Genomic DNA, 72,089 nt, shown 5'->3' with positions numbered 1-72,089 from the left:
ATGTGGGCATGAATTAACCAATGATTGATAAGTCTAATATTTAAAATGGTGAGCATTAAAGAACCAATGAGTGAGAGGTTCTATATCAAATATGGGTGCCATTAATTAGCCAATGATTTTAACATTAAGCCAACATATTTATGGCTTGGTAATGATTAGATTTATATTATACTTGATTTAACTTCATATAGATGTAGTTTAAATAATAATTGATATTTTAAATACAATTACTTTATTAAAAATAAATTTTTTATGTATTGTATTAATATAATATTACATAATATAGACATTCTATTGATTTGGCTTTTGTTTAGAGAGAAGTTTATGTTTAGAGAGGAGTATATGTTTAGAGAGGAGCTTATTAGTTTTTTTCCTTACCCTAAGCACATAACTTATAGAGCCCTATCTAGACCTTAAGCCATGAGTGAAGATTCACCGTTCTCGATTGAAGAATATTGTTTTTCATCAGACTCATCGTTTTCTACTGAAGAGTATTGTTTGTCGACAGAGTCACCATATTCGATTGAAGAATATTGTCTGTCGACAAACTCACCATATTCTATCGAAGAATATTGTCTGAGCTCATCTACAGGGAATGTAAATAATGACACATGTGAAGAATTCTCTATTGAAGAATACGATATTAATAAAGATACGGAGAATGAAGGTAGTGCCAAGGAAACATTGAATAACATTGGCGATGGTCACAACAGAGAATTAGATTGTAACAAGGTTACACCAACCTCTATGTAGGAAGAGAAATCTGGGAGCCCTATGCATATTAGAAGAATCCCACGAAGAATTCATCTGGCTAGATTTAGCTTGGTGACATCAGATAAACAGATTGGATTTGATGTCAAAAAAATATGTTGTGCCCGTGGTTGTATGTCTATGATCGGAAAATCAAAGTTGCGAGAATTAAGGCGATACTATTTTTCGATGACCGGTGATGAGCAAGACACTTACCTCGGGTCACATATGCAACTAGTATCTGACAAATGTACGGGGATCAAAGTATCATTTGAGTATTATATCTTCCATGCGCAAAAGATATGTAGAGTTGCATTCAAAATTGCGTTATGTGTTAGTAACATGCGGCTACATAGAGTACAACAACGTCTACTTAGCGGGGATCAGATGCTCAATTGTAAAGAGGTTCCAAGTATGAAAAGTGCAATTGGAAGACATGCTATTGGTTGGATGAAAACTTACTTTCAGTTAAATTGTGAAGTAATGCCCACTACAGGTAGGATGCACCTTTCTGATAATTATACACGTCGGGAAGTTTATGATGTCTATCGGCGGGGATCAGATGCTCAATTGTAAAGAGGTTCCAAGTATGAAAAGTGCAATTGGAAGACATGCTATTGGTTGGATGAAAACTTACTTTCAGTTAAATTGTGAAGTAATGCCCACTACAGGTAGGATGCACCTTTCTAATAATTATACACGTCGGGAAGTTTATGATGTCTATCGATCTGATATGCTGGGCTCACGTAATAAGTCTATCACCTATAGCCAATTCACAAGATTATGGAGAGCTCGGTTTTCAAATGTTATTATTCCTCGTAAAGTACGTATGGGGTATTGCTCCATTTGTGCAAATCTTAAAATTTTGGCTAAAGGTGCAAAGACATCAATGGAAAAGGATATGAGTAAGAAGTTACTACAAGAGCATCATGAGGCACAATCCTTAGAACGAAAGAAGGCGATGCATCATAGAGAGAAGTGTTTGAAGAGGCCCGAACAATACATGTGCTTAATGATAGATGGCATGGACTAGAAGAAGACGTGCTTGCCGTATATGCGGAGGCTCCCCAAAGATGTCAATGATGAGTGCCTTGTTCAAATGCACTTGGTGGGTTGCTTGGCTTATAATAGGTCTGTTCGACCTCACGTCTTCATTACCCCAATGTTCACAATGACCCTAACCTAACAGTTACAATCATTCACCGAGTTTTGATGTCTTGGGGCCAACCTTCCCCCCCTGTTCTATACATTCAATTGGACAATACTGCTAGAGAGAACAAAAATTCAACTGTATTTGGCTATCTAAGTATGTTGGTCAACCAAGAATTGTTTAGGAAAGTGAAAGTCAATTTCCTTTTGGTTGGCCACACACATGACCATATAGATCAGATGTTTAGCACATTGTCCAGACAGTTGTCTCGGCATGATGCTTTCACTTTACCTAAACTATTTGATGTCATTTGTGATGCATATACACCACGCCCAAAAGTGTTACACTTGAAGGAGGTATATGACTTTAAGAGATATATATCAGATGGGGGTGGTGGGAATGTTAAAGTGCTTGCTCAGTTAAACAATATAAGTTTCAATCACATTTTTAGGATAAAGAAAAATGGAATAAGTGGTTCTACACTTTTGTATGCTAAACAATATTCATCTTCTACAACATTGGAACCTGAAGGTGGTTCCCAGTTATTACTTTGTATGCCGAGTACAATTGTCCATGGAGCTAAGCAAATGCCAATTGAGAAGAAAGGATAGTTGCAGAGCGACTTGGTATCAGAACAAAAACGGTCATGGCTCCAAGCCTTAGAAGAAAAAAGAAAGCATATTGAGGCCGCCAAGAAATATGCTGCACAACAAGACATGTCATGGTGGGATGTATTTTATAGTGATCAGAAAGAAATTATAGACAATTGTGTATCTGTTGATAATTGGAATTTGAAAACGCCATTCACATGGTCATTGCAACATGATCGCGTAAATAGAACTCCGGAGCAACTAGTAAATGCGATTAATGACAGCTTAGTCCATCCACAACAAAGAGACATTTATGTGGGACCAAGGATGACCAAAGCAGCCGAAGCTAGATCGCAAGGCAATTTGCAAGAGCTCACCGCGGGGATGTTGATTGCAACGCCGGCTGATGAGAACTCACATAGCCACCAATTTTGGGTTGGTAAAATTCTAGAAGTGCTAATGCATGAAATAGAAAACACGATCAAGTCTATAAATGTTCATTGGTACAAAACTAGAAGTGTAAATGCTTTTACAGGTAAGTATACATTGGAGATGATTGAATGCCCAACAAGAAGGGAAGGTAGGAAGAGGAAGCGAAACATTCGTAACACCTCGACCCTTGATATCTCTGATGTGGATATCATCGTGTACGACTTCACACTTACAAAAGCCGGACGATTAAGGAAGTCAACAATAGATATAATAAAAGAAAAATTACTAGGTCTATAAGGTGGCTCGAGTCAAAGGCAAACGAGATCTGCTACATATAATCTAGAGTCAAACCATTTGGTTTATGACGAAGATAATGCACTGATTGGTACATCCGAGGATGATGAGGAGGAATCGTCATTGTATATTAGTTATAGTAGTGATTCTCCGTAAAGGAGTGATCATGAATGTATATTTGGCTATTAAGTGTAACTACATTCCGCTTGTAACAAATCGAGTAATATAAAAGCATGTGTTTTGAATTCTTATGATTTCTAAAAAATCGTTTCTTATAAAATAACATTGGTTGTAAAGTTTGTGATATAAATTGAGAATGTATATTTTTGAAATTCGTCTTTTTTTAGTTACTTCTAAATCACGAAAATAATGGATTTTTAACCTTTTTCATAGTATGTTTGAACATGTATGATACTGGTATCAATGTGTTTTGTAAAATCATTGAAAAAGCCCTAAAAACAACCAAAATTTCCCTTATCCTTCCATTTATGCGCGATCCTTCCACTTGTGAACGCGAACGTGTTTTGAGCCATGTAGGGCAGAAAGGAAAACTTATGAACGTGTTACACGTCCCGACGATCACGAAGAATCTGGTGTCGGTCGGGCAGATCATTGACCAGGGGATGCAGGTTCGGTTTACACACCTCGGGTGCTTCATTGAGGAAGAAGTCCGTATTATTGCACAAGGGCGCAGAGATGGGAGGATGTTCATCCTTGACTCTACTAACGGTGGCACTGCAATGTTCGTGAAGGGACAGAAAGTCGAGTCGGACATCAACTTATGCCACAAGCGGATAGGCCACGTCAACTACCAGCGGCTTCAAGACCTGCAATCGAAACAAGTTGTGTTCAGATTGCCCAAATATAGTGGCCGGAAGGCACAAATTTGTGAAGCCTGCCAGCTTGGGAAGCAACACCGACTTCCCTTCCCCAACGAGCGTAACCGGAGCCGGAACAAGCTCGACTTGATACACTCCGATGTGTGGGGGCCGGCACAAAACGTTAGTCTTGGCGGGATCCGATATTTCGTCTCTTTCAGACAACTACACGCGGCACACGTGGATCTTCCTCATTGAGAGGAAGAGCAAAGTCTTCGACTGTTTCCGGGACATCAAAGGGTTCGTGGAAACGGAAACAGGAAGAAAGATCAAGTGCCTGCGATCAGATGGCGGAAAAGAATACTTTTCTAGTCAATTCAACGGTTATTTACAACAGATGGGAATTCGGCGCGAATTCAGTTGTAGATACATGCCAGAGCAAAATGGCGTGGCCGAGAGGAAAAATCGGTCGGTGGTGGAAACGGCACGAGCAATGCTGGAGGAGAAGAGCTTGCCCAAGTTCTACTAGGCTGAGGCGGTAAGGACCGCGGTATACATCCAGAACCGGATCGGAGACAAAGTGTCGGCGCACGAGCTATATTTCGGAATGAAGCTGAACTTGCGACACTAACGAGTTTTCGGTAGCATTGCGTATGTGAATGTGCCGAAGGAGAAAAGGAGGAAGTTGGACGCAAAAGCCGAGAAGTGTATCTTGGTCGGTTATTTGGATTAGCAGAAGGGTATAAGTGTTATAACCCGCGGACCAAACCAGCGTGCGTGAGCCGCAACATTGTGTTTGAAGAGTCCGTGTCCTGGTACTTGCCTCCGACACCGGACCTCACCTCCAATCCGAGTTCTGACGATGAGGACATTGAGACCGAGGTGCCTTTGGCTAAGCCTGAAATTGGGACCCCCGAAGAGAGTCCGATTTCGATTCGGTTAAGTGGACCGAATGGACGATTGAGTCGTTTCGACCAGTCCAATGAAGACTCGGCGAGTAGTGGAGACTCGGTCGTACATTCCTCGCGCAGGAAGCCGAGGAGATGGCTCACGCGCAAAGAAAAAGGGAAGATGAAGGTGTTGGAATACGGTGTCGTGAAGATCCGTCACTACGCGCGGATCGTGAGGCAGAACCGCCGGGGTTCTGGACCGGAAGGATTCAAAGTCGGTACAAGCTTTGGTGCAAGCTTTAGCGAGAAAGTACTTAAGATAGATTGGGAAAGAGAGAAGTTGAGATTAAACGATTGAGAGCGATTGATTGAACTTTTATGTTTGGATTTAAGAAACAAGTTACATGATCAATTTGATAACGAATTTCTTCTTCTTAATTTCATAACAAAAAAAAAACCGTGTTTTTTCTCCTCCCCCTTCCTTCTTTTATAGATGCTCTCATGCATATGATGCATGTGAGGGTACAAGACATGCATAAAATGCATGTTTGCCATTTGGCGCTCATGTATTACATGTGGTGCATGATAACCATGTCACTCATTTTAGCTCTCATGTATAAGAATTTACATGTAAAAGTACAATGATAGAAATATAAATTCAACTAAATGGCATGGCTTAATGGTAAGCCAATTAACTCCTAACTCGGAGGTGCAAGGTTCGAATCTTTACTTGCTCTCCTTGTATATGTATATATGTATATATATATTTATGTATTTATTTATCTAGTCACCGGACGCCGGTTCGCCGAATGCCGTCGGTTACCAATGCCTTGCTGGATGCAGTCGTCTCACCGGCGCCGCCGTCGGTTACCGGATGCCGCCAGATGTTGTCACCTCGCCGTCGCCGGGTTGCCGCCGGATGCCGGTGTCTCACTGGCGCCGGATCACCGGCTCCATCACCGGTCCGGTTTTGGTTGGCCAAAACCCTTTACGAGTAGCTAGCCCACCTCCACTCTTAGTTCAAGTTACCTTGAACTCTCTATGCTCCACACATAGACACAAAGATAATAGCTTTTGCTCTAGCTTATATATGATGAGAGCCGTATTTGTAGTGCCTATGTGGGATATCTCACAATTTTCTCTTTTCCTTTTACAAACTTTATACCCTCATATCTTGACATTTAGTTGTCCGTTTCTCGTGTAATAAAGTGCATTTGAAACCTCCATCATTTTGTACGTAGATATTTATTTAAAATGTTATCTTCACAATTATTGTATTATGTGATTCATACTCGATTTTGTACGTTTTATGTGATTTTCACACTATTGCCGAAAATCTTCACAACATCCACCCCCACCAAACCGCACGTCCTCCGGTACGTGCCAAGAAGAGAGAAAGTGAGATTTCGGCTACGATGATCAATTAGATTCCTCCATGTCTTCATTTACATCCGCCCTATTATGTTCATCGTCGAGGTAATCGAGGTCAGGATCCTTGTCTTGTCTTTTCTTGAAAATCTTTACTCTTTTTCCCGCAATGGGTACGACTAACCTTGATCCATCTAGTTCCGCAAGGTGGTATGTGCCATTATCGTTGGCACTTGTCACCACATACGGCCCGAACCATCTTCTTGTGAACTTCCTTGTTGTATTGTGTTGATTGTCAAGGGGCTGTCGTAAACCAAAACCTAATCCCCTTCTTCAATCTTCTTGGGAGGAAGTCGATGCGTGTTGTCGAACCGAACTTTGTTCTTTACTCGGGCTACCTCCATCATCTTTCGCGCTTTTTCTAAATCTTCAGGTCTTCTTTCAAGTTGCCTTATCCGCGCCGCTAATAACTCTTCTCGGCTCATCTCGTTCTCCCACGGTATCGCTACCCATGAGGCGATCGCCCTTTCGATGGGCATAATCGGCTTTTGTCCATACATAAGCTCCGTCGGCATATACCCTGTCACCGAGCTATGTGTCGTTCTATCAGCCCACAAGGCATAGGGTAATAGTCGTGGCCAATTGCCGACTCAACCGTTGCATGCCCATATGATGGCTTTAATGATAGGTCCATGCCCTCGCTCGATCTTCCCATTCGCTTTCGGATGGTAGGCAATCGTGAGGGAGAGCGTCACGCCTAGTCTTTTGAAGAGCTCCGTCGCTTCGTGCGCGTCCAACTCCCCTCGGTCGGCCACTATTTTGTCGAATCGCCTCGCACAATCCCTTCTCATGTGGTCCATGCTATCGCACCACACGCATCTAAAGGGTTCTTTTCCTTTAGGGCCCCAACGATTCATGTTGGCTAGAGTGACCTTCTCGAACTTCTTCGCTAGCTCTTCAATGATGTCATCATCAATCTTCTTTTCTTCCACGTTACTTTATCTTGGTGGCTCAGCTACTTTCGGCGGTCTTGCTTTCTCCGTGGTAGTCGGTCCCGTCAAGTCGGTTTGATCAACCCATTGGCGACGCTTGTCGAGCCTATTGCATGCCCGCTTCACCGCAATCCAGTCCGCTACGAGCCCATTTGCTTGGGTATCATCTTCGAGAAGAGTCCCCAACTCCCGTCTATCCTTTATGTCCACGACCTTCAAGAAGTACAAAGTCTTGTCCTCTTCAAGCAACACTTGGTCCGTATTGGGGAGACGACTAAACATCTGGTCGAATTCATCGTACACCCTCGAGACGCTCATCTTCTTATTCTTCTTCTCTATCCACTTCATCAGGGCATGTCGAGTCATCCTCGTTGAGTCTTCAGTCACGAACTCCGCTAGTATCGATTTCTCGAACTCAGACCATGTTGTCTTACCTTCTTGAAGCTCGATGACGCGTCTTTGGATGTTGTTGGCGACAACTCTCTTGAAGCTTGCGATTTGACGTGCCTCGGACACGTCCCTCTGATTCATCTCCTTTCTATATGCATCAAGGAACTTCGTAATGTTCCTTCCATCGAATTGGCCCTCGAGCTCTACGACACGATCGACAGCCTTCTCCACGCTCACGTCGTTGTCCCGAGATCTCATCATTTGCTCGACGATTAGCATCATCCTTTCGAGCTCTCCTGCTTGGTTGCTTGAGGACGCCATCTCCAAGTATTAATCTCAACTTGATCCTTCCTACCGCCTCTTTCACGTCGGGTTCACCACTTAATTATGTCGTGAAGATCCGTCACTACACGCGGATCGTGAGGCGGAACCGCCTGGGTTCTAGACCGGAAGGATTCAAAGTCGATACAAGCTTTGGCAAGAAAGTACTTAAGATAGATTGGGAAAGAGAGAAGTTGAGATTAAACGATTGAGAAAGATTGATTGACCTTTTAACTTTAGATTTAAAAAATAAGTTACACGATCAATTTGATAACGAATTTCCTCTTCTTAATTTTCATAAAAAAAAACTGTGTTTTTTCTCCTCCCCCTTCCCTCTTTTATAGATGCTCTCATGCATATGATGCATGTGAGGGTACAAGACATGCATAAATTGCATGTTTGCCATTTGGCGCTTAAGTATTACATGTGGTGCATGATAACCATGTCACTCATTTTAGCTCTCCTGTATGAGAATTTACATGTAAAAGTACAATGATAGAAATATAAATTCAACTAAATAGCATGCCTTAATGGTAAGTCAATTGACTCCTAGCTTTGAGGTGCAAGGTTCGAATCCTTACTTGCCCTCCTTGTATATGTAAATATGTATATATATTTATATATTTATTTATCTAGTCATCGGACGCCGGTTCGCCGGATGTCGTCGGTTACCGGTGCCGTCGCCGGATACCGATGCCGTCGGTTACCGGTGCCGCCGCCGGATGCCGTCGGTTACCGGTGCCGCCGCCGGATGCCATCACCGGATACCGGTGCCTCGCCAGATGCCGCCGGATCACCGGCTCCATCGCTGGTCCGGTTTGGTTGGCCAAAACCCTTTACGAGTAGCTAGCCCACCTCCACTCTCTATGCTCCACACATAGACACAAAGATAATATCTTTTGCTCCCCCTTATATATGATGAGAGCTGTATTTGTCGTGCCTATGTGGGATATCTCACAATTTTCTCCTTTCCTTTTACAAACTTTATACCCTCATATCTTGACATTTAGTTGTCCGTTTCTCGTGTAATCAAGTGCAGTCGAAACCTCCATCATTTTGTACTTAGATATTAAATCTATTTAAAATGTTATCTTCACAATTATTGTACTACGTGATTCATACTCGATATCGTACGTTTTATGGGATTTTCACACTATTGCTGAAAATCTTCACGACATCGTGATGTCCGGAATGCAATCCTTCAAGACTTTATTCATGGCATTCACCATATGAGCCACCGAGTTCGTTGCGCCTTGGGGTAAGGTACACATCCGCACAAGCCCGATCGGAGTCCTCATGGTTGTAATGTCCCGACTGTTCATCGCCAATTGGAATTGGTCATATTCAGAGTAGAGATCGCCAATGGAGTAGATGGAGCGGCCCGCAAACGCTTTGGCAAATTCATCCACGCTCGGACCGATTTCGGCATTTCGAATTGTCACCTTGTTGACGGGTTGAAGATCTTGGATGAATCGCAATGATCCATTCTTCTTCGGCACCGTGAACCACCTATTGGAATAAGGAGCATTCGACGGTTCTAGAATTCCCATACTCACCTTCTCCTTTAAGAGCTCGATCAGCTTCGGAAGGTGTGCTCTCGGAACCGGTATCAGTTTCAAGTTCCAAGGCACATGAGGCACCGTGAAGATCACCATCGGCTCTATAACCTTTGGGTCGGCGCATCCGATTTCTCGTGGGAAGAATGCGAAAGCCTTCCCATGTCTCTCAAGCATATCGCGAAACATTCGCTCCTCTTCAGGGAGAAGGAAATCCTCCTTTCCAACTCGTAGCTTCCCCTTCGTCTCTTTGGTGAAGTCATGACCTATCTTCTTCGGATCTCTTAAGCTTGGATCGTTAGCAACTTCCTTCATCTTTTGCCAGCTATCTTCCGGTAGCGGAACCGCAACTGGCTTGATCTTCTTATCCACCATTTTATATTTCGTGTTGATGTCAGCTTCCTTCATCGAGATGCCACGATGGTATTCATCGATGATAGCGTACATGTTGACGGAGTTAACCGAAATCACGTATTGGTTGTGAAGAGAGCTCAAGTCCACGACGTCCTCAATTTCGCCGATGCTGTCGTTAAATGAGGCTTCTTCCATAATATGAGTCATGAACTCTCCTTCTTCTATTATACTCTCTTCTTTCAGCATCTTCTCGAATTCTTGTATCCGGCGCTTGTGCTTCTTGTCGGGTAGTACTAGTTTACATGTGGCACTGGGTGTGACACATGTTGCTTCTCCTTGCAATCCACGCACTCTTCTTTCTTGTGGGGTCTTGTAACTGCTCGGACTATTTGTGCCCCATGCTTCAATAGTCCGCTCTAAAAATCCGAGGATTCGCCTCCGAGACTATCTCGATTCCTTTCATGATTGGCTCGCACCGCTAAGAATTGGACCGATCTTTGGTTGTCAAGACTCTTTATTCGTGCGAAGGCTGCTCCATTATCGAACACTTTGGTCTCCATCCGAGATGATGTGATATAAGGTTGCCCTAGGATGACAGGATGCGACGCCGATTCTTGTACGAAGAAGTGTTGATCCATCTCCACATCCCCGATCGTGACTTTGACATTGGGACAAGCTCCGTACAAATCCTCCGTAGACTTTGTTGCCGCGCGAATCTTCCATCCGTGGTTTGTATTGATTGGCATGAGGTTAATCTCCGAGACGTGGTCGATCAAGGCTACCACGGTCTCTTTCTTCTCCCCGATCTTCACCGGCGTCTCCGTTGTCGCTCGTGCCCAATGAGGTCGAGTATAGTGGTTGTCCACCATATCTTCATCGACTTTGTCTCTTGCCATCGTTATGGCATTCGTTTTTTCTTTTTGCGGCTTCTCTTCTTCCTCGTCCGATTGTTGTCTCTTTCTCTTTACAAGGTCCACGATCGTGTCATGGAACTCCTTCTTTGTAATGCCAAGAAATTCTATCAAGGACAAAGTTACGTGGCTATCAAGAACGAGTTCTTGGAGAATCTTCTTTAGGTCCGTCATCTGCTCTTTGTTCGACCTTAGCTTATAGGTAGGTATAGTCCTTGTCCTTCGAGCGGGGTCTTCGACACCAACCTTCACGGGCCGAACCGTTTCTTCAACTCGTATGCTCGGCTCCCCTTTTCGGCTTGATTCTCGTTCCTTCATTTGTAAAGGTTGACTCGTCTCCGCATCGTCCTTCTTTTTCCCATTCCTTGTTTCATGTCTTTTTGATGGGCCTAGCTCTACTATTCTCTTTCTCTTTTCTTCGACGAACACCTCGTGGTTGTCGCACATCACCTCTACGAGTATGGTGTTGTCGTCCACCGGATCCGACCACCTGGTTATGCTTTGCATGCTTCGGTCCGCAAGCTCTACCTCGTTCGATGTGACTTTTCCCTTCTTCTCATATTCGAGAACGGAAGTCCAAAACTTTGCTCCCGCTCTAGCAGCTTCAGTCTTGTCTTTCCCGACTCTTATCCGGCCGACGCAGTATAGTGCATCACATCCACATGAGTCACATCGGCATCCTCCATAGATTTCTTCATTCCTCCTCTTCCGAAATGCACCCAGGGGTCTTCTACTCTCGCTCGAGCAGATCATGTTGTCCTCTATGTATACGATATTTTGTCGAATCGCCTCCCGAAGGCTCGCACAATCCCTTCTCATGTGGTCCATGCTATCGCACCACACGCATCTAAAGGGTTCTTTTCCTTTAGGGCCCCGACGATTCATGTTGGCTAGCGTGACCTTCTCGAACTTCTTCGCTAGCTCTTCAATGATGTCGTTATCAATCTTCTTTTCTTCCACGTTACTTTGTCTTGGCGGCTCAGCTGCTTTCGGCGGTCTTGCTTTCTCCGTGGTAGTCGATCCCGTCAAGTCGGTTTCATCAACCCATTGGCGACGCTTGTTGAGCCTATTGCATGCCCGCTTAACCGCGATCCAGTCTGCTACGAGCCCATTTGCTTGGGTATCATCTTCGAGAAGAGTCCCCAACTCCCGTCTATCCTTTATGTCCACGGCCTTCAAGAAGTACAAAGTCTTCTCCTCTTCAAGCAACACTTGGTCCGTATTGGGGAGACGACTAAACATCTGGTCGAATTCGTCGTACACCCTCGAGATGCTCGTCTTCTTATTCTTCTTCTCTATCCACTTCATCAGGGCATGTCGAGTCATCCTCGTTGAGTATTCAGTCACGAACTTCGCTAGTATTGTTTTCTCGAACTCGGACCATGTTGTCTTACCTTCATGAAGCTCAATGACGCGTCTTTGGATGTTGTTGGGGACAACTCTCTTGAAGCTTGCGATTTGACGTGCCTCGGACACGTCCCTCTGATTCATCTCCCTTCTATATGCATCAAGGAACTTCGTAACGTTCCTTCGTAACATGATCGACAGCCTTCTCCACGCTCACGTCGTTGTCCCGAGCTCTTATCATTTGCTCGACGATTAGCATCATCCTTTCGAGCTCTCCCGCTTGGTTGCTTGAGGACACCATCTCCAAGTATTAATCTCGACTTGATCCTTCCTACTGCCTCTTTCACGTCGGGTTCACCACTTAATTATGTCGTGAAGATCCGTCACTACGCGCGGATCGTGAGGCGGAACCGCCGGGGTTCTGGACCGGAAGGATTCAAAGTCAATACAAGCTTTGGTGCAAGCTTTAGCGAGAAAGTACTTAAGATAGATTGGGAAAGAGAGAAGTTGAGATTAAACAATTGAGAGCGATTGATTGAACTTTTATCTTTGGATTTAAGAAACAAGTTACACGATCAATTTGATAACGAATTTCTTCTTCTTAATTTTATAACAAAAAAAAAACCGTGTTTTTTCTCCTCCCCCTTCCTTCTTTTATAGATGCTCTCATGCATATGATGCATGTGAGGGTACAAGACATGCATAAAATGCATGTTTGCCATTTGGCGCTCATGTATTACATGTGGTGCATGATAACCATGTCACTCATTTTAGCTCTCATGTATGAGAATTTACATGTAAAAGTACAATGATAGAAATATAAATTCAACTAAATGGCATGGCTTAATGGTAAGCCAATTGACTCCTAACTCGGAGGTGCAAGGTTCGAATACTTACTTGCCCTCATTGTATATGTATATATGTACGGATCGACGGCACGGATAGGAACGAGTCGGATCGACGCAAGTCCGACTCCGAGGGAAGACCTCGACATCGGCTAAAGACCGATTACGCCGATCTACCCACCAGAAGAACCCAGTTGTGCGGTTCCGATACAACGAGTACATGGCGCATCATTGTGCGTACATGACCCGTGTAGCGGAAGTGCATGAGTCGGAGCTACGCAGAAGCGGTTAAGGACGCGAATTGGCGTGCCGCGATGGAGGAAGAGATGCACGCATTGGCGGAAAATGAGACCTGGGACCTAGTTGACACACCAAAGGGTGTGAAGCCGATCGGATGTAGGTGGGTGTACAAGGTCAAGTACAACACCAACGGCATGGTCAACCGATACAAGGCGCGGTTAGTAGCGAATGGCTACTCGCAGAAACACGACATCGACTACGATGAGACATTTCCACCGGTCGCGAAGATAACAACCGTCCATGTTTTGCTCCCGGTAGCTGCAGCAAAGGGGTGGCACTTATACATCAAATGGATGTAAACAATGTGTTCTTGCAAGGTGAGCTTGAGGAACAAGTGTACATGGTACAACCCCCCGGATTTTACTCCGGAACGAGCACTTCGGCAGTGTGCCGATTGAAGAAGTCCCTTTACGGACTGAAGCAAGCCCCGCGTGGCTGGAACGCGAAGATCATGCAGCAACTGCATCGGATGGGTTTTGCAACGTCAAAATCAGACTCTTCCCTGTTCATTCGAAAAGGTTGACTCGGAGCGGTTATTTTTTTACTATATGTTGATGACTTGGTCATCACCGGTGCCAACCTAGGTGAAACCGACCGCGTGAAGCTCCAGCTCGCAACATCATTCGACATGAAGGATCTGGGGAACCTTCATTACTTCCTCGGGATTGAAGTGATCCGCACCCCCGAAGGCATACTGATCAGCCAACGTCATTACGTGCTGAATATGCTCTTCAAACTCAGGATGGCAAACTGTAAGTCCGTCTCGACTCCTCTGGATAGAACCATCAAGCTTCGCCCCGAGTCCGGCAAGGTATGCGACCTGACGAGGTTCCAACAGATAGTCGGCAGCCTCATATACTTGACCATCACCCGACCCGATCTCAGTTATCTAGTCGGTGTGATCAGTTAGTTTATGGCGCGACCTACTGAGGAGCACCTTCAGTGTGCGCAACACGTAGTGCGGTATGTAAGCGGCACTAAGAACCGGGGACTGCTATATCGGACCGGTACAACCTCGCCATTGGTTGGCTACACCGACGCTAATTGGGCTAGCAACGTCGCCAATTGCCGATCCACGTCCGGATAAGCGTTCTCTCTTGGGAGTGCCGCAATCGCGTGGAGTAGTAAGAAGCATCCGATAGTTGCACTGTCGAGCACCGAAGCTGAGTACCGAGGAGCGGCTGTCGCGATATGCGAAGCCATATGGTTGAAACGGCTACTTAAAGACCTACAAGACGAGGTGTCCGATCCGACGACTATCTACTGCGACAACCTCACCAGCATCCAAGCTTGCCAAGAACCCTGTTTTCCACGCCTAGACTAAGCACATTGAGGTGCATTACCATTTCGTCCGTGAGCGTGTTCTCTCTGGTGAAGTCGAACTTCAGTATGTTCCGACGGATCAGAAACCCGCCGACATCTTCACCAAGCCTCTTGGTTTGGACAAGTTGTCACAATTCTCGGGTGCGCTTGGGTTGCATCACCTCGACGTGCCGAACTTGAGGGGGAGAAGTATCCTGAATGACCACGGAACCAAGTCGGATGATGAATTCGATTTTGGATCAGCTGAAGAAGCCGAGGGTGGACCTGCGGAAGAGTCCAAAAGTGGACACAAAGGGAGCACCTGGAAGAAAGAGTCGAAGCCAACCAAGCATGGGGGAGATGACGCCGTTAAGGGTGAGAAGACCGAAGAAGAGTTGTAGATAACCAACTTGGACGAGAGCGAAAACCGATCGGAGGTAGCCAAGTTGGTTCAGATACGCGGAATCAACCAAGGGCCAAGCGGAAGAGAAGGCGGCATAAGCGGCGCCAACACTGCAACAACAAGGAAGCTGAGAAGGGCCGTGGGAGCAGACAAGCCGAACGGAAGGGTCGAAGCGCGCGGAGTCGAACAGGCCGAGGAGCGCGAGCAAGGCGTGAAGCCAGGAGAAGCCGGAGGGTAGATCTGGCGGAGCAGGAGGAACCTCAAGTTGAGCTTGAGGGGGAGTGTTAAGAGACAAGCTCAACATCGGCCGGATCAGCTGAGCAAGTCGAGGATTGGATAGGTTGGGACCGATCGGTTAGGCAGGACCAGTCCATAAAATGGGTGCGTAAACCGGTACGCAGACTGGTGCGTAGGAAGGTCGTATCGGTGCGTAAACCGAAAGGCCGTTAGAGAGATATTCTTCGTAAGGAATAGTTTTGGGAGTAAGAGTCGAAGCTCATTTATGAGCAGTCAAGTATTGTCAGTACTTGTGTCAGGCCGATTGTCAGGGCTTGTATAAAAGTGCTCATTGAGGACATCCTATGTACAGATTGAATATTATTTTTGAATTAAGTTCTGTGTTTTACTCTCTCTCTGTCTCTCCCGTGCGTATTGTGAAAACCTAAGCTTTCCATTAAACCTGCGTTTTCTGTTGTTCAGTTTTCCTATATTGCTTCTGCACGCAATTATTTTCATGGTATTAGAGCGCGAGGGTTGAGAACCTCGTGCTTGAGCCAATATTAAGCTCCCTTTGCAGAACTTCATGACACCGTTCCGGATGCTACCTGTGTAGCCTTCATCATCTAGCCGACCGGCTTATATCAGGTTCAGTTGAACCTCTGGAACGTGTCGGACATCCTTCAGCAACAACTTGCATCCGGTTGATGTTGTCAACAACACATCTCCTATGCCGATAATTCGGCATGTCCCTTCATTCCCCATCCGGACACAGCCGTGCTCACCGGCTGTGTAGGATGAGAATCATTTCCGGTCTAGGGTAAGGTGGAACAACGCTCCGGAGTCGACAAACCATGTTGTCTCGTCGACGACAAGGTTCAACTCACTCTCCTCGGTGATGAGCATCAAATTGTCTTCACTTGCCGCGATTACCGTCGTTCCCTTCCAGTCTGGTCCTCGCTGATTCGAACCGTTTCCGTCCGGTGGCTTCTTCGAATTGGTACTGTCGGTTCCCTTGTCTTTCCTGAAATGCCGACAGTTCTTATGGAAGTGCCCCGGCTTGCCGCAATAGAAGCAAGTGGGCCCCTTGACTTTGACCGTATCCCCGACTTTTCCCAGTTCTGGGGACTCCGATTCGGTAAGGAGCACTTTGGAGTCTGATCTCATATCCTTGTCTTTCTAAGGCGCCTCCTCATCAAGCAAGCTCGACTTGACTCTTGCTAGGGATAACTGTTTTCCTTCCGGCCCGGTGTTGCCCAAAGTGACAACTAACGTCTCCCAGCTATCCAGGAGGGAACCGAGCAGGAGTAGAGCAAGTACCTCATCGGAGAAAGGTACTTCCAATGAGGTTGCTTGGTGTATCAGCCCCTGGAAAGCATTCATGTTCTCCGCCATACTAGAGCCATCTTGGTACCGGAGCCTCACTAGCTTCCGAAATACCGAAACCCGATTAACAACATTCTTGTTCTGGAACATGATGTCGATCTTCACCCAGAGTTCATGAGCCTTGCTCTCTTCGTTGAAGTTGTTGTACAGGCTCATGTCGATTGTTACTGTATGAGATGTACGGGTGATTGATAACTATGATAAGTGAGGGTGAAAGATGTAATGTGTTGATATGTATGTGTAATGTTATACGATTATGAGTGTGAATGTAAGTGTGAGTGTGGTGGATACAAAGAGGTGTGAGTGAGTGGTTAGGTGTGAATGCCCAAGGGGCTTGCACCGTTGTGTATCTAACCCTTTGTATCTATTTAACCCCTTATGGGGAATGAATGAATGTGCAAGAGAACCCGAAATGGAATCAACAAGAGTGCGAGAATAGCAATGACGTATGTGCGAGTATGCGGTTAATGACAACATGTGTGTGCAGAGGAACCGACAAAGAAACTCCGATTAGAAGGGAGCCGGTGCTAGCACTACCGGATAGAGACGCCCACCAGGAGACTACGGAGGAAGACGTAGTGTGAAGCGGAGGCCGACAGGATGTGCTGAGAATGCACGGGACCGGAATCGGAACTATTCACAGTGTCCAAAAGAAGCAACGTGGAGAGAGTCGGAACCAGAACCAGAGTTGGTTAGCACCGAAGCGGCTGTAATGGGCCGACGACAGCCGAAAAGCCCGCCAGATTTAGACGGCCGAAACAATGACTGACACCGAAAAGCGATGGACCTCGGCCAAAACAGATGGCCGAATAAGGCCGACAAGGCCGGCGACAGAGACATCTGGAGATGGACCAGACAAACATGGCCAGACGAGCCAGATAGCGGAAAGAGCGGCCAGAAGAGCCGGAAACCGGTCGAAATAGCCGGACAATGGCTGGAGCAGCCGGTGCGGCCGGAGGGCTAGACAAGACCGGGGAAGCAAACAGGCCGTCAGGACAACGGACCGGACGCACAACTGGAAGACGACTGATAGTGTCGAACGACGACGAAACGACAGGACTGAAACGGAGATGGCTGGATACAGAAACAGGTTGAACGGGCCGGACTAAGATGACTCGATGGCCAGAACAGCGACACTGACACTGACGGAGAGAAAGAGCCGGAAGGTCACAACCGGGAGGACGAATGACCGTATTTAATAACTGGCCGAAACACACCAGAAGAGACAACTGGACATGCTGGATAGCCGAAGATTCGCTAACCGACGAAGATGTTCGAGTCAAGCGCTCCGATCGAGGGAGTCGATCGTTGATGTTACCGAAGTTCGTGAACGACAAAACGAGAATGTTCGTGTTGATGAAGATTCACTGACCGACAAAAATGTTCGAGTGAAGCGCTCCGATCGAGGGAGTGGATCGTTGAGAGGACTGATGGAAGTTCCGATCGAAGAAAGATTATGATCAAGGCATGTGGGATTGACGTGCAAGGCACTCTCCCACCGACGTACCATATTGTGTTACCGTACAAGATGTACGAGTGATTGATAACTGTGATAAGTGAGGGTGAAAGATGTAATGTGTTGATATGTACGTGTAATGTTATACAATTATGAGTGTGAATGTAAGTGTGAGTGTGGTGGATACAAAGAGGTGTGAATGCCCAAGGGGCTTGCACCGTTGTGTATCTAACCCTTTGTATCTATTTAACCCCTTAAGGGGAATGAATGAATACAATAACCATTTCTCTCTCAATCTTTCTCTTGTCATCTCTCTCTCCCTCTCTCTCTTCCCTCCTCTTAACGTTGAACCCCCTTGGGAGGGGGGTGGAGCCATTCTAGGCACCACCCCCCACCCCACAATGCTTCTCAATGCTTGTCAACATCTTCATGATCTTTCTCACCATCATACTCTCCATCATCTTCATTATTACACCATGTCTATCTTCAGCATTGATAATCATCATTACCATTAACCCTAACCCTAAAACCATACAACACCAACCAGTCAACATCCCAATATGTCATACATATGCAGGCGGAGTTGTCTCGTAGCAATCGAGGTTGCAGAAGACAGTTGCGTAGTCAACCACAGAAGTGGAGTACACGGCAATTGTGGAATTCGGCAAGGAAATACTATGGATGAAGGACTTCATCGGAGAGCTAGGGATCCGGCAAGAGGAATACTGTCTCTACTGTGATAGGCAGAGTGTCATCCACCTTGTAAAGAAGATCGGGACAAAACACATCCAACGCGAGAATCACTGGATACGGTAGCGAGTAGAAGATCGGGAGTTTGTGCTGATGAAAATCCACATGGAGGAGAACAGGTTAGATATGCTGACCAAAGTGTTGACACCTAACAAGCTAGATGCATGCAGGAAGAAGATCGGATTGACGAGGCATCCCATGCCAGAGTGAAGGGGGAGTTTGTTAGGATTTCAATCCCTCCGGATGGGATATGAGTACCCGGCAACGCAGACCTGGTGAGAACCAGATGACGTAGGCCCGGTGAGAACCTCTCACCGGATGAAGGGACATAGATGTAAATAGCCCATTGTGGCTATATTTGTAAATAGCCCGAAAGTCATATTAGTATAAACATGACCTAGGGCAAACACTATTGAGGGTGTGGTTGTAGATCATCGTAAGAGTAATTTTGTGTAACTGTTGCACAAAGCTTAACAGAGAGAGAGAGAGAGAGAGAGAGAGAGAGAGACCTTGAACAGTCTATGTTGTAACCGCTTGTTGGCGAAGATTGAAAGCACAAGGTTGTTGCCTTTGTGACTTATTACTGTAATATTTGTGTATCATTTTCTTGTGTACTCTCTTTCAGTATTTTGTGTATACATGCATCTATCTCCACATTCCAATTTCTGTGATTGTAATTCTCAACGAAGTAGTTGAAGACTCGGTTGTGGCCGAGCATTATTCCGCATATTCTCTTCATGATCTAGAAGTGCTTGATCATGGCACCAAAAGAAAGAGTCGACTATCGTATGAATTTCTCTAATTCCTAATAATTGAGCTTGAATTGGGGAATAAATAATCAATGTATGTGAAATGCTTAGTTATAGCTCACAAATGAATCATCCTAATTCATTTTTGAGGAAGTATTGAACATCTATACGAGTATCTAAATGCAAAATACCTCATTCATTTTTGTGACTCAGGACCCATCACACTATGAGTTTTTGTTTCCATGGTAAACCCTTAATGTATAATACATCGTTAGAGTTTTGCAATTTTTTGGTCTGAAAGCCACTTCTAATTTATGCAAATTTAAATTCACTATCCCAAACAAGGAATGTGGAGTATCTTAGTGGTGTTATGCACATGAGATTGGATAAACCTTGATCGTCGACACGTAAAATAAGTCCTTCAGCCTTTCGCTTAGGAAACAGATGATCTATCCATTGAACTACAAGTGGCAAATATTGGTTCTAAAAGAAAGGGTCCACTATTCTACTAATTTTTCTAATTACTAATCAATGCCTCTGAATTGGTGAATATATAATCAATGTATGTGAAATGGCTAATTATAGCTCACAAATTAATCACCGCAATCGATTTTTTAGGAAATACTAAACATCTATACTAGTCTCTAATTGCAAAATACCTCATTCCTTTTGGTCACTTGGGACCTATTACAGTATAACTTTTTTCTTGCATGGTAAATCCTTAATATATTACATCGCTACAGTTTTGTATTTGTTGGGTCTGAAACCCACCTCTAGTTTGTGCAAATTTGAATTCACTATCCTAGACCATGAATGTGGAGTATCTTATTAGTGTTATGCACATAAGATTGGGTAAACCTCGATCTGCGACAGATAAACCAAATACAACATTTTGAATGCAAAGGGAATGATTGATCATTGTTTTAATCGCTTTAGGAAGGGGTCGAACCTTCGGTCTTCTGCTTAGGAAACAGAAGCTCAATCCACCGAGCTACAAGTGGCACATCTTTGCACCAAAAGAATGAGTCGACTATCGTCTGAATTTCTCTAATTACTAATCAATGACTCTGAATTGGGGAATAAATAACCAATGTATGTGAAATGCTTAGTTATTGCTCACAAATGAATCACCACAATAGATTTTTTAGGAAATATTGAACATCTATATACTAGTCGGTAATTGCAAAATACCTCATTGCTTTTAGTCACTTCGGACCCATCACAGTATAAGTTTTTGCTTGCATGGTAAATCCTTAATATATTACATCGCTAGAGTTTTGCATTTGTTGGGTCTGAAACCCACCACTAGTTTGTGCAAATTTGAATTCACTATCCTAGACCATGTGTCATGGCAAGACTCGAACCCATGACTTTATGCTACCATTAGATTAGGAATTGTATTTTGTAGGATATTATTTTCATTTATACTTTATCATAGAAAATTGATGTATATTCCAGATCTCTCTGGAACATTCTAGAAGCTTCAAGATTATTCCTAAAAACACTATAAAAGGAGGCACAAGGCATTGTTTTGAACCAAATTGGTTCAACGCCAGTCTTAAGCCTCTTAGCCGCTTGTACTTATCTTTTCACATAATATATAGCTGCTGTCATCATCTCTCTCATTCTCGCTATCTCTCTCTCTCTCCTCTTCTCACTTCCTCTCTCGGGAATCTTACGCAGTCCCGTCCTCTTAGTACTAATAGTACTGTTGTTCTTAGTACTAATTCCATCTCTGTTTTAGTACTATTCCTGATAGTTTGAACCAATTTTTACCTCTAGCCTACTTGTCACTCTCCCTCATCCTCCTACCCTTTTCCCTATACTATGGCTACTGTTAGCGCCCAAGAATACCAATCCGTTTTCTCCGAGCTACAGTGCCTAAAAGAAAAGTTTGTTGCCCTGGAACAAGAAAACCAACGGCTGATAGGGGATCTGCAACAAATCGCTCTAGAAAAACAACAAACGCAACAACAACATGGGGAGTTAGCGTTACGGGTACAACAACTCGAAGCAGCGTTGCAACAACAAGGATCCAGTCCCCAAGGATTTCATAAAGAGCCCAAGATTGGACTTCCTGTGAAATTTGATGGAACGCGTTCGCAATTCCGGGGATTCCTTAATCAGGTACGCTTAGTCATCCAGATGCATCCTTCCCGATATCCCACTGATGCATCTCGAGTCGGCCTAATAGGCACACTACTTAGCGGCTCAGCCTTGGCATGGTTTGCTCCGCTTCTAGAAAAACAATCACCCTTACTTAATAACTTTGAAGATTTTATTGGTGAGTTTAAAGCCTCCTTTGGAGACACCGACAGCATCAGGACGGCGATCAACAAGATCCGGCGATTGCGTCAAGGCGATCGTCCAGCCTCTGCCTACGTGGGTGATTTCCGCCTACTTGCTTCAAATATACCCTGGGATGATCAAGCACTAATGGAGCAGTTTCGCTATGGCTTGCGAAACGATGTCAAAGATCTACTTCTAACTTTCCCCGAAGAACCAAAGTCTCTTACGGAGGCAATCAGTCGAGCAGTTCGATGTGACAACCGCCTTTTTGAACGGCGTTCAGAACGTCAATTACAGATACCACGCTCTAGGCCAGAGCCCACTTACGCCGCAGTCGCGGCTAAACCGTTTGCACGAGACACACCTCAAGCAAATACTTCGACACCGATGGAGATCGATACCATGCGTCGACGCGGCCCGTTATCGGAAGAAGAAAAGCAGCGACGACGTGCCAATCGATTATGTCTTTATTGCGGTGGACCAGGACATATCGCCATCAATTGTCCCCATAGGCCAAGAAGATAGGTAAATCAAATCGTCGCCTGTACTAAACCCGAGTCAATTCTTCCCTTTGGAGTGTCTGATAGTATTAATAGTACTAATAGAGTGTCAGATAGTATTCATAGTACTAATAGCCCAAGTATCTCAAATAAATTTGAAATCCTTAGTCAATTAGATGAAGAGTTAAACGATTGAGTCCAGCCAAAATAGGAGCCATTTGGTTGGACAGCAGCCCTAGATCTGTACAGCCCATTAGTGGTTCCATTCCTTCCAAGCAAGTTAGCAATGTGTTCCTAGCCCAAGTCATTGTTAGTACTAAAAGTACTCCCCCAGTACCCGTCCTAGCACTTCTAGATTCCGGAGCTAATTCCTGTTTCATGGATCGAAATTTTGCCCAAGCTTCTCAGATATCCTTAAGAAAACTTCCTTGTCCCGCATCTGTAGTGGTCATTGATGGTCGTCCCATTGCTTCCGGGAATATTGTAGAAGAATCAGAACCCATTCAAGTTGTCCTAGGTAGTTTTGTGTGTATAATATCATTTAATATAATTATTAGTCCAGAGCATCCCATTGTCCTAGGATTACCTTGGCTTGAATTACATAATCCAGCCATAGATTGGAGAACAAGAGAAGTCCGATATCGACCACCCCAAGAATCAACTCACCGAGTTTCGACCATTTCACTCCATCAACTACGCGAAGAAGGACCCAAGGAGGCAATGTTCCTATTTGCCATATCAGTACATCCTTCTAGCACTATTAAGAAGGACTCCTCAATACAACTTCCGGCAAAATATCATCCTTATGCCGATGTATTTGACAAGGTAAAAGCCGGTACCCTTCCTCATCACCGTCCCTATGACTGTCCCATCGATTTACAACCAGGAACCGAGCCACCATGGGGACCAATTTACAACTTGTCACCCACCGAGTTAGAAGTCCTTCGAGCCTACATAGAGGAGAACTTGGCAAGCGGGTTCATCCGTCATTCGAAATCTTCGGCCGGTGCACCCATCTTCTTTGTCAAGAAGAAAGATGGCTCACTTCGTCTTGTCGTTGATTACCGCGGATTGAATAAACTCACCATCCGGAATAGGTATGCATTTCCTCTTATATCAAGTCTTTTAGAGCGAGTTAATGGTGCCAAGTTTTTTACTAAAATCGACCTACGAGGAGCGTATAATCTCGTGCGGATCCGACCGGGAGATGAGTGGAAGACCGCTTTTCGCACGCGGTATGGGCATTTCGAGTATACTGTTATGCCGTTTGGCCTAACCAATGCACCCGCAGTCTTCCAACACATGGCAAATGATATATTCAGAGACCTCTTGGATATCTGTTTGATCATTTATCTGGATGATCTGTTGATTTATTCGAAGACCCAGGAAGAGCACGATTCTCATGTACTATTAGTACTAAAGCGACTCCGCGAGAATGGTCTTTATGCCAAGCTAGAGAAATGTAGCTTTGACTGCAAGCAAGTGGAATTTCTAGGCTACGTCATCTCCTCAAAGGGCATCGCCATGGATCCAGCTAAAATCCAAACTGTACTAGAGTGGCAAATTCCACGGTCGGTACGAGATGTACAATGTTTTCTAGGCTTTGCTAACTTCTACCGTAAGTTTATACAGGATTACTCGAAGATTATTTTACCTCTCACACAACTTACGAAGAAGGGCCAAGCATTTCTTTGGTCCATCGAAGCAGATATGGCTTTTCGGCATCTTAAGAAAGCCTTTACATCAGCACCGATTCTAGCTCATGTGGATACAAGCAAACCATTCATCATGGAGGCCGACGCATCAGATTTCGCCCTCGGTAGCATCCTTTCTCAACAAGGCGATAAAGAAGAGTTGCATCCGGTGGCTTTCCATTCGCGCAAATTCAATGTCGCAGAAATCAACTACGAAATACATGACAAGGAGTTATTAGCCATCGTGGATTCATTTGTACAATGGCGGCATTTCTTAGAGGGCTCTCCACATCAGGTCATTGTCTTTAGCGATCATAAAAATCTTGCTTATTTTCAGAACGCTCGCGTACTAAATCGACGGCAAGCTCGGTGGGCGCAATTCCTCACGCGTTTCAACTTCGAAATCACATATCGACCGGGGAAGCAGCAAGGAAAAGCAGATGCACTATCACGGCGTTCATATCTTGCACCTCGTCCTGGTGACGCAACATTTGATAATCAAAAGCAAGTAATCTTGGGACCAACACGATTGCACACGACGCGGATTTTTCACACCCCGATGGATTCACGGATTACCGATGACATACGTGCAACCTTGAAGACGGATAGCTTTGCTCAAGACATCCTGGCACACATTGATACTTCTCAGGCATCCTGTTCTCAGTCTCAACAACCAGGTATTGACTACCGACAATTCGAATATCATGATGGTTTGTTATTCTTTAAAAAGCGCGTATATGTCCCCGATTGCTCCTGTCGCCTTCAAATCGTCCAACATTGTCACGACACCCATACGGCGGGACATTTCGGTAGTACCAAGACGTTGGAGTTAGTGCAGCGATCTTTTTGGTGGCCCCACATGCGCCGTTTTGTCGACGACTACGTTCGGACCTATGATGCTTGCTGCCGAGCAAAGATGCCACGACACCATCCATATGGCTTGTTGGAACCTTTACCAATTCCAAATAAGCCATGGCAGTCTATTTGTCTTGATTTTATTACAGATCTGCCGGTCTCGAAGGGGTTCGATGCTATCCTAACCGTCGTCGATCGATATACGAAGATGGCACATTTTGTGCCATGTACTAAAGCCATCACTAGCGAGGAAACCGCCGCTCTGGTTATGCGTGAGGTATTTCGGCATCATGGCCTACCAGACAGTATTATCAGTGACCGAGGCCCGCAGTTTGTCTCCAAATTTTGGCAGCATCTCTTCAGGATGCTCAAGGTCTCCTGCAACCTCTCCTCCGGCTACCATCCTCAAACTGACGGACAGGCGGAACGAACAAACCAAACGTTGGAGCAATATCTCCGGTGTTTCCTGAGTTATCAACAGGACGATTGGGCCGAGATTCTCCACTTTGCGGAGTTTGCGTATAATAATGCTATTCACTCCTCGACTCGGGTCTCCCCATTTCTCGCTTATACCGGTTTCCATCCTCGCTGGTCGGTGATCGACACTCCGGAGCTACCTACCAATCCTCGTGCCGAGGACCATTTGGAGAGGCTACGCAAGTTCCAAATGGATCTCTCTACTCACCTTCGTCATGCTCAACACACACAGAAGACTTATGCGGATCGTCATCGGATTCCCTCCTCTTTTGCCATCGGAGATCGAGTATGGCTCTTACGTCGTCACATCAAGACTACTCGACCGTGCGACAAGTTGGATCATCGACGACTCGGTCCTTTCCGTATTACAGGGAAGATTAATGATGTCACCTTCCGCCTGGATCTCCCTCCACAGCTTCAGATACATCCGGTTTTCCATTGTTCTCTTCTTGAACCTTATAAAGCAAACACCATTCCCGATCGTGTGACACCACCGCCGCCCCCGCTGGAGTTGGATGCCGGCCCGGAGTATGAAGTTGTTGCCATCCTCGATTCCAAACTTGTTCGCAACAAACTTTATTACTTGGTCGATTGGCTCGGTTATAGTCCGAGCGAACGTACTTGGGAACCCGTCGAGAATGTTGCCAATGCACAAGATCTTCTTGCTGATTTCCACCGAAAGTATCCGGACAAACCCGGTCCGCAGTTAGCGCCGACTCGTTCCACTCGTCGTCTTTAAGGGGGAGATAGTGTCATGGCAAGACTCGAACCCATGACTTTATGCTACCATTAGATTAGGAATTGTATTTTGTAGGATATTATTTTCATTTATACTTTATCATAGAAAATTGATGTATATTCCAGATCTCTCTGGAACATTCTAGAAGCTTCAAGATTATTCCTAAAAACACTATAAAAGGAGGCACAAGGCATTGTTTTGAACCAAATTGGTTCAACGCCAGTCTTAAGCCTCTTAGCCGCTTGTACTTATCTTTTCACATAATATATAGCTGCTGTCATCATCTCTCTCATTCTCGCTATCTCTCTCTCTCTCCTCTTCTCACTTCCTCTCTCGGGAATCTTACGCAGTCCCGTCTCTCGGGAATCTTACGCAGTCCCGTCCTCTTAGTACTAATAGTACTGTTGTTCTTAGTACTAATTCCATCTCTGTTTTAGTACTATTCCTGACACCATGAATGTGGAGTATGTTATTAGTGTTATGCACATAAGATTGCGTAAAGCTCGATCTGTGATAGATAAACGAAATACAACATTGTGAATGATCATTGTTTCAATTGCACTAGGAAGGGGTCGAACTTCTTCAACAATCTGCTTAGGAAATAAACACTCTATCCAATGAGTTACAAGTGCCTAATTTTTGAGGAAGTATGGAACATCTATACGACTCTCCAAATGCAGGATAAATCATTTATTTTGGTCACTCAGGACCCATCACACTATGATGTTTTGCTTCCATGGTAAACCATTAATGTATAATAGATCGTTAGAGATTTGTATTTTTTGGGTCTCAAAGCTACCTCTAGTTTATGTAAAATTGAATTCACTATCCTAGACCAAGAATGTGGAGTATCTTGGAAGTGTTATGCACATGAGATTAGGTAATCCTCGATCCTCGACAGAGAAAACAAATCCAAAATTATGAATACAAAGGACATGAATAGTGATTGTTTCAATCGCACTAGGAAGGGGTTGAATATTCCGCTTGTTGCTTAGGAAACAAACACTTTATCCACTAAACTAAAAGTGCAAAATATTGGATCTAAAAGAAAGGGTCGTCTATTATAATAAGTTTTCTAATTACTAATCAACGTCTCTAACTTGGCAAATATATAATCAATGTATGTGAAATGCCTAATTATAGCTCACAAATTATTCACCGCAATCGATTTTTTAGGAAATACTATTGTCTAATTGCAAAATACCTCATTCCTTTTGGTTACTTGGGATCCATCATAGTATAATTTTTTTTTTGCATGGTAAATCCTTTATATATAATACATCGCTAGAGTTTTGCATTTGTTGGGTCTTGAACCTACCTCTTGTTTGTGTAAATTTGAATTTACTATCCTAGACCATGAATGTGGAGTATCTCATTAATATTATGCACATATGATTGGGTAAACCTCGACCTGAGACACTTCAACCAAATACAACATTGTGAATACAAAGGAAATGAATGATCATTCTTTCAACCGCACTAGGAAGGGGTCAAACCTTCGACCTTCTACTTAGTAGTAGACGCTCTATCCACTGAGCTAGAAGTGCCTCATCTTGGCCCCAAAATAAAGAATCCACTATCTAATGAATTTCTCTAATTACGAATCAATGACTTTGAATTAGGGAATAAGTAATCAATGTATGTGAAATGCTTACGTATAACTCAAATATGAATCATCGTAATTAATTTTTGAAGAACTATTGGGTAAAGCTTGATCCTCGGCACGTAAAGTAAATCCATCATTATGAATACAGAGGAAATGAATGGTTATTGTTTGAATCGCACTAGGAAGGGTTCGAACCATCACACTTTCGTTTAGGAAACACACCTGTAAATTGGCGAATATATAATCAATGTATGAGAAATGGCTAATTATAGCTCACAAATTAATCACTACAATCGATTTAATAGTAAATACTTAACATCTATATTAGTCTCTAATTGCAAAAGACCTCAATTATTTTGGTTACTTCAGACCCATCACAGTATACCTTTTTTCTTGCATACTAAATCCTTAATATATAATACAATGCTAGAGTTTTGCATTACTTGTGCATAAACGTCCATCTATGACACATAAATCAAAGACAACATTATGAATACAAAAAAATGAATGATTATTGTCTCAATCACACTAGGAAGGGGTCGAACATTCAGTCTTCTGCTTAGGAAACAAACACTCTATACACTTAGCTACAAGTGCTTGATTTTTTAGAAGTATTGAACATCTATGCAAGTCTCTAAATGCAAAATACCTGATTCATTTTGGTCACTGAGGACCCACCACACTATGAGTTTTTGCTTCAATAGTAAACCCTTAATGGATAATACATCGCTAGACTTTTGTATTTGCTAGGTCTCAAAGCCACCTCTAGTTTGTCCAAATTTGAATTCACTATCCTAGACCATGAATGTGGAGTATCTTAAGCCACCTCTAGTTTGTCCAAATTTGAATTCACTATCCTAGACCATGAATGTGGAGTATCTTATTACTGTTATGCACATAAGAGTGGATAAACCTCCATCTGGGACAGATAAACCAAATACAACATTGTGAATACAAAGGAAATGATTGGTCATTGTTTCAATCGCACTAGGAAAGATTCGAACCTTCGGCCATTTGCTTAGGAAACATACGCTCGACCCACTGAGTTACAAGTGCCAGATCTTTGCACCAAAACAAACAGTCCAATATCCTATGAACTTTTCTAATAACTAATCAATGACTATGAATTGGGAATAAATAATCAATGTATGTGAAATGCTTAGTTATAGCTCACAAATGAATCACTGGAATCGATTTTTTAGGAGATATTGAACATCTATACTAATCTCTAATTGCATAATACCTTAGTCCTTTTGGTCACTTGGGACCGATCATGGTATAAGTTTTTGCTTGCATTGTAAATCCTTAATATATAATAGACCGCTAGAGTTTTGCATTTCTTAGGTCTGCAACCCACCTCTAGTTTGTGCAAATTTGAATTCACTATCCTAGGCCATGAATGTGGAGTATCTTATTAGCGTTATGCACATAAGATTGGGTAAACCTTGATCTACGATAGATAAACCAAATACAACATTGTGAATACAAAGAAAATGAATGATCATTGTTTCAACCGCACTAGGAAGGGGTCGAACCTTCCGGCTTCTGCTTAGGAAACAGACGCTCTATCTAGTGAGCTACAAGTGCTTGATCTCGCACAAAAGGATAGAGTCGACTATCCTATGACTTTCGCTAATTAGTAATTAATGACTCTGAATTGGGAAATATATAATCAATGTATGTGAAATGCTTAGTTATAGCTCACCAATGAACCATCGTAATTTATATTTGAGGAAGTATTGAACATCTATACAACTCTCTAAATGCAAAATACCTCATTCATTTTGGTCACTCATGACCCATCACACTATGATTTTTTGCTTCCATGGTAAACCGTTGATGTATAATACATCGTTAAGTTTTGCATTTTTTGGGTCTAAAAGCCATCGTTAGACCAAGAATGTGGTGTATCTTAGTAGTGTTATGCACATGAGATTACGTAAATCTCGATCCTCGACACAGAAACTAAATCCAGAATTATGAATACAAAGGAAATGAATGGTCATTGCTTCAATCGCAGTAGGAAGGGGTCGAACTTTCCGCCTTTTGCTTAGTAAATAGACGCTCTATCCACTTAACTAAAACTGCCAAATATTGGATCTAAAAGAAAGGGTCGGCTATTCTAATAATTTTTGTAATTACTAATCAACGTCTCTGAATTGGCAAATATATAATCAATGTATGTGAAATGCCTAATTATAGCTCACAAATTATTCATCGTAATCAATTTTTTAGGAAATACTTAATATCTATACTAGTCTCTAATTACAAAATACCTCATTCCTTTTGGTCACTAGGGACCCATCATAGTATAAGTTTTTGCTTGCATGGTAAATCCTTAATATATAATACATCGCTAGAGTTTTGCATTTGTTGGGTCTGAAACCCACCTCTAGTTTGTGCAATTTTGAATTCACTATCCTAGACCATGAATGTGGAGTATCTGATTAGTCTTATGCACATAAGATTGGGTAAGCCTCTATTTGCTACAGTTAAACAACCTCCGCAAAGGTTGTTTTATCATCGTCTAGATCCGACCATCCGGTAACTCGCCGCACATTCCGATCAACAAGTTTTAGATCCTTCAAATCGATTTTGCTGGTTTTCTCACACTCGAAGACCATTGGTCAAAACCCAGCTACTGGCTTGATGGTCTTGAGATTCTCTCTTCCAACTCGTATCCCGACCGATGTGGCATAGTGCATAGCTTCCACATGCCTTGCGTCTTCTTCTTTCACAATCTTTTCAGCCCGCCTCTTCCGAAGTTCACTCGTAGTGGCTTTCGGGTCTCTCTCGAGTGGATCATGTTGCCGTCCAAATAGACGACGTTCTTGCGAATCACGTCTTCCAAGTCAGCACACTTCCTTCGTGAGTGCTCAAAGGTCTCACACCACACACATCTAAACGCTTCTTTTCCCTTGGGCCCGTGTCAACCTAAGTTGGTTAGTGATACCGCTTAAAACTTCTTGGAGAGCTCTTTGATTATAGATTCTTTCATCGCTTTCTTGTCGAAATTATTGATCGGCTTGCTAGGCTCGATCTTCGCAGGCGCCTTCCTCCTCCACGATTGCGGATTCCCCACGTCAGTTTCCTCTAGCCATTGCCGACGCTTGTCAAAACGACTGCAAGCATTCTTCACCACCGCCTAGTTTGCTACCAAGCCATTTGGTTGCATTTCATCCTCCAAAAAGATACCCAATTCTCATCAGTCTTTTGTATCCACCGCCTTCAAGAACAACAAGACTTTATCTCCATCGAGAACTCGTTGATCAACACTCGGAAGTCGGTTGTACTTCTGGTCGAATTCTGCATAAACTCCCAACGCACAAAGATTCTTCCATTTCTTCTTGATCCAAATCATTTGCGAATGCCGAGTCATTCTTGACGCATCTTCAAGGATGTATTCAACACGAAGCGTCATCTCGAAGTTCGCCCAAGATGTATGCTTGTTTTGGATCTCCATGACGCGCTCGCAGATCCTTGGTTCCACCACATGCTTACAGCTAGAAATTTGTTTAAGATCGTGGACATCCCTCTATTGCATCTCATTCCGATACGTAGCAAGGAAATCCGTGATGTTCTTGCCACCAAATTGTCCAGCTATCTCCACCGTTCGATCAACAGATTTGTCGATTAAAGTCTCCCGATCTCTCGCCTTCAGCATGTATTCCACGATGGACACCATGCTTTTCATCAATTCCTCTCCTTGAGTTTCGCTTGTACCCTCCTACCGCCTTCTTTCACGTCGGGTTCACCAAAGATGTTGAGAAAATACGACAAAGATACGCGAACTTGAGGCAGAACCCCAAGGCTTCTGATTAGAGGATAACAAATTCGTGCAGTTGTACTTTTTGCTTCTGATATTGTTGTTGCAATAATTGGTGGACATGATGTCGGACGTGTCCGTAATTGTTGGAATAGAAACACTTCCGGCGCCATTTCTCAGTCATGTCGCTTGATTGTTAGATGTACCAGGTGGCAGCGACATTTTCGAGCAGGGTACGAACTTCCAAAGCTTTGCATTCATCAGACCATCGATGGTAACTGGAGATCATCTCAAAGTGGTCCAACCAGGCTAAGACAACCTTGAAAGGCAAGCCAAAGAAGGACTTCAGGCAGACCTTGGTATCTGGTCGATCTTGAGTGTGGTCGTTGTTAGCGGAGAGGAAGGAGAGCATAACTTGATTTGTGTGGTTGATTTGAAGCATGGAGTTGGAGAGGAGCTGGAGGAGCCACTCCATTTGCAAAGGGGGTGGTCGTTCGTGAGGTTGCGAGAACTCAGGCTCCATCAAGGTATCGATGTTTGGGGCGATGGGAGGGAATTGGGATGCCATGAATGAGATGGTAATGGCTAAAATTTTACCCTCCTTCTCCACCAATTATATGAAATCCACATCAAAGGAAACCAAACCAACTTGCCTAGCTTCTTACTTATTGTTCAATTTATCGTTCAACCAAACCAACCCTAGTTTGAGCTTTGTGGCTTGGTTGTGCAGACGATATGACTCGATTCAAGGGGAATTAGATGAAGCAAAAAGAGCAAGGTCAAAGTTCTTGTGCCAAATCTTGGCTCAAAAACCAATCAACGGCTATGAATTGGGGAATAAATAATCAATGTATGTGAAATGCTTAGTTATAGCTCACAAATGAATCATCACAGTCGATTTTTGAGGATGTATTGAACATCTATATTAGTCTCTAAATGCAAAATACCTCATTCATTTTGGTCACTAAGGACCCATCACACTATGAGTTTTTTGCTCCATGGTAAAGCCTTAATGTATAATACATCACTAGAGTTTTGCATTTGTTGGGTCTCAAAGCCACCTCTAGTTTATGCAAATTTGAATTAACTATCCTAGACCAAGAATGTGAAGTATCTTAGTAGTGTTATGCACATGAGATTGGGTAAACCTCGATCCTCAACACATAAACCAAATCCCGCATTATGAATACAAAGGAAATGAATGGTCATTGTTTCAATCACACTAGGAAATGGTCGAACCTTCAGACTTTTGCTTAGGAAACAAACACTTTATGCATTGAGCTACAAGTACCAAATCTTGTCTCCAAAACGAATCAATAGCTCTGAATTGGGGAATAAATAATCAATGTATGTGAAATGCTTAGTTATAGCTCACAAATGAATCATCGTAATCGATTTTTGATAAAGTATTGAACATCTATACGAGTCTCTAAATGCAAAATACCTCATTCATTTTGGTCACTCAAGACCCATCACACTATGAGTTTTTGCTTCCATGGTAACCCCTTAATGTATAATCCATCGCTAGAGTTTTGCATTTGTTGGGTTGAAAATCCACCTGTAGTTTGTGCAAATTAGAATTCACTATTCTAGACCATGAGTGTGGAGTATCTTAGTAGTGTTAGATTCGGTAAACCTTTATCCTCGACACACAAACCCAATACAACATTGTGAATACAAAGGAAATGAATGATCATTGTTTTGAATCGCACTAGGAAGGGCTTGAACCTTCGGGCTCCATCTTAGGAAAGAGACGCTCTATCCACGGAGCTGCAAGTGACAATTCTTGGCTCCAAAAGGAAGTGTCGACTATCCTATGAATTTCTCTAATTACTAATCAATGGCTATGAATTGGGGAATAAATAAGCAATGTATGTGAAATACTTAGTTAAAGCTCACAACTGAATCATCGTAATCGATTTTTGAGGAAGTATTGAACAACTATACAAGTCTCTAAATGCAAAATACAACCCATCACTCTATGAGTTTTTGCTCCCATGGTAAACCTCAAAATGAGATTGGGTAAACCTAGACATTCGACACAGAAACCAAATCCAGCATTGTGAATACAACTAAAATGAATGGTCATTGCCTCTGAATTTGGGAATAAATAATCAATGTATGTTACATGCTTAATTATAGGTCACTCACTCTATGAGTTTTTGCTCCCATGGTAAACCTCGAAATGAGATTGGATAAACCTAGACATTTGACACAGAAACCAAATCTAGCATTGTGAATACAACTAAAATGAATGGTCATTGCCTCTGAATTTGGGAATAAATAATCAATGTATGTGACATGCTTAATTATAGGTCACAAATAAATCATTGTAATCATTTTTTGAGGATTTGTTGGGTCGAAAAGCGACCTGTAGTTTGTGCAAATTTGAATTCACTATCCTAGACCATGGATGTGGAGTATCATAGTAGTGTTATACACATAAGATTGGGTAAAGCTCGATCCTCAACACGTAAAATAAATGCATTATTATGAATACAAAGGAAATGAATGGTTTTCCTTTGAATCGGACTAGGAAGGGGTCGAACCTTCAATGTTTAGGTTAAGAAACAAACGCTCAAACCACTAAACTATAAGTGCGGAATATTGGATTTAAATGAAAGGGTCCACTATTATTTTTAATTTTCTAATTACTTATCAATGCCTATGAATTGGCGAATATATAATCAATGTATGTTAAATGGCTTAGTTATAGCTCATAAATGAATTATCGTAATCGATTTTTGAGGTTGTATTGAACATCTATACGACTCTGTAATGCAAAATACCTCAATCATTTTAGTCACTCAACACCCATCACACACTGAGTTTTTGATTCGATGCTAAACCCTTACTGTATAATACATCGGTAGAGTTTTGCATTTGTTGGGTCTAAAAGCCACCTCTAGTTTATGCAAATTTGAATTCACTATCCTAAACCAAGAATGTGAAGTATCTTAGTAGTGTTAGGAAACAGACGGTCTATCCACTGAACTACAATTGCCAAATATTGGATCTAAAAGAAATGGTCCACTATTCTACTAATTTTTCTAATTACTAATCAATGCCTCTGAATTGGCGAATATATAATCAATGTATGTGAAATGGCTAATTATAGCTCACAATTTAATATCCGCAATCAACTTTTTTAGAAAATACTGAACCTCTATACTAGTCTCTAATTGCAAAATACCTCATTCCTCTTGGTCACTTGGGACCCATCAGAGTATAAGTTTTTGCTTGCATGGTATATCCTTAATATATACTACATCTCTAGAGTTTTGCATTTGTTGTGGGTAAACATCGATCCGCGACACATAAACGAAATAGATCATTGTGATTACAAAGGAAATGAACGATCGTGGTTTCAATCGCACTAGGAAGGGGTCAAACCTTCGGCCTTCTGGTTAGGAAACAAATGCTCTATTCACTGAGCTACAAGTGTCTAATCTTGGCACCAAATGAAAGAGTCGAGTATCCTATGAATTTCTTTAATTACTAATCAATGACTCTAAATTGGGGAATAAATAATCAATGTATGTGAAATGCTTAGTTATATCTCACAAATGAATCATCCTAATTAATTTTTGAGGATGTATTGAACATCTATAGAATTATCTAAATGCAAAATTAAAATCTCTATCCCTAACAAGGAATTTGGAGTATCTTACTAGTGTTATGCACATGAGATTGGGTAAACCTCGATACTTGACAGATAAAATAAATACACCATTTCGAATACAAACGTAATGAATGGTTATTGTTTTAATCGCACTAGGAAGGGATCCAACCTTCAGCCTTTCGCTTAGGAAACATATGATCTATCCAGTTAACTACAAGTGGCAAATACTGGTTCTAAAAGAAAGCGTCCACTATAATATTAATTTTTCTAATTATTAATCAATGCCTCTAAATTGGCGACTATATAATCAATGTATGTGACATGGCTAATTATACCTCATAAATTAATCACTACAATCATTTTTTGGGAAATACTGAATAGCTATACTACTCTCTAATTGCAAAATACCTCATTCGTTTTGGTCACTAGGGAATCATCACAGTATAAGTTTTTGCTTGCATGGTAAATCCTTAATATATTACATCGCTAGAGTTTTGTATTTGTTGGGTCTGAAACCCACATGTAGTTTGTGCAAATTTGAATTCACTATCCTAGACCATGAATGTGTAGTATCTTATTAGTGTTATGCACATAAGATTAGGTAAAGCTCGACTTGTGACATATAAAACAAATATAACATTGTGAATACAAAGGAAATGAATGATCGTAGTTTCAATCGCACTAGGAAGGGGTCGAATCTTCAACCTTCTGCTTAGAAAATAGACGCTCTATCAAATGAGCTACAAGTACCAAATCGTGGCTATAAACGGAAGAGTCGACAATCCTTTGAATTTGTTTAATTACTAATGAATGCCTCTAAATTGGAGAATAAATAATCAATGTATGTGACATGCTTAGTTATAGCTCACAAATGAATAATCGAAATTAATTTTTAAGGAAGTATTGAACATCTATACGACTCTGTAAATCCAAAATAACTCATTTATTTTGGTCACTCAGGACCCATCACACTATTAGTTTTTTCTTCCATGGTAAACCCTTAATATATAATACAACGTTAGACTTTTCCATTTGTTGGATTTGAAAGCCATCTCTAGTTTATGCGAATTTGAATTCACTATCCCAGACCAAGAATGTGGAGTATCTTAGTAGTGTTATGCACATAAGATTAGGTAAACCTCGACCTGCGATAGATAAACGAAATACAACGTTCTGCATACAAAGGAAATGATTGATCATCATTTCAATCATCGTATAAAGGGGTCGAACCTTTGGCCTTGTACTTAGGAAAAAAACGCTCTCTCCACTTAGCTACATGTGCTAAGTCTTTACACCAAAGGAACGAGTTGACTATGGTATGAATCTCTGTCATTAGAATTCAATCAATCTGAATTGGGGAATAAATAATCAATAAATAAATCGTCGTAATTAATTTTTGAGGAAGTATTGAACATCTATAGAACTGTGTAGATGCAAAATACCTCATTCATTTTGGTCACTCAAGACTACCCATCACACTATGAGTTTTTGCTTCCATGGTAAACCCTTAACGTATAATACATCGTTAGAGTTTGTTGGGTCTAAATGCCACCACTAGTTTATGCAAATTTGAATTCACTATCCTAATACAAGAATGTGAAGTATCTTAGTAGTGTTAGGAAACAGACGGTCTATCCAGTGAACGTATAATACATCGTTAGAGTTTGTTGGGTCTAAATGCCACCACTAGTTTATGCAAATTTGAATTCACTATCCTAATACAAGAATGTGAAGTATCTTAGTAGTGTTAGGAAACAGACGGTCTACCCAGTGAACTACAATGGCCAAATATTGGATCTAAAAGATAATAATTTTTCAAATTACTAATCAATGCCTCTGAATTGGCGAATATATAATCAATGTATGTGAAATGGCTAATTATAGGTCACAAATTCATTAGCACAATTGATTTTTTAGGAAATACTAAGCCTCTATCGTAGTCTCTAATTGCAAAATACCTCATTCCTCTTGGTCACTTGGGACCCATCACACTATATGTTTTTGCTTGCATGGTAAATCGTTAATATATAATACGCCGCGAGAGTTTTGCATTTCTTGTGGGTAAATGTCGATCCGCCACACATAAAAGACTACAACGGAAATAAATGATCGTTTTTTGAATCCCACTAGGAAGGGGTCGAACCTTCGGCCTTCTGCTTAGGAAACAGACGCTCTATCCACTGAGCTACAAGTGCCAAATCTTTTCACGAAAACAAAGAGTCTACTATCATATAATTTTCTCTACTTCCTTTGTAATTACTATCAATTGGGGAATAAATAATCAATGTATGTGAAAAGCTTAGTTATAGCTGACAAATAAATCGTCTTACTTAATTTTTAAGGAAGTATTGAACATCTATAGGTCAGTGTAAATGCAAAATACCTCATTCATTTTCGTCACTCAGGAACACCCATCAGACTATGAGTTTTTGATTCCATGATAAGCCATTAACGTTGTCGTGCCTTTCGGCTCCGGATCGTTGCGTGAGTCGGGTGGAAACCGCTGGGGTTTTGGACTAGGAAGAGGAGAGTTTTAAGGCTAATAAGAATATAAATATGTTGTAAGAAAGAGTTATAAGATAAGAATCTCGTGAATCCCATGAGTTTAGTATATTTAGTCAATATTTAGGTAAGAATATGTATTTAGATTGAAAGAAAGATATAAGAAACTTGTGAATCCCACAAGTATAGATTATATTATTTTCGTGAATCCCACGATTATATTAATCGGTTGGTGTTTTCGGAAATATATCCAATTTCCAAATATTTCACACGCCTATTACATTGTGCTCCCCATCCTTATGTAGTGATGGGAGAGACTAAGCATAGCTACATGCTTTTTTTTCTAATATGTTCATGCACACTAAATGTGCATGTGATGCTTTTTTAATCCTTGCTTTTATTTGCTAAATATAGTGCTCATGCACGCTAGATGTGCATGAGTCACTTTTTAGTTGCTTGCGTTTTTCTATAAAATATTCACGCACTCTAAAAATGCATGATTTACCTTTTTAATAAAGGTAGGCGCAAATAAAGCACTTATAGTTATTAAATCTATTTATAGAACACTAAAGATAAGGTAGCATAATGGTAAAGTTGAAGTTTGGCTATGTGGAGGTACATGGTTCGAATCTTGCCCTATGCACGTGATAAATATCTTGATATTTTATTTTATTTATTTATATGTAATTAAATCGGTTATATTATTTTTACTTTTTCACGTAGTGTACGAAATACACTACGACAACGTATAATACATAGTTAGACTTTTGCATTTGTTGGGTCTAAATGCCACCACTAGTTTATGCAAATTTGAATTCACTATCCTAATACAAGAATGTGAAGTATCTTAGTAGTGTTAGCAAAAAGACGGTCTATCCACTGAACTACAATGGCCAAATATTGGATCTAAAAGAAATGCTCCACTATTCTACTAATTTTTTTAATTCCTAATCAATACCTCTGAAATGGCGAATATATAATCAATGCATGTGAAATGGCTAATTATAGGTCACAAATTAATCAGCACAATCGATTTTTCAGGAAATACTGAACCTCTATCGTAGTCTCTAATTGCAAAATACCTCATTCCTCTTGGTAACTTGGGACCCATCACAGTATATGTGTTTGCTTGCATGGTAAATCCTTAATATATATTACGTCGCTAGAGTTTTGCATTTGTTGTGGGTAAACGTCGATCCGCCACACATAAAAGAATACAACGGAAATAAATGATCGTTGTTTCAATCGCACTAGGAACGGGTCGAACCTTCGGCCTTCTGCTTAGGAAACAGACGCTCTATCCACTGAGCTACAAGTGCCAGATCTTTTCACGAAAACAAAGAGTCTACTATCATTTGATTTTCTCTACTTCCTTTGTAATGACTATCAATTGGGGAATAAATAATCAATGTATGTGAAAAGCTTAGTTATAGCTTACAAATAAATCGTCTTAATTAATTTTTAAGGAAGTATTGAACATCTATAGATCAGTGTAAATGCGAAATACCTCATTCATTTTGGTCGCTCAGGACCACCCATCACACTATGAGTTTTTGATTCAATGGTAAGCCGTTAACGTATAATACATCGTTAGAGTTTTGCATTTGTTGGGTCTAATGCCACCACTAGTTTATGCAAATTTGAATTCACTATCCTAATACTGGAATGTGAACTATCTTAGTAGTGTTAGGAAACAGACGGTCTATGTAGTGAACTACAATGGCCAAATATTGGATCTAAACGAAATGGTCCACTATTCTACTAATTTTTCAAATTACTAATCAATACCTCTGAATTGGCTAATATATAATCAATGTATGTGAAATGGCTAATTATAGGTCACAAATTAATCTCCACAATCGATTTCTTAGGAAATACTGAACCTCTATCGTAGTCTCTAATTGCAAAATACCTCATTCCTCTTGGTCACTTGGGACCCATCACAGTATATGTTTTTGCTTGCATGGTAAATCCGTAATATATAATACGTCGCTAGAGTTTTGCATTTGTTGTGGGTAAACCTCGATCGGCCACACATAAAAGAATACCACGGAAATAAATGATTGTTGTTTCAATCGCACTAGGAATGGGTTGAACCTTCGGCCTTCTGCTTAGGAAACAGACGCTCTATCCACTGAGCTACAAGTGCCAGATCTTTTCACGTAAACAAAGAGTAGACTATCATATGATTTTCTCTACTTCCTATGTAATGACTATCAATTGGGGAATAAATAATCAATGTATGTCAAAAGCTTAGTTAAAGCTGAGAAATAAATCGTCTTAATTAATTTTTAAGGAAGTATTGAACATCTATAGGTCAGTGTAAATGCAAAATACCTCATTTATTTTGGTCACTGAGGACCACCCATCACACTAAGATTTTTTGATTCTATGGTAAGCCGTTAACGTATAATACATCGTTAGAGTTTTGCATTTGTTGGGTCTAATGCCACCACTAGTTTATGCAAATTTGAATTCACTATCCTAATACTGGAATGTGAACTATCTTAGTAGTGTTAGGAAACAGACGGTCTATGTAGTGAACTACAATGGCCAAATATTGGATCTAAACGAAATGGTCCACTATTCTACTAATTTTTCAAATTACTAATCAATACCTCTGAATTGGCTAATATATAATCAATGTATGTGAAATGGCTAATTATAGGTCACAAATTAATCTCCACAATCGATTTCTTAGGAAATACTGAACCTCTATCGTAGTCTCTAATTGCAAAATACCTCATTCCTCTTGGTCACTTGGGACCCATCACAGTATATGTTTTTGCTTGCATGATAAATCCTTAATATATAATACGTCGCTAGAGTTTTGCATTTGTTGTAGGTAAACATCTATCCGCCACACATAAAAGAATGCAACGGAAATAAATGATCGTTGTTTCAATCGCACTAGGAAGGGGTCAAAATTTCGGCCTTCTGCTTAGGAAACAGACGCTCTATCCACTGAGCTACAAGTGCCACATCTTTCTAATTTTTCTAATTACTAAACAATGCCTTTGAATTGGTGAATATATAATCAATGTATGTGAAATGGCTAATTATAGGTTACAAATTAATTAGCACAATCGATTTTTTAGGAAATACTGAACCTCTATCGTAGTCTCTAATTGCAAAATACCTCATTCCTCTTGGTCACGTGGGACCCATCACAGTTTATAATTTTGCTTGCATGGTAAATCCTTTAAATATAATACGTTGTTAGAGTTTTGTATTTGTTGGAGGTAAACGTCGATCCGCCACACATAAAAGAATACAACGGAAATGAAAGATCGTGGTTTCAATCGCACTAGGAAGGGGTCGAACCTTCGGCCTTCTGCTTAGGAAACAGACGCTCTATCCACTGAGCTACAAGTGCAAATTTGATTTTCACTATCCGAAACCAAGAATGTGAAGTATCTTAGTAGTGTTAGGAAACAGACTGTCTATCTACTGATCTACAATGGCACAATATTGGATCTAAAAGAAATGGTGCACTATTCTACTAATTTTTTTAATTACTAAAGAATGCCTCTAAATTGGCGAATATATAATCAATGTATGTGAAATGGCTAATTATAGGTCACAAATTAATCAACACAATCAATTTTTTTGGAGATACTGAACCTCTATCGTAGTCTCTAATTGCAAAATTCCTCATTCCTCTTGGTCACTTGGGACCCATGACAGTTTATGTTTTTGCTTGCATGGTAAATCCTTAAAATATAATACCTCGCTAGAGTTTTGCATTTGTTGTAGGTAAACGTCGATCCGCCACACGTAAAAGAATCCAACGGAAATAAATAATCGGTTTTTCAATCGCACTAGGAAGGGGTCGAACCTTCGGCCTTCTGCTTAGGAAACAGACGCTCTATCCACTGAGCTACAAGTGCCACATCTTTCTAATTTTTCTAATTACTAAACAATGCCTTTGAATTGGTGAATATATAATCAATGTATGTGAAATGGCTAATTATAGGTCACAAATTAATCAGCACAATCGATTTTTTAGGAAATACTGAACCTCTATCGTAGTCTCTAATTGCAAAATACCTCATTCCTCTTGGTCACGTGGGACCCATCACAGTTTATAATTTTGCTTGCATGGTAAATCCTTTAAATATAATACGTCGTTAGAGTTTTGTATTTGTTGGAGGTAAACGTCGATCCGCCACACATAAAAGAATACAACGGAAATGAAAGATCGTGGTTTCAATCGCACTAGGAAGGGGTCGAACCTTCGGCCTTCTGCTTAGGAAACAGACGCTCTATCCACTGAGCTACAAGTGCAAATTTGATTTTCACTATCCGAAACCAAGAATGTGAAGTATCTTAGTAGTGTAGGAAACAGACGGTCTATCTACTGATCTACAATGGCACAATATTGCGTCTAAAAGAAATGGTCCACTATTCTACTAATTTTTTTAATTACTAAAGAATGCCTCTAAATTGGCGAATATATAATCAATGTATGTGAAATGGCTAATTATAGGTCCCAAATTAATCAACACAATCAATTTTTTAGGAGATACTGAACCTCTATCGTAGTCTCTAATTGCAAAATTCCTCATTCCTCTTGGTCACTTGGGACCCATGACAGTTTATGTTTTTGCTTGCATGGTAAATACTTAAAATATAATACCTCGCTATAGTTTTGCATTTGTTGTAGGTAAACATCGATCCGCCACACGTAAAAGAATCCAACGGAAATAAATGATCGGTTTTTCAATCGCACTAGGAAGGGGTCGAACCTTCGGCCTTCTGCTTAGGAAACAGATGCTCTATCCACTGAGCTACAAGTGCCACATCTTTCTAATTTTTCTAATTACTAAATAATGCCTTTGAATTGGTGAATATATAATCAATGTATGTGAAATGGCTAATTATAGGTTACAAATTAATCAGCACAATCGATTTTTTAGGAAATACTGAACCTCTATCGTAGTCTCTAATTGCAAAATACCTCATTCCTCTTGGTCACGTGAGACCCATCACAGTTTATAATTTTGCTTGCATGGTAAATCCTTTAAATATAATACGTCGTTAGAGTTTTGTATTTGTTGGAGGTAAACGTCGATCCGCCACACATAAAAGAATACAACGGAAATGAAAGATCGTGGTTTCAATCGCACTAGGAAGGGGTCGAACCTTCGGCCTTCTGCTTAGGAAACAGACGCTCTATCCACTGAGCTACAAGTGCAAATTTGATTTTCACTATCCGAAACCAAGAATGTGAAGTATCTTAATAGTGTTAGGAAACAGACTGTCTATCTACTGATCTACAATGGCACAATATTGGATCTAAAAGAAATGGTGCACTATTCTACTAATTTTTTTAATTACTAAAGAATGCCTCTAAATTGGCGAATATATAATCAATGTATGTGAAATGGCTAATTATAGGTCACAAATTAATCAACACAATCAATTTTTTAGGAGATACTGAACCTCTATCGTAGTCTCTAATTGCAAAATTCCTCATTCCTCTTGGTCACTTGGGACCCATGACAGTTTATGTTTTTGCTTGCATGGTAAATCCTTAAAATATAATACCTCGCTAGAGTTTTGCATTTGTTGTAGGTAAACGTCGATCCGCCACACGTAAAAGAATCCAACGGAAATAAATAATCGGTTTTTCAATCGCACTAGGAAGGGGTCGAACCTTCGGCCTTCTGCTTAGGAAACAGACGCTCTATCCACTGAGCTACAAGTGCCACATCTTTCTAATTTTTCTAATTACTAAACAATGCCTTTGAATTGGTGAATATATAATCAATGTATGTGAAATGGCTAATTATAGGTCACAAATTAATCAGCACAATCGATTTTTTAGGAAATACTGAACCTCTATCGTAGTCTCTAATTGCAAAATACCTCATTCCTCTTGGTCACGTGGGACCCATCACAGTTTATAATTTTGCTTGCATGGTAAATCCTTTAAATATAATACGTCGTTAGAGTTTTGTATTTGTTGGAGGTAAACGTCGATCCGCCACACATAAAAGAATACAACGGAAATGAAAGATCGTGGTTTCAATCGCACTAGGAAGGGGTCGAACCTTCGGCCTTCTGCTTAGGAAACAGACGCTCTATCCACTGAGCTACAAGTGCAAATTTGATTTTCACTATCCGAAACCAAGAATGTGAAGTATCTTAGTAGTGTAGGAAACAGACGGTCTATCTACTGATCTACAATGGCACAATATTGCATCTAAAAGAAATGGTCCACTATTCTACTAATTTTTTTAATTACTAAAGAATGCCTCTAAATTGGCGAATATATAATCAATGTATGTGAAATGGCTAATTATAGGTCCCAAATTAATCAACACAATCAATTTTTTAGGAGATACTGAACCTCTATCGTAGTCTCTAATTGCAAAATTCCTCATTCCTCTTGGTCACTTGGGACCCATGACAGTTTATGTTTTTGCTTGCATGGTAAATACTTAAAATATAATACCTCGCTATAGTTTTGCATTTGTTGTAGGTAAACATCGATCCGCCACACGTAAAAGAATCCAACGGAAATAAATGATCGGTTTTTCAATCGCACTAGGAAGGGGTCGAACCTTCGGCCTTCTGCTTAGGAAACAGATGCTCTATCCACTGAGCTACAAGTGCCACATCTTTCTAATTTTTCTAATTACTAAATAATGCCTTTGAATTGGTGAATATATAATCAATGTATGTGAAATGGCTAATTATAGGTTACAAATTAATCAGCACAATCGATTTTTTAGGAAATACTGAACCTCTATCGTAGTCTCTAATTGCAAAATACCTCATTCCTCTTGGTCACGTGAGACCCATCACAGTTTATAATTTTGCTTGCATGGTAAATCCTTTAAATATAATACGTCGTTAGAGTTTTGTATTTGTTGGAGGTAAACGTCGATCCGCCACACATAAAAGAATACAACGGAAATGAAAGATCGTGGTTTCAATCGCACTAGGAAGGGGTCGAACCTTCGGCCTTCTGCTTAGGAAACAGACGCTCTATCCACTGAGCTACAAGTGCAAATTTGATTTTCACTATCCGAAACCAAGAATGTGAAGTATCTTAATAGTGTTAGGAAACAGACTGTCTATCTACTGATCTACAATGGCACAATATTGGATCTAAAAGAAATGGTGCACTATTCTACTAATTTTTTTAATTACTAAAGAATGCCTCTAAATTGGCGAATATATAATCAATGTATGTGAAATGGCTAATTATAGGTCACAAATTAATCAACACAATCAATTTTTTAGGAGATACTGAACCTCTATCGTAGTCTCTAATTGCAAAATTCCTCATTCCTCTTGGTCACTTGGGACCCATGACAGTTTATGTTTTTGCTTGCATGGTAAATCCTTAAAATATAATACCTCGCTAGAGTTTTGCATTTGTTGTAGGTAAACGTCGATCCGCCACACGTAAAAGAATCCAACGGAAATAAATAATCGGTTTTTCAATCGCACTAGGAAGGGGTCGAACCTTCGGCCTTCTGCTTAGGAAACAGACGCTCTATCCACTGAGCTACAAGTGCCACATCTTTCTAATTTTTCTAATTACTAAACAATGCCTTTGAATTGGTGAATATATAATCAATGTATGTGAAATGGCTAATTATAGGTCACAAATTAATCAGCACAATCGATTTTTTAGGAAATACTGAACCTCTATCGTAGTCTCTAATTGCAAAATACCTCATTCCTCTTGGTCACGTGGGACCCATCACAGTTTATAATTTTGCTTGCATGGTAAATCCTTTAAATATAATACGTCGTTAGAGTTTTGTATTTGTTGGAGGTAAACGTCGATCCGCCACACATAAAAGAATACAACGGAAATGAAAGATCGTGGTTTCAATCGCACTAGGAAGGGGTCGAACCTTCGGCCTTCTGCTTAGGAAACAGACGCTCTATCCACTGAGCTACAAGTGCAAATTTGATTTTCACTATCCGAAACCAAGAATGTGAAGTATCTTAGTAGTGTAGGAAACAGACGGTCTATCTACTGATCTACAATGGCACAATATTGCATCTAAAAGAAATGGTCCACTATTCTACTAATTTTTTTAATTACTAAAGAATGCCTCTAAATTGGCGAATATATAATCAATGTATGTGAAATGGCTAATTATAGGTCCCAAATTAATCAACACAATCAATTTTTTAGGAGATACTGAACCTCTATCGTAGTCTCTAATTGCAAAATTCCTCATTCCTCTTGGTCACTTGGGACCCATGACAGTTTATGTTTTTGCTTGCATGGTAAATACTTAAAATATAATACCTCGCTATAGTTTTGCATTTGTTGTAGGTAAACATCGATCCGCCACACGTAAAAGAATCCAACGGAAATAAATGATCGGTTTTTCAATCGCACTAGGAAGGGGTCGAACCTTCGGCCTTCTGCTTAGGAAACAGATGCTCTATCCACTGAGCTACAAGTGCCACATCTTTCTAATTTTTCTAATTACTAAATAATGCCTTTGAATTGGTGAATATATAATCAATGTATGTGAAATGGCTAATTATAGGTTACAAATTAATCAGCACAATCGATTTTTTAGGAAATACTGAACCTCTATCGTAGTCTCTAATTGCAAAATACCTCATTCCTCTTGGTCACGTGAGACCCATCACAGTTTATAATTTTGCTTGCATGGTAAATCCTTTAAATATAATACGTCGTTAGAGTTTTGTATTTGTTGGAGGTAAACGTCGATCCGCCACACATAAAAGAATACAACGGAAATGAAAGATCGTGGTTTCAATCGCACTAGGAAGGGGTCGAACCTTCGGCCTTCTGCTTAGGAAACAGACGCTCTATCCACTGAGCTACAAGTGCAAATTTGATTTTCACTATCCGAAACCAAGAATGTGAAGTATCTTAGTAGTGTTAGGAAACAGACTGTCTATCTACTGATCTACAATGGCACAATATTGGATCTAAAAGAAATGGTGCACTATTCTACTAATTTTTTTAATTACTAAAGAATTCCTCTAAATTGGCGAATATATAATCAATGTATGTGAAATGGCTAATTATAGGTCACAAATTAATCAACACAATCAATTTTTTAGGAGATACTGAACCTCTATCGTAGTCTCTAATTGCAAAATTCCTCATTCCTCTTGGTCACTTGGGACCCATGACAGTTTATGTTTTTGCTTGCATGGTAAATCCTTAAAATATAATACCTCGCTAGAGTTTTGCATTTGTTGTAGGTAAACGTCGATCCGCCACACGTAAAAGAATCCAACGGAAATAAATAATCGGTTTTTCAATCGCACTAGGAAGGGGTCGAACCTTCGGCCTTCTGCTTAGGAAACAGACGCTCTATCCACTGAGCTACAAGTGCCACATCTTTCTAATTTTTCTAATTACTAAACAATGCCTTTGAATTGGTGAATATATAATCAATGTATGTGAAATGGCTAATTATAGGTCACAAATTAATCAGCACAATCGATTTTTTAGGAAATACTGAACCTCTATCGTAGTCTCTAATTGCGAAATACCTCATTGCTCTTGGTCACTTGGGACCCATCACAGTTTATAATTTTGCTTGCATGGTAAATCCTTTAAATATAATACGTCGTTAGAGTTTTGTATTTGTTGGAGGTAAACGTCGATCCGCCACACATAAACGAATACAACGGAAATGAAAGATCGTGGTTTCAATCGCACTAGGAAGGGGTCGAACCTTCGGCCTTCTGCTTAGGATACAGACGCTCTATCCACTGAGCTACAAGTGCCACATCTTTCTAATTTTTCTAATTACTAAACAATGCCTCTCAATTGGCGAATATATAATCAATGTATATGGAATGGCTAATTATAGGTCACAAATTAATCAGCACAATCGATTTTTTAGGAAATACTGAAGGTCTATCGTAGTCTCTAATTGTAAAATACCTCATTCCTCCTGGTCACTTGGGACCCATCACAGTTTATGTTTTTGCTTTCATGGTAAATCCTTAATATATAGTACGTTGCTAGAGTTTTGCATTTGTGGTGGGTAAACATCGATCTGCCACATATAAAAGAATACAACGGAAATAAATGATCGTCGTTTCAATCGCACTAGGAAGGGGTCAATCCTTCGGCCTTCTGCTTATGAAACAGACACTCTATCCACTGAGCTACAAGTGCTGGAACTTTGCACGAAAAGAAAGAGTCGATTACCAGATGATTTTCTCTACTTCCTATGTAATGATTATGAATTGGGGAATAAATAATCAATGTATGTGAAAAGCTTAGTTATAGCTCACAAATAAATCGTCGTAATTAATTGTGAGGAAGTATTGAAGATCTATAGGACTGTTTAAATGCAAAATACCTCATTCATTTTGGCCACTCAGGACCACCCATCACACTATGAGTTTTTGCTTGCATGGTAAACCCTAAATGTATAATATATCGTTAGAGTTTTCCATTTGTTGGGGCTAAAAGCCACCTTTAGTTTATGCAAAATTGAATATCCCTATCCGAAACCAAGAATGTGAAGTATCTTTGTAGTGTTAGGAAACAGACGGTCTATCCACTGATCTACAATGGCACAATATTGGATGTAAATGAAATGGTCCACTATTCTACTAATTTTTTTAATTACTAAACAATGCCTCTGAATTGGTGAATATATAATCAATGTATGTGAAGTGGCTAATTATAGGTCACAAATGAATTAGCACAATCGATTTTTTAGGAAATACTGAACCTCTATCCTAGTCTTTAATTGCAAAATACCTCATTCCTCTTGGGCACTTGGGACGCATCACAGTATAAGTGTTTGCTTGCAAAGTAAATCCTTAATATATAATACGTCGCTAGAGTTTCGCATTTGTTGTGGGTAAACGTCGATCCGCCACAAATAAAGGAATACAATGGAAATGAATGATTGTTGTTTCAATCGCACTAGGAAGGGGTCGAAACTTCGGCCTTGTACTTAGGAAACAAACGCTCTATCCACTGAGCTACAATTGCCAGATCTTCGCACGAAAACAAAGAGTCAACTATCATATGAATTTCTCTACTTCCTATGTAATGTCTCTGAATTGGGGAATAAATAATCAATGTATATGAAAAGCTTATTTATAGCTCACAAATGAATCGTCGGAATTAAGTTTTGAGGAAGTAGTGAACATTTATAGGACTTTGTAAATGCAAAATACCTCATTCATTTTGGTCACTAAGGATCACCCATCACACTATGAGTTTTGGCTTCCATGGTAAACCCTTAATGTATAATACATCATTAGAGTTTTGCATTTGTTGGATCTAAAAGCCACCTCTAGTTTATGCAAATTTGAATTCACTATCCTAAACCAAGAATGTGGAGTATCTTTGTAGCGTTAGGGCCATGAGATTGGGTAAACCTCGATCCTCGAGAGGGAAACTTAATCCAACGGTTTGAATACAAAGGTAATGAGTTGTTATTGTTTGAATCGCACTAAGAAAGGGTCTAACCTTCAACCTTTCTCTTAGGAAACAGACGCTCTATCCATTGAACTACAAGTGGCAAATATTGGCTCGATTAGAACGGGTCCACTATTCCATTAATTTTTCTAATTACTAATCAATGCGTCTGAATTGGCGAATATATAATCAATGTATGTGAAATGGCTAATTATAGCTCACCAATTAATATTTGCAATCAATTTTTGAGGAAATATTGAACAGCTATACTAGTCTCTAATTGCAAAATACCTCATTCATTTTGGTCAGTTGGGACCCATCATAGTATACTTTTTTGCTTCAAGGTGAATCCTTAATATATAATACATCGCTAAAGTTTTGCATTTGTTTGGTTTGAAACCGACCTCTAGTTTGTACAAATTGGAATTCACTATCCTAGACCATGAATGTGGAGTATCTTATTAGTGTTATGCACATAATATTATGTAAATCTCGATCTACAACAGATAAACCAAATACAACATTGTGAATGCAAAGGAAATGATTGATCGTTGTTTCAATCGCACTAGGAAGGGGTCACTTGGTCACTTGAGAGAGAGAGAGAGACTTAAGAAAATATTATTAGAATGAAAAGAAAGACCTTATGCAACAAACTAGTTTCGCACATGAATGAGCTCATCAGTGCAAAGGTCTTTCACAAGATGGGTGTAGCTTTATATAAGGTGGGGGAGGTGGAAGAGGGAGAGGGAGAGAGGAGAAATAAAAGTTAGTGATAGGAGAGAGAAGAAGGGGGTAATGGTAGGTTGTTGAATGATACACAATAAGTGGTGGTGGGCTAAGAAGAGTGGAGGGTTATAAGTATGTGTATGCTAAGTAATAAATGGAGGTGGCTATGAAAAGAGGGAGATTATGGTAAGTAATAAGTGGGGGTGTGTTATGCATAAGTGGGGGGTTATAACTAAGTAAATGTGTAGTGTTAAGTAAGAGATTTTGGGGATGACCTTCTATATTTCGTTTTGACCAAAAAAGAGTGAATGGACTTGGACTTAGTCCAACACACAAAAGGTCTAGGTATCTTAGATAGTTTGGGATCTAAGAGTAAATCCTTGTGGAGGTTTTTTAGCATGTTGTGAATTCCTATCCTAGGGGTATCTCGTGTATATCTAAGTATGAAGATAACGGGTAGAAGAGTACTTGTGGTTTCCTACTATATATTAGTGATTTCCTAACACTAAAGGGGACATTTTTATAATTCTCTTTTATGAATGAAGGGGGAAAAATTACTACCCATGGTTGTACCCTAGATCACGTCGTCAAAAGAGAGAAAGTTATATTCTAATGTGAGTGTGCTAAGTGTATAAATAAGGTTAGTTTTAGAAGTCGAAAAATGGGGGGTAATGATTTTTCATAAGGCTTCAAGACCTAGCTTAGGGGGGATACTAGGATATAAGGATTCAACATCAAAGGTAAAGATAAAGCTATTAGGGGGTGGTTTAAGATGTTCTAGAGTTTGGCTAAGGGAGTGTGAGTCTTTCAAATATTGTTTTTGAAGGAGAAGGATAGGCATGAATTGGTGGTGAAGCCATTTAGACGTCTGTTCAAAAAGAGAGTTATTATATGAACAAATAGGTCTAAAGCTCATTGGGTTCTTGTGGAGTTTGGGGATGAAGTAGAGATTGCATACTTGGTACCCTATTGAGGGCTTATGTAGTATGTAGTTGGCGTCTATGGTGGATAAGGTACCTAGATGGTTGTTAACAATTTTTTTAAGTCTATATGATAACTCCTCAAGTGGATAGTGGGAAACTACTCTATAGGTATTAGAATCGGAAAGGTGTTCTACAACATTGTTATAGTATGTGTCTTTGTTAAGAACGTAAACTCCAACGTTTTTATTCGTAGGTAAAATTATGATTCTATTGTTATTTTTAAGAGATTGTAAGGCTTGTAATAAGTGGAGTGGAATCCCAGTGGGTTTTAATTTGAGTGTATGAAGTGTATTACTAAAGAGAGTTTGATGTTTAACTATAATGTTTTCTAGGGGTGTGTATTTAGTAGGAGGTTGCCAACTAGGGTTAGGTAGCTTAAAAGGATTTAGGGGTGAATTATCCTCATCTTTGAAAAAGTGTTTAAGTCGGAGGGTCCTACTAAGGCTATCAAATTCTTTAAGTAGGATAAGAATTGGAGGTGGGGAAGATGGGAGGATGTGTTTCAAACCTAGGTTGAGGAGTTGTGTCTCGTGTTTGGAGAGGGTATAATCAAAGTGATTGTGTATCCTACTATTAATTATAGGTTTCCTCAGGGGAGTCCAAATTTTGGTTCGTCGTTTTCTAGTATTTCACTTTTTAGTGTGTGATTTAGTGTAAGGGGAAAAGGGGAAACGAGAGTTTGTTCTACCTAGCCACATGTAGGTATCACAAGTTAAGGGGGGCCTATCAAGTATGTAAAAGAGACGCTTACAAGGGTGCAAGCCGTGCTTAAAATGTTTACTGATTCGTTTAGCACGCCTCACTACCCGTTGTTATCGCTAGGGGCCGGACAATGCCCTAACCCAGGGTGTCCCTTTGAGACACTTCACCAAAGGGCTGTTGCGGTGAGATAAACTTAGACCGAAGTATTAATGAATTCCTAAGTGGTTACTAATCGGCAAGATCATTAGTCACAATACACGCGTAAGATGAATTACACTTAGCACAGAACGGTAATTAACATTGGTTAAGATACAGAACAACAACACTCTATTAATTATCCGCTAATGATTACAATCTAACTGGGCCCTTTTATAGGTCCCCAGTTCTAAGTACAAACCGGTGCCAACTGGCAACCGGCTACGAACCGGTCTGGATCCAGTTCAGCATACCGATGATTCTGTCTGTTCGCTTCTCAAAATATGCTTCTAAATATTATAGATAATCAGCTCTCGGTTATTAATTATCCCCCTTTTCCCATTCTGGACTTCCCTTGTCGGTTGGCTAACACATGGCACGCCCGTGGGATAGTACCTTGTACGTCGAATCCCACGATCCGGCCTTCATTCTTCCTCCAAAATGTCAAGAATGCTTTGATCTAAGGGTTCCAATGGTTCCTCGGGAAGTTGTTCAGTCGTCTACTGCTGCTGTTGTTCCTCCTCCTGTTGTTGCCCCGGCTTCTGTTGTTCCTGCGACGGTGGCTGCTCTTGTTGTTGCTCCGGCTCCAGCTGTGGCTACTTCTACTTGACTTCAGTTTCCTGCGTTTCTGTTGGTCTTACCGGCTCTTCCGCCTTTTCTTGCTCTACTGGTCTTGGCGTCTCCTGGTGCGGCTGCCCGGCGTGCACCGCTTCTTGCAGATGACCTTCCTTTAGCGGCTCCTCCTACTGTTGGTTTTCGGTGTGCCGGTTTCCATCCTTCTGCTGCGCCTCCGGAGTTATGTTTGTCTTCTCCTCCTGAGTTCCATACGGCTGGCTTTTCCCCGTTCCGGCTTCATTCGGCGCCTTCTCCAAAGATTGCTCTTCATCATTGATGTTGATCGCTGCAGTTCTTCGGACCACTTCGTGTCGTCGCCGTTCTCCTTCATCCCGCTCGAGCTGGAGTTGTGTATCCAGCTGGTCATCATCCAACTACTCCACCAATCGCGTCACCGCTGCCAATTGGTCCCCGGCTAATGATAGGAAGTCGTCCGACAATTCCTCCCTTATGGCAACAATGTTTTCCTTGTCCAATTTATAGATATCGTCATCGTCCTTCCGCTGGTTCTCTGCATCCGATCGCAGCAATTGTAACTTCGCCGCCTGCTTATCCCATTGAGACCACCATTGAACCAAACTTTCTTCTACCAATCTTTTCATCCGGTCTCTCCATGCCAGTACAATGTCCTAGATCCGCCCCAACTCCATCTTCAACTTGTTCTCCGCGGCTTGTTTTTCGTCCTTCAATTGTTTGATCAAGCTCACGGTTGCCATTTCTTGGCTTCTATAGTGCATGAGCTAGCTCTAATAGGTCATCTGAACTTTGTTCAAAGCCATTGTAGCGCACTTCGTTGCCTCGGAGTGCTGTCGGGTCAGCTCTACCTGTTCTTTCACCGCTTCTGCCAGTTGTTTTGCTGCTTCATCCCCTTTCGATTGTTCCTCTACCAAGGCTGCCACGGTCCGGTTAACTTCCTCCTAGAGTTCCCTACACTTTTCCTATTGTTGGTCACTTTCAGTGATCAATTTCTTATGATTAGCATCCAAATGCTTATAATCCCGGTGTAGTCGGTCGAAGTCGTCGGTTTTCTGTTTTAGCTTTTGATTTATTAGCCGGCGAGCATGGTCCTCACAGTCTTTTTGTTGCTGGAGCTCCTCTTTGAGGCGTTCAATCTCCACTTCTGCTGTTCGTTGGAGTTTCTCTTTCTCTTCTTTCAGCCGATCATATGCTTGATGACCTTTTCTCAAGCTTTCCTCTGCTCAGCGGAGGCTGTCGGCCGTCTTCCTTTGTTCCTCCTCTGCTGCTTTTTTCAATTCTTGCTCCCTGCCTCATAAGGCTTCTTGTGCTGCCAGGTCTTCCCGTAATATGGCGAGCTCTTGTGCTGGCATTTTATTAGTATCCAGGCCTGCTTCAGTCACCGGGGTCTTATTGTTCTATAAAGTTACCAGAGCCACCGGTTCCGATTGTTGTGGTCCTTCTATGACCAACTTGGCCATTTCTATTCTGGCCTTCTCTATGTCTTCCTCCATGCTCCAAATTCTTGACTAGGCCTTCCCTAATTCCTCGGTTGTGACTAGCAACTGGTCTTCATGCGCTCTCTCTTCCGCTTCTAACTGGCAGACAACCCCGGCCACTTGTTATGCTATCCATCGTAGCCATTGATTGTTGGTGCCTTGTTGTCATGCTAGTTCTGGTCATGGGGTGGCTTCTTCACTAGGTATGAGCCTATTATGGATGGTTACGTCAAGCGGCCACTCTGGTTCTGGTTGTTGCGACTGCGGTGGCAACACGAGAAATTCAATGACCGGTTCTTGATCCACCAGTACTTCCGTGTCCTCAACCGCTGATTCTGCTATGTCCTGTCGCACCAATTGCTCTATCACCAATTCTTGTTGAACAAATTCTGACACCTTCCTTGGTTGCGGCTGTTGTCCGCCGGAATAGTAGCCGACGGCCAAAAGCATAGGAATAAGAAACTATATAAAGCGTAACGTATGTAACGGTTCACGCAGGGAAGCGTGAACGGCTAATTAGACCCTGCATATATATAAAGGACAGAAAACCTCTTAAGGAGGTGCGTGTAAATTTTGAGAATTGTAAAAGAACGCCTGATAATAGAATACTATCTTCTCTGAGTTTCTGTGTATAGCTACGACTAATTCAGTGTCTGTGTCTCAGATACGTAAGCGTAGTAGTACGTAAGCGCAACCTGTGATAAGGAGTCAGTTGTAGCCGTCTCCCCTTACACACGGAGGAACCACAACGGTTCTCTCCTTACGTAGTACGCTTAAGCTCTGTTCGTTGTTCCCACCCACCTTGGGGTCTAGGTCGAAGGACTGACCACAGACCGTGTTCCTAAGAGGCAACAACGGCTCCTCAAGGAGTGGTTCCAGTATAATGTCCTCCATCGGACTTGATTTCTCCCCTTTGTGGCCCTTGTCACTTGTTTATGGACAACGTATCAGAGTCTCGGTAGGCTCGTCTTCCTGCTCTTCTTCCTCCAGGGTCTTGCTATTGATTAACGTTGCCAAGGAGTCCTGCCCCTGCGGTTTGTGCGGTTGTTGTTTTGTCTAGCGCAACTGGATTTTCACAGGTCTCACCGGGGTGTTCACCGATGCCTCCTTCTCTTCCGGCACCTTCCGATTAGGCCGCTCCTTCGCCTTTTGTGAAGTGTCGGCCTCCTTCCAGCCTATCACCTAGGTAGCCAGGAGTTGTTGTCGTTTTGAAGCTGTTTTGGGGGTCAATTCTATCGATCTTCCCCGCTTCCTTTGTTTCATGGGCTCCACCAGTGGTGCTAACAGAGTGAGCCATTGCACTACCACTGTCCACATATTTTTGCCATCTTTTACTGAGACAATGGCAGCGGTCAGGCCGTCGGCGATCATTACTGGCCAATCCACCTGTACTACCTCGTAGGTGGCTATGATCAAACTGGCTCTATTCTTGGGCATAGCCGATGGTCGGGGGTATACATGACCATACTCGTGGAGTACCCGAGAAATTTCTCGAAACAATAGGTCTTCGCCTCCTTGCGTGCGGTATGCATTGCTACCCAAGGAGTATTCTCCGAAATACCTCGTCAACAGCTCCTGTGAAGGGTTGTCGATCGAGTATATTCCCCCTTCCGGTAAGCTGGTCAGGGCTCGAATGGCTTCTTCGGTGATGACCTCTGTGTCGATATCTTGGACGACATTTTCCGCATCCCCGTGCGGCGGTGCTTCGACTATCCTCAAGAATCCCTCTAGACTGTGTTGCTTAAGCCATTTCTAGGCCGCTTCTGAGAGTACCATGCATTCTATGTCGTCGTCGGAGTCGGTAGGTTGTGGTAAGATTAGTGTGCCTATGTGTTCTGCTTGCTCTCGCCTGATCACTCATAATCGCCTGTGTGCGTTGAGAACTCTGTGTTCGTGAAATGAAAGGGACTGTGCGCGGCGGAGGTTATCCGTGAACGCCGGCTCCGCCTAATTGTCGGGTACTTGTTTACCGCTTCCTACTGTTGCATCAGCCTCCGTCTGCTTGAACGGATTCTGTGGCATAGGTCCATAATATGGTTTGAGTCGAAACCCATTGACCCATTTGCCCATTATCTCACTGGCGAGCGTTCCGAGCTGGTATGAACCATTGAATTCCCGCGTTATCCAATACGGTCTGGTCCACCGAAACCGTAGCTTTCCTAGCATCTGACCCATCCGGTTCTGGAACACGAGTACCGGCTTGCCAATCCCGAACATCTTCTCATTGCCCTTTCGGTGTCGATCGACGAACGCCTTCCTTCGTCGATACTCCAGTTCCAACTGCATGAGACTCGCTATCCGATGTTCCTCTAGTTCACAGAATGCGGTTAACTAGATTTTTTCCGATTCCGTTTCACTTAGTCGTTCTCTAACCTGTATCTGTAAACTCGGAACTTGAAATTCGATCGGCATTACTGCTTCCAGCCCAAATGCTAACCAGAATGGTGTTGACCGGATACTCATTTTGCATGCCGTCCGGTATGCCCATTGTGCACTATGCAGCTTCGTGTCCCAATCGGTCCAGTTTTCATTGACGATCTTTCGCAGGATGTTTTGGAGTGTTTTTTTTGTTAATTCGGCCATTCCATTGGCCTATGGATAATAAGGGGTATTGTGCTTGTGTACCACTACATAGAATGTTGTGAAGCTCTCCACTACTTGAACGAGAAAATGTCCGCCTTGGTCGTTAATTAACTCGATCGGGCATCCATACTAGCACCAGATGTACTCATATAAAAACTTTGTCGTTGATGCCGCAGTGTTGTCCCACAAAGCCTTGGCTTCTACCCACTTGAACGAGAAAATGTCCGCCTTGGTCGTTAATTAACTCGATCGGGCATCCATATTGGCACCAGATGTACTCATATAAAAACTTTGTCGTTGATGCTGCAGTGTTGTCCCACAAAGCCTTGGCTTCTACCCACTTGGTGCAATAATCTGTGGCGACTATAACATATTTGTTGCTGGTTCTCATTGCCGAAGGTTTAAATGGCCCAACGAAGTCCAGCCCCCATTTCTGAAATGGCTCTAAGGGTAGCACCAACTGGTGAGGCATCCTTGTCTGTTCTGTTGGTTGGCCCATCCGTTGACATAAATCATAGTCTTTTGCGTATCGGACCGAGTCCTTCAGTGTCGTCGGCCACCATAGCCCGTTGTGCCATATCTTTGTTGCCGTAGCATCTCGGCAACGCCATAGTGCTCTCCGGCAACGCCGCAGTGCGCTTCTCGTAATATTGTGTCCTTTTCGTCGCTTCGCACTGCTCACCGCCATATTCTATCTACGCCTTTGTGGTACAGGGTGTCTTGTAGTAGACAAAAATGTTGGCTTTGTACTACCAACCGCTTCCGCTCATCCTGGTTCATCTCCTTCGGTGGTAGTCTCATGCTTAGAAATTGATGCATGTTGGTTAGCCACTTGTCTTCGTCGACGACCGTGCTATCTCCTGCCGTCTCTGCTGTTACTTTAAACAACTCGGCATCTGAAAACTCATCCTGGATTCCATCACCGGTCTCGCCGGAGTCTAACTAGCTCAGATAATTGGCAACCGCATGATGTATTGCCAACCGGTGATATATTTCGAACTCAAACTCTTGGAGCAACAATGTCCATCGGGCCTGCTTATCGGTGAGCAATCCCTTTGAGACCAAATATAATAGCGTTTAGTGGTCGATATGAAATGAAAATTTCCTTCCCAATAAATAGTGCCTGAACTTGGTAACACTGTAAATCATCCCTAAGGCTTCTCTTTCCTTTGTTGAATAATTTCGTTCCGCCTAGGATAGCTTCCGGTTGGCATAATAAACCAGTTGGTACCATTTTGGTTCAGTCAATTGCATTAGTGCGTGGCCGATTGCTATGTCGGACGCATCGACGAACATGTGGAATTCTTTTGACCAGTCCGGTGGTTGCACCATCGACGGTTGTGATAGCAGTACTTTCAGTGCCCGGTAAGCCTTATCCTCCATAGTTGTCCATTGAAACAGTGTCTGGTGAACCGCGGCATGCAACGGTGTAGCAAGATTGGCCAAATACCGGAGCATCCGGCTATGCCACCAAATTTGCCCTAGAAACCGACTCAAAGCTTTGGCCGTGGGTGGTGCCGGTGCTTCTAAGATTGCTTTGACCTTATCGGGGTCTACTACGATCCTGTCCTTCCTGACGATATGGCCCAGCAATGCACCGCTTGTTACTTCGAACACACACTTTGCTGGTTTCAGGCTTAATTGATAACTCCTGCATTTCTCAAGACATAGCCGGAGGTGTTGGAGATGTTCTCCTTCTCAGCTATACACGGTGAAGTCATCCAAGAATACTTGCATGAATGTTGGGATGAACTCGCCAAATATTTCCATGATTATTCGTTGGAAGGTCGCTGGTGCGGTCTTGAGCCCGAACGTCATTACCACTACGACGAAAATTCCCCATTCGGTGATAAAATGCCATCTTGTCTTGGTCGTCGGGGTGCATCCTTATTTGATTGTAGCCGCTGAAACCGTCTAGGAAGCTATACACTTCATGACCCGCTACCGTGTCCAGCACTCCATCCGTAAATGGAAGTGGAAAGGCGTTGGTCACTGTTTCCACATTGAGCTTCCGATAGTCGACACACACCCAGATCTTACCGTTCTTTTTCGGCACGATGACTATGGGACTTAACCATGTAGCTTTTTTCACTGGTCGGATAAACCCGTAGCAACTTGTCAATTTCCTCTTTGACTTTTGCTACATAGTTAGGGTTCATCCGGTAATGCCGTTGTGCTACCGGTTTGGCATCCTTATTGAGATGTATCTGGTGTTGGTACAACTGAGGATCCAGCCCCCGTATGTCTTCATAGGACCAGGCGAATACGTCTCAGAATTCCTTTAATAAAGTGATCATCGTCGTCTTCTTATACGGTGACATTTCCTTAGCAATATGAACCGGTCTTGCGTCGTCCCCGGTTCCTAAGTTCACTTCCTCGAACTGGGATGCTTTCACGCATTCAAATACCGCCAGCTCCCTCTCCAGAGCTTCTTGTGCTTGTCGTCATTCTCTGATAGCTTCCCTATCCGGTTCCTCACCGGCATCATCCGATTGTGTTATATATGGTGACAGGGCTTCTGCTACATCAATTTCAAATAGGGGTACAATTTTTGGGTTTTCTTCTAAGTATTGGTCGACCTCTTCGTCAGCAAGCCCCTCGAGCATGTTTACGTCTTCCCCATATAGTAGTGTCAGCTCCTTGCCGGTACTCGATTGAGGGTGGGTAGGTACCCTTACTTTAGCCTTTCCTCGCTAGAAGGTAATCATGTTTTTCCTCCAGTTTTGTTTGATATGCGTCGTTTTTAGCCATGGGCGGCCCAACAACAATGGGTAAGTCCCTTGCGCATTGAGCTGGAGAACCACCGCCAAAATACGGAATGTGTGTCATCTGATAGTTATGTCTAAATCCCATATCAAACTGGTAGGTCTTACCGAACTTGTATCCGCCATTCGGAGCCAAAATGGGCAAGGCTCCCATTCCTAGATTCCTAGAGTATTACAAGTCCGTAGACTAATCACATTCATGCCCAATCCTTTGTCCACAATCGTGCCTGGTAGTTCTCTTCCTTTGATGATGGCAGTGATTGCCGGACTGTTCGTGTCAACCACTATTGGCCCTTCTTCCGAATTTGAGAAGAACGCAGGAGCCGGCAACGGATTTGATGTGGTCATTCCTGATTTCAGCCCTTCCGTAAACTGGGGTACTAGCTATAATAACTGACCCAATGACAGTGTAATTTGACATTCTTGTAACGCTTGCCATGTTGGGTTTTCCGGTTGAATCGTGTCGGTGGCCTCTTCCGGTTTCTCCTTTTGTTGTTCAAGCTCAGCCACATTCCGCTCATCTGCCTTTTTCACCCACTCAGTGGCTTGCTTTCGGATTGCTTCCTGTGTTTCCCACTTCGTTGTTTTGCCTTTTGCCCTGGTGGTGACTTGTTGTATGTCGGCGACTTCTGCTACCACTATATTTACTGTTGGTCGTTTCTCGTAACTTTTAACCGGACATTGATTACTATAATGTCCTTCTTGCCGGCAATAGTAGCAGTACACTTTTCGGGTGTTGCTGGATTCGGCATTCACTTCGGTACCCGGTTGAGGTCCTATTGGTGGTTGGTTAGGTGCTTGGCCTTGGTCCAGTTGGGTCCTTGGTGTGCCCTTGTCCGGCTGCCATTGGTGGTCCTCCTTTCTAATGTTCCATTTTTTGTTGAAGCGTTTTTTGTTCTGGTAACCCTATCGGGGCCAGTTTATATAATTGCCTTGATCCCCCCTCCGTTGGTTGTAACCTAGGGAGTGATCCCGGTTGTGTCTCTCATATCGATCACCGTTCTAATCCCGGTACCTATCCTGCCGGTCTCGGTCGTGAGCGTCTTTTCGGTTGCTGCCCAATTTAGCTGGTTGTGCATTTGCTGGAACCAAATTACAAATTGCTAAATGGTTTCCGTAGGTTCCTGTCGTATGGTGTAGAATAGGTCGACCATCTCCCGTTGATCCACCTCCTTGTTGAAGAACTGTAAAAGTCTGGTTTTTAAGTCCTCAAACGTCGTGATGGTGTCCGGAGGGTGCGTCAAGCGACATCGCGCGGCTGGTTTAGGGTTTAGGGTTTAAGGTCATGCCGAACACTACAATCTTCAAGCGTTCTGCTTCGACGGCGGTAAAGCGTAGCGACACATGGTTTGCTTCCCATGTTTGTAGAAATGCATAGACATGAGCTTCCACGTCCGGATCATCCCGGTACTTTGGATATTGGAACGGCATGTCGTCGTTCAGTGTCGGAACATGGGTTGGTGGTGTCAGGGGTCTCCCCTCCGCTTCTTTCGGTGTGAGAGGTCTTTCCTCCTCTTCTTTCGGTGTTTCACGTGGCGATGTTAGAAGTTGATCCGCCACTTGCCAGTTTGGGGCTTCCAGTTCCGTTAACTCCGGTTTTGGTGTTGGCAAGGTATTTGACTACTCCTCCTCCAGTCCGTCTGGGATGTTGTGGCTACTATGGCAATTCGAATGGGCACTACATTCGCCGTCCGAATCCGATTCGAGGGTTGAGAGCGGTTCTGAATCGCCTTCCACTATCGCTAATGCATGCAAAATGGATCCCGCATCCCGGAGAATGCTCAAGCTGCTTCCTTCGTCCGGGTGGGAAATTTGTTACATGCGAAGTGAATCCGCGGCCACTCGCCGGATTACTTTGGAAAGTGATCGATCCGCACGGATCTCTTCTGCCACCTGATGGAAAGCCTCTCGCTTCCGCAATCGTTCGACAAGTCTTCTTGCTCGCTCCGTAACCGGGTCGTTCGTTGGTCTAGTCATCCATTCCTGCCGTTGTGGAGGAACCGTGGTCACCAAAAACTGTGTTATCGCTAGGGGCCGGACAATGCCCTAACACAGGGTGTCCCTTTGAGACACTTCACCAAAGGGGTCTTGCAGTGAGATAAACTTAGACCGAAGTATTAATGAAACCCTAAGTGGTTACTAATCGGCAAGATCATTAATCACAATACACACGTAGCACAGAACGGTAATTAACACTGGTTAAGATATAGAACAACAACACTTTATTAATTATCCACTAATGATTACAATCTAACTGGGCCCTTTTATAGGTCCTCGATTCTAAGTACAAACCGGTGCCAACCGGCAACCGGCTACGAACCGGTCCGGATCTGGATCGGCATACCGATTCCGATCCGTCCGTTCGCTTCTCAAAATATCCTTCTAAATATTATAGATAATCAGCTCCCGGTTATTAATTATCCCCCTTTTCCCATTCTGGACTTCCCTTGCCAGCCGGCTAACACCCGTTTTTTGGTCTACATGTATAAGACAGAGTTTTAGTTTGTTAGACTTAGGAAAAAGGGGAGGGGTATTATATGTAAATAGGGAGGGGTTATTTTTCAAATTATATGAGAATAGGGGGGGGGAGGGTGCATGTGTGGAATTATTAAGAAAGGAGAGGGAGTGTGTGAAGATATTAGGGGGGGAGGGGGATGTGTTAGAAATAGGGGGAGGGGAAAGACCAGAATTATACAAAGTGTTGGGGGGAAAATATGGGTGGGGGTCATTACAAAAAGGGGGAAGGGGGTTAGGTTGGGGAATATTAGAAAGTAACGGAGGGGTATACAAGGAGTTTGTAGAAAATGTTGGAGGGTTTTGAGTCAACTATCCAACGAATTTCTCTAATTCCTGAGTATTGACTCTGAATTGGGGCATAAATAATCAATGTGTGTGAAATGCTTAGTTATAGTTCACAAATGAATCACAAAAATCGTTTTTTAGGAAATACTGAACATTTATACTAGTCTCTAATTGTAAAATACCTTATTCCTTTTGGTCACTTGGGACCCATCATAGCATAAGTTATTGTTTGCATTGTAAATCCTTAATATATAATACATTGCTAAAGTTTTCCATTTGTTGGGTCTAAAACCCACCTCTAGTTTGTGCAAATTTGAATTCACTATCCTAGACCATGAATGTGGAGTATCTTATTCGTGTTATGCACATAAGATTGGGTAAACCTCGATTGGTGACATTTAAACCTGACGGGAACTCAACGTTCCTTATGCGCAACGCTCGGCCACAACCGAGCTTAGAATGATACACAGAAAATGGGAAATAAAACACGACACAGAGAAGAGGAAGATATTACACAGGAGGTTTACGTGGAAAACCCCAAACTAGGGGAAAAACCACGGCAGCCCATAGGCTGCAAACTGTCACTATGTAGTAATGTACAAAACAGTGAGTTCACGGAGGCAACGACCTCGTGCTCATGATCTTCGCCACAAGCGGCGGTTACAACAGAGGCAGCGACCTCTTTCTCTCTCTCTCTCTCTCTCTCTTTGTACACTGTTACGTGCTGACTCTTCTTCTTGCACCAACAAGAAAAAAATAATGACAACTCCAAAAAATTAACAACAACCACTAAAAGCTTGCCCTAAGTCATATTTATACTAATATGACTTTTCGGCTATTTACAAATGTAGCCTCGATGGGCTCTCAGAAACATATTTACGAATATGTCTCTTCCTCCGGTTCGCACCGGGTCTGCGTCATCCGGCTCTCCGTAGCCGAGTACTCCTCATCCGGTGTGATTAGCCGAGTACTCCTCATCCGGTTCACACCGGGCCTGCACCATCCGGCTCTCCGTAGCCGAGTACTCCTCATCCGGTTCACACCGGGCCTGCACCATCCGGCTCTCCATAGCCGGGTACTCCTCATCCGATTTTGGCCTCGGCCGAGTTTGTTCATCCACACTATTCTTCTCCCTTCCCATCCGGAGGGACCTGTCTCCCAACAAAACCAAATATGACATTGTGAATACAACGGAAATGAATGATCATTGTTTGAATCACACTAGGAAGGGGTCGAAACTTCAACCTTCTGCATAGGAAATAGACGCTCTATCCAATGAGCTACAAAATCTTGGCTGTAAACAAAAGTGTTGACTATGCTTTGAATTTGTCTAATTACTAATGAATACCTCTGAATTGGGGAATAGATAATCAATGTATGTAAAATGCTTAGTTATAGCTCACAAACGAATGATCGTAATTAATTTTTGAGGAAGTATAAAACATCTATAGGAGTCTCTAAATGCAAAATACCTTATTCATTTTGGTCACTCAGGACCCATTACACTATGAGTTTTTGCTTCCATGATAAACGCTTAGTGTAAATTCACTATCCCAGACAAGGAAAGTGGAGTATCTTACTAGTGTTATGCAAATGAGATTGGATAAACCTCGATCCTTGACACATAAAATAAATACAACATTTTGAATATAAAGGTAATGAATGGTTATTGTTTGAATCGCACTAGGAACGGGTCCAACCTTCACCCTTTCGCTAGGAAACAGACGCTCTATCCACTAAACTACAAGTTGCAAATATTGTTTCTAAAAGAAAGGGTCCACTATTCTATTAATTTTTATAATTATTAATCTATGTCTCTGAATTGGTGAATATATAATCAATGTATGTGAATTGGCTAATTATAGCTAACAAATGAATCACCGCAATCAATTTTTCAGGAAATACTGAACATCTGTATTAATTGCTAATTGCAAAATTCCTCGTTCCTATTGGTCATTTGGGACGCATCATAGTATAAATTTTTGCTTGCATGGTAAATCCTGAATATATAATACATCGCTAGAATTTTGCATTTGTTGGGTCTAAAACCCACCTCTAGTTTGTGCAAATTTGAATTCATTATCCTAGACCATGAATGTGGAGTATCTTAGTAGTGTTACACACATAAGATTGGGTTACAATCCTCGATCTGCGACAGATAAACCAAATACAACATTGTGAATATGAAGGAAATGAATGATCATTGTTTCAATCACACTAGGAAGGGGTTGAACCTTCAGCCTTTTGCTAAGGAAATAGACGCGCTCTATCCATTGAGCTATAAGTGCTTCATCGTGCCACCAAAAAAAAGAGTCGACTATCGTATGAATTTCTCTAATTCCTAATCAATCTCAATTGGGGAATAAATAATAAATGTACGTGAAATGCTTAGTTATAGCTCACAAATGAATCATCTTATTTTAATTCATTGAGGAAGTATTGAACATCTATAGGACTCTCTAAATCCAAAAGACCTCATTCATTTTTGTGACTCAGGACCCATCATACTATGAATTTTTGTTTCCATGGTAAACCCTTAATGTATAATACATCGTTAGAGTTTTGCATTTGTTGGGTCAGAAAGCCACCTCTAATTTATGCCAATTTAAATTCACTATCCCAAACAAGGAATGTGGAGTATCTTAGTGGTGTTCTACACATGAGATTGGGTAAACCTTGATCCTCGACACATAAAATAAATCCATCATTTTGAATATAAAGGTAATGAATGGTTATTGTTAGAATCGAACTAGGAAGGTGTCCAACCTTCAACCTTTCGATTAGGAAACACATGATCTATCCCCTGAACTACAAGTGACAAATATGGGTTCTCAAAGAAAGGGTCCACTATTCTACTAATTTTTCTAATTACTAATCAAGGCCTTTGAATTGGTGAATATATAATCAATGTATGTGAAATGGCTAATTATAGCACACAAATTAATCACCGCAATCGATTTTTTAAGAAATACTGAACATCTATACTAGTCTCTAATTGCAAAATACCTCATTTGTTTTGGGCACTTGGGTATGAGTTTTTGCTTCCATGGTAAACCCTTAATGTATAATAAAACATTAGACTTTTGCATTTGTTGGGTTTGAAAACCATCTCTAGTTTATGCAAATTTGAATTCACTATCCTAGGCGAAGAATGTAGAGTATCTTAGTAGTGTTATGCACATAAGATTGGGTAAACCTCGATCTGCGACAGATAAACCAAGTACAACATTGTGAATACAAAGGAAATCATTGATCATCGTTTCAATCACACTAGGAAGGAGTCAAACCTTCGGTCTATTTCTTAGGAAACAGAAGCTCAATCCACTAAGCTACAAGTGCCAAATCTTTGCACCAAAAGTAATAGTCGACTATCGTATGAATTTCTCTAATAACTAATCAATGACTCTGAATTCGGGAATAAATAATCAATGTATGTGAAATGCTTAGTTATAGATCACAAATGAATCACCGGAATCGATTTTTTAGGAAATACTAAACATGTATACCAGTCTCTAATTGCAAAATACCTCATTCCTTTTGGTCACTTCAGATCCATTATAGTATAAGTTTTTGTTTGTATTGTAAATCCTTCATATATAATACATCGCTAGAGTTTTGCATTTGTTGGGTCTGCAACCCATCTCTAGTTTGTGCAAATTTGAATTCACTATCCTAGACCATGAATGTGGAGTATGTTATTAGTGTTCTGCACATAAGATTGGGTTAAGCTCGATCTGCAACAGATAAACCAAATACAACATTGTGAATACAAAGGAAATGAATGATCATTGTTTCAATCGTACTAGGAAGGGGTCGAGCTTGAACCATCTTCTTAGGAAATAAACATTCTATCCAATGAGCTACAAGTACCAAATCTTGGTTGTAAACAGAATAGTCGACTATCTTTTGAATTTGTTTAATTACTAATAAATGCCTCTGAATTGGGGAATGAATAATCAATGTATGTGAAATGCTTAGTTATAGCTCACAAATGAATGATCGTAATTAATTTTTGAGGAAGTATCGAACATCTATAGGACTCTCTAAATGCAAAATAGCTCATTCATTTTTGTCACTTAGGACCCATCACACTATGAGTTTTTGTTTCCATGGTAAACCTTTAATGTATAATAGATTGTTAGAGTTTTGCATTTGTTAGGTCAAAAAGCCACCTCTAATTTATGGAAATTTAAATTCACTATCCCAAACAAGGAATGTGGAGTATCTTAGTGGTGTTCTACACATGAGATTGGGTAAACCTTGATCCTCGACACATAAAATAAATCCATCATTTTGAATATAAAGGTAATGAATGGTTATTGTTGGAATCGCAGTAGGAAGATGTCCAACCTTCAGCCTTTCGATTAGGAAACACATGATCTATCCCCTGAACTACAAGTGAAAAATATGGGTTCTCAAAGAAAGGGTCCACTATTCTACTAATTTTTCTAATTACTAATCAAGGCCTTTGAATTGGTGAATATATAATCAATGTATGTGAAATGGCTAATTATAGCTCAAAAATTAATCACCGCAATCGATTTTTTAGGAAATACTGAACATCTATAGTAGTCTCGAATTGCAAAATACCTCATTCCTTTTAGTCACTTCGAACCCATTTTAGTATAAGTTTTTGCTTGCATGGTAAATCCTTAATATATAATAAATTGGTAGAGTTTTGTATTTGTTGGGTCTGAAACCCACCTCTAGTTTGTGCGAATTTGAATTCACTCTCCTAGACCATGAATGTGGAGTATGTTATTAGTGTTATGCACATAAGATTGGGTAAAGCTCGATCTACAACAGATAAACCAAATACAACATTGTGAATACAAAGGAAATGAATGATCTTTGTTTCAATCACACTAGGAAGGGGTCAAACTTGAACCATCTGCTTAGGAAATAAACATTCTATGCAATGAGCTACAAGTACCAAATCTTGGCTAGAAACGGAAGAGTCGACTATCCTTTGAATTTGTTTAATTACTAATGAAAGCCTCACAATTGGGGAATAAATAATCAATGTATGTGAAATGCTTAGTTATAGCTCACAAATGAATGATTGTAATTAATTTTTGAGGAAGTATTAGACATCTCTAGGACTCTATAAATGCAAAATACCTTATTCATTTTGGTCACTCACTACCCATCACACTATGAGTTTTTGCTTCCATGGTAAACCCTTAATGTATAATTCATTGTTAGAGTTTTGGATTTGTTGGGTCTGAAACCCACCTCTAGTTTGTGTAGATTTGAATTCACTATCCTAGACCATGAATGTTGCTTTGATCTTCCCTCTCTTGAATAGCTTAATTCGGTTTCCTGCAATTGGTAAGTTCAAAGCAACTCCATCCATTTCAGTTAGGAAATACGCTACATTTGTATTCACTTGTCTAATCATACATGGCCCGAACCATCTTTTGGCAAATTTGCGAGAAGTACTATGTTGGATATCCAAGCTGCTATCATAAACTATGACCCAATCACCTTCTTGGAGCTTTCTTGGTCAAAGGCGATGGGTTGTATCAAATCTTTCTTTGTTCTGTAGTTGACATTGTTTCATCCTTTCCATAGCTATTTGAACATCTTCATCCCTTCTTTCTAGTTGTCTTATTCTAAGATCAAGCAAATTTTCTCGACTCATTTCATCTGCCCATGGCAAGGAAACCCAGGAAAATATTGATTGCTCTACTGGCATAATATGCTTTTGATCAAGTATCAATTTTGATGGCATAAACCCAGTTACGGAACTGTGAGTAGTGCGGTCAGCCCATAGTGCATACGGTAACAGATGAGGCCAGTTAGCTATCTTGCCATCACAAGGTTTCACCAAAGCTTTTACTATAGGGCTATGTCCACGCTCAACCTTCCCATTAGCTTCAGGGTTATATGTCATAGTTAAGGACTGTTGAATTCCCATTCTTGAAAAAAATTGTTCAACGTTGTTAGAATCTAGTTCTCCTCTGTCTACAACAATCTTCCCAATGCACCCATACGTACATATCACATCTTCAAGAAGGAACTTACAAATAGCTAAAGTGGTTTTTTGGCGTAGGGCTCGGCCTTCCAATTGATTTGTCAAATCTTCTCTTGCCAATACAAGATATCTCATTTGCCAAACCCCCATAGGCATCATTACAATATCCACAACCAATTTATAATGTAGAGATAAAGAATAAGTAGGTTGCAACCCATCGCGATGCCAAATATTCGAATACATTTGGCAGTTCTCACATGATTGTACATAATCTGCAACATCATTGTACATTCCAACCCACCAAAACGTCTCTTTTAATTTTGAGTAGGTGGCCCAAACTCCACGATGATCTGCCCATAAAATAGCATGAAATTCAAATATTAGTTTTTGTTGCTCTTCCCTTCTTCCAATCACTCTTTGCCGAATCCCTTTCACAACTTTTGGATGTCTCCAAAGATATCCCTCATGAAGAAAAAATTTATAAGCTTTATTTCTTATTTTATGAAATAGCTCCCTTGACCATGTTCCATCTTTCTCATGAGTACTCAAGTATTTTCCAATTTGTAACATCTCCCCCTCGTACTCAGATTCACGAAGAATAACATGAACACCCAAATCGCATGAGCCCTTCAAGTTACAATTTATGGAAAAGAAATCAAAACTCTCATCTTCTTCATCAGTCATTACCATAGTACTTTTACCTTTAAACCTCACTCTTGAGAGCATATCGGCAACTGGGTTATCCGTTCCTGCAATGTGCTTGATTTCAGGACATAGTGATTTTATGTAATCTATCCATCTAAGCATAGCTATATTAGATGTTTCACAACTTGAAATCATTCCTAACAATGGATGACAATCTGTTTCAACCACAACTTCAACACCAATTAAGTATTCACGATCTGTTTTAATACCCCATAACTCTCTTTTAATCTGTGGGTAAGCTCTTTTGCGTTCTGTTAAGATTTTTGCACCAAATCGAACTGTGTATCTCAACCCATCCTTCTCTTTTCGGCTAACAGCCCAACCGATCCCGATTGGACTTGTATCCACAATAACAATGATGGGGTGCTCACTATCATACCTAGCCTTCCGTAAAACAAGGGCATTCAACAACCTTTCCCTTAGTTGGCGAATTGCATCTGTATGTACATTAGTCCAAAGGAAACTTGAATTCTTCTTAAGCAACCCATAAAGCGGATCAACCACATGTGCGAAATGTGGAATCCAAATTCGATAAAACACACAAGCACCCAAAACCCTACGCACTTCTGTTAGAGATTTACAATCATCCTTTAGATTTTGAATTGCATTTACCTTAATTGGGGATGGATTTCTTCCGTAGGGTCCACACATGTGCCCTACAATCAGAACTTCGGGAACCCCAAACATAGATTTTTGACCTGAAAATGTAAGATGAACCTCTTCTAACCTTGAAAGGATTCTTTCACAAGCATCAATGTGGTCGGCAACAAACTTTCTACATCCGTTCGGCATGAGTTTTTCATCCTTCTTATTCATCAAGCATCCTTTAATTGGAACATCATCTAGAAAAGGCATAGTTATTTTTGGCACAAAATCTCTTAAAATTTTATTCATAGCATTCACCATATGTGCTACAAAATTTGTAGCACCTTGAGGCAATGTACACATTCGCATCAATCCAATTGGTGTTCTTATAGTAGTTATATCACGACTATCAATAGAAAGCTAAAATTGATCATATCCTGAATACAAATCACACATACAATATATAGCTCTTCCTGCAAAAGCTTCTGTAAAGACATCTACAATCGGTCCAACTCCGACATTTCGAATAGTAACCCTATTGACAGGCCGTAAATCCTTAATGAACCTTAATGAACCATTCTTTTTAGGTACAGTAAACCACTTATTCGAGTAGGGGGCGTCTGATTGCTCTAAGATACCCATTTCTATTTTTTCCTTAAGCCAAGCTATTACTTGCGGTATTTGGGCCGAGGAACAGGGAATATGCAAAATTGTAAATATAATCATTGATTCCACAATTGTGGGATCTACACAACCAATTTCACTCAACTCAAATGCAAATGCTTTCCCATGACTAGCAATCATATTTCGAAAACATTGTATCTCAACAGGCAAAAGAAAATCATTCTCACCAATTTTTAGTTGATCTTGAGTAGCATTTGTAAACTTATGACCAATATCCTTAGAATCCCGCAATGTTGGCTCAAACACGTCATTCTTTTTCATTTCAGTACTATCCATAGGTAGATGCATGGCCACGGGCTTGACCTTTTTGTCTATTGTTTTATATTTAGTGTTAATTTTTATTGCATAATTATTTTTACTTGCGTTTTTAGCCATTTCATGATAGCTATTGCCAACTATTTCACTATTAGCTATACAACCATTTTTTTCAATAAAATCAGCAATATGAAGGTACATATCAACAGAATTTACATGAACAAATCTCTTGTCGCATTCTTTCTCATTCAAGCAATTTTCTAATATTTTGACTATATCCACATTTGAATATTCAAGAAACATACCAGAAATTATGTCATCCCTTTCAATCATCCCTAAAGTGCACAATGCATCCAACATCTTCCTACTCCCTTTATTTTGTGTATGACTTTCCACACCAAAGTAATAGGTAAATCCATCCATTGTATTAGACAAAGTCTTGATTGTGTTATTAATTGAAAAACATTTTTGCAAGGAAAGAAAAGCTTTGGGACCATTGTGTCCCTGCCCATCAATGATCCTATTTAAAAATCCGACTCATAAGATGACATATCATGCTCACATGAGTTAATTCGTAATTCTTCTTTCTTTCTATCATGCTCCTGCCTAATAGTAAGAAATTGAACACTTCTTTTACCATAAGTACTTCGAATCCTAGCATATGCCAAACCATCTTCAAGCACCTTCATCTCCATCCTAGAAGATGTGATGTATGGTTGACCAAGAATCACTAGGTGTTGCTCCATTAGCACATCTCCAATGGTGACTTTGATGTTTGGGCAAGCTCCACGAAGTTGCTCGGTCATTGAATTAGTTGATTTCAACCTCCACCCATGATTCGTTTCCATTGGCCATCCGCCTTTCCTATAAATATCATAAGAAATTAGATTAATTTCTGAGCCATGGTCAATTAAGGCTTTCAATCTTCAAGGGTGTCTCAGTTGTTGCTCTTGCCCAATGTTTCTTAGCATAGCAACTTTTTAGCTCTTTTGGCTTCTCTTCAAAAGTTGTCGTCGCAATAGCTTGTGTACCAACAATGGAAGAGCTTGGTTCACCTTTGAGGACTTCCACCGTTTCTTTCTTTACTTCACTTCCTGGGTTTTCGGCGGCTTCAATACTTTGTGGTTTTCTTTTAATTCCATCTATTATTGCATCATGAAATTCTTTTTTAGATATGCCCAAAAGTTTCCTCAAGGAATGTTCCACTTTGCTATCTAAAATTCTTTCTTACAATACTTTTTTTAAATCAGTTGAAGCTTCAATATCAGATAATAATTTAAACGAGGGACTCTTCTTATCCTTACCTTTTTCAATGTTAGGGCTTACCATTTTTGGACTTTTTCTCTCCCTCTTTTTAGTGCTTCTTAGCTCCCTCTTCTTGTTATCTTCATTTTCTGCCCATTTCCGTTTCTCTTCATTGATCGCTTCATGGGCTTGGGTTGTTGCAACCTTCGCGAAAGCTAAGAGGCCATCCATTGGGTCGTGCCAACCAGTTTTGCTTCAGACAACATCACCTCCAAACTTCAACTTTTCAAACTCGATTTTACCCTTTCTTGCAGCTTTCAAAATACACGGCCAAAATTCAGATTCAGATCCTCCTTCACCAACATGGATGACCGTAGTTGTTGGTTGATAGAAAGCTTGTGTCCTAGTTATTTCCGCGTCGTCAATGATCCTTCTCATACCACCTCTTCTAAAGTTAGTTCGGAGAGGTAATAGAGTTTCAAAAGAATGAATCTTACCATCTTTGAAGAATATCACCCCTCTTTCTATCGCTTCTTGATAGTTATCACACCCTCCTCTTGAATGGGCGACGCTATCACACCATATGCATCTTCTTTCAAAATCTTTTTGGGGTTGTGAGGATTTTTCTTCTTGTAACTTTGCAACATGTAATGAAAGATCCTTTATACCTTTGATAAGATCGTCTGTCACTGTTTCGGGTACCTTGGAAATAGTTAACGGATTCCCAGTATCCTCCCTGATCATTGTCATCACTTCATCTTTCATACCTCCGGAAATCGAAAG

The 72,089-nt window shown here is 41.3% G+C and overlaps 19 non-coding genes across 19 annotated transcripts; all 19 read right to left on the bottom strand.

Moving 5' to 3' along the window:
- Positions 1 to 37,235: 37,235 nt before the first annotated feature.
- On the bottom strand, positions 37,236 to 37,313 carry TRNAR-CCU (transfer RNA arginine (anticodon CCU)). The gene has a single exon. It is a non-coding gene; the product is annotated as a tRNA-Arg (tRNA).
- A 1,553-nt stretch (positions 37,314 to 38,866) lies between these two features.
- On the bottom strand, positions 38,867 to 38,939 carry TRNAR-CCU (transfer RNA arginine (anticodon CCU)). Its single transcript has one exon. It is a non-coding gene; the product is annotated as a tRNA-Arg (tRNA).
- A 757-nt stretch (positions 38,940 to 39,696) lies between these two features.
- On the bottom strand, positions 39,697 to 39,769 carry TRNAR-CCU (transfer RNA arginine (anticodon CCU)). The gene has a single exon. It is a non-coding gene; the product is annotated as a tRNA-Arg (tRNA).
- Positions 39,770 to 40,923: 1,154 nt separating this feature from the next.
- Positions 40,924 to 40,996, bottom strand: TRNAR-CCU (transfer RNA arginine (anticodon CCU)). Its single transcript has one exon. It is a non-coding gene; the product is annotated as a tRNA-Arg (tRNA).
- Positions 40,997 to 41,437: 441 nt separating this feature from the next.
- Positions 41,438 to 41,510, bottom strand: TRNAR-CCU (transfer RNA arginine (anticodon CCU)). The gene has a single exon. It is a non-coding gene; the product is annotated as a tRNA-Arg (tRNA).
- A 324-nt stretch (positions 41,511 to 41,834) lies between these two features.
- On the bottom strand, positions 41,835 to 41,907 carry TRNAR-CCU (transfer RNA arginine (anticodon CCU)). The gene has a single exon. It is a non-coding gene; the product is annotated as a tRNA-Arg (tRNA).
- Positions 41,908 to 42,347: 440 nt separating this feature from the next.
- On the bottom strand, positions 42,348 to 42,420 carry TRNAR-CCU (transfer RNA arginine (anticodon CCU)). The gene has a single exon. It is a non-coding gene; the product is annotated as a tRNA-Arg (tRNA).
- Positions 42,421 to 42,744: 324 nt separating this feature from the next.
- TRNAR-CCU (transfer RNA arginine (anticodon CCU)) lies at positions 42,745 to 42,817 on the bottom strand. Its single transcript has one exon. It is a non-coding gene; the product is annotated as a tRNA-Arg (tRNA).
- A 441-nt stretch (positions 42,818 to 43,258) lies between these two features.
- Positions 43,259 to 43,331, bottom strand: TRNAR-CCU (transfer RNA arginine (anticodon CCU)). The gene has a single exon. It is a non-coding gene; the product is annotated as a tRNA-Arg (tRNA).
- Positions 43,332 to 43,655: 324 nt separating this feature from the next.
- On the bottom strand, positions 43,656 to 43,728 carry TRNAR-CCU (transfer RNA arginine (anticodon CCU)). The gene has a single exon. It is a non-coding gene; the product is annotated as a tRNA-Arg (tRNA).
- A 440-nt stretch (positions 43,729 to 44,168) lies between these two features.
- TRNAR-CCU (transfer RNA arginine (anticodon CCU)) lies at positions 44,169 to 44,241 on the bottom strand. The gene has a single exon. It is a non-coding gene; the product is annotated as a tRNA-Arg (tRNA).
- Positions 44,242 to 44,565: 324 nt separating this feature from the next.
- Positions 44,566 to 44,638, bottom strand: TRNAR-CCU (transfer RNA arginine (anticodon CCU)). Its single transcript has one exon. It is a non-coding gene; the product is annotated as a tRNA-Arg (tRNA).
- Positions 44,639 to 45,079: 441 nt separating this feature from the next.
- On the bottom strand, positions 45,080 to 45,152 carry TRNAR-CCU (transfer RNA arginine (anticodon CCU)). Its single transcript has one exon. It is a non-coding gene; the product is annotated as a tRNA-Arg (tRNA).
- Positions 45,153 to 45,476: 324 nt separating this feature from the next.
- Positions 45,477 to 45,549, bottom strand: TRNAR-CCU (transfer RNA arginine (anticodon CCU)). Its single transcript has one exon. It is a non-coding gene; the product is annotated as a tRNA-Arg (tRNA).
- Positions 45,550 to 45,989: 440 nt separating this feature from the next.
- TRNAR-CCU (transfer RNA arginine (anticodon CCU)) lies at positions 45,990 to 46,062 on the bottom strand. The gene has a single exon. It is a non-coding gene; the product is annotated as a tRNA-Arg (tRNA).
- A 324-nt stretch (positions 46,063 to 46,386) lies between these two features.
- Positions 46,387 to 46,459, bottom strand: TRNAR-CCU (transfer RNA arginine (anticodon CCU)). The gene has a single exon. It is a non-coding gene; the product is annotated as a tRNA-Arg (tRNA).
- Positions 46,460 to 46,900: 441 nt separating this feature from the next.
- On the bottom strand, positions 46,901 to 46,973 carry TRNAR-CCU (transfer RNA arginine (anticodon CCU)). The gene has a single exon. It is a non-coding gene; the product is annotated as a tRNA-Arg (tRNA).
- Positions 46,974 to 47,297: 324 nt separating this feature from the next.
- TRNAR-CCU (transfer RNA arginine (anticodon CCU)) lies at positions 47,298 to 47,370 on the bottom strand. Its single transcript has one exon. It is a non-coding gene; the product is annotated as a tRNA-Arg (tRNA).
- A 324-nt stretch (positions 47,371 to 47,694) lies between these two features.
- On the bottom strand, positions 47,695 to 47,767 carry TRNAM-CAU (transfer RNA methionine (anticodon CAU)). Its single transcript has one exon. It is a non-coding gene; the product is annotated as a tRNA-Met (tRNA).
- Positions 47,768 to 72,089: the final 24,322 nt, after the last annotated feature.

This window comes from Azolla caroliniana, unplaced genomic scaffold (assembly GCF_043228905.1).
Source record: "Azolla caroliniana isolate FFs.n. ecotype wild unplaced genomic scaffold, voAzoCaro1.0.p SCAF_18, whole genome shotgun sequence".
NCBI classification, from domain to species: domain Eukaryota; kingdom Viridiplantae; phylum Streptophyta; class Polypodiopsida; order Salviniales; family Salviniaceae; genus Azolla; species Azolla caroliniana.
The sequence above is the reverse complement of the archived record's forward strand: the minus strand, read 5'-3'. Positions and strand labels throughout refer to the sequence as shown.